The sequence below is a fragment of the Pyrus communis genome, chromosome 13 (assembly GCF_041283825.1).
Source record: "Pyrus communis isolate YQ-2024b chromosome 13, ASM4128382v1, whole genome shotgun sequence".
In the NCBI taxonomy this organism is placed as follows: domain Eukaryota; kingdom Viridiplantae; phylum Streptophyta; class Magnoliopsida; order Rosales; family Rosaceae; genus Pyrus; species Pyrus communis.
In genome coordinates this window covers 31,159,067-31,227,487 of record NC_142577.1, presented here as the reverse complement: position 1 = coordinate 31,227,487, position 68,421 = coordinate 31,159,067, and the positions used below count along the sequence as shown (strand labels likewise).

The following is a 68,421-nucleotide window of genomic DNA, read 5'->3' as shown; positions in this document are numbered from 1 at the left end:
ATGAGCATTGCAAAAGGCATGTGAGACAAATTGCAAATGACTACTTGGAAGGAAACATTTACAAGTTCTCTTATATACCTCTATAATGCTCATGTGATGTATTTTCTAATTCCTTCTATATAACTTTTTGTAATTCATTTCTCCTTTATTTTGCCTAAATGTTGAAATCTAAAAGTTCCATCACCCAAACTAGGGTTGGGCATTTAAAAAAAAAAAAACTGAGTGAACTGCTCGAACAACACCGGCAATTTGGTTTGGTTTGGTTTGGTTTTTTTTTTTTTTTTTGTTTTTTAATTTTCGGTTATTAAACCGAACCACACCGACTTTAATCGGTTCTCAAAATTCTTAGGGTGCGGTTAATTGAACCGACCCGCATATATTTTATTTTATTTTTTAACCATAATTAATAAGTGTTCGTTATTTACGAGTTACCGTCTTTCCACCACATGAAAACAAAACCTAATTAGTTTAAGAGTCCATTTGGAGAAGAATAGGGGGACCATTTGGAGAACGCAGCAAATGCTGCTTTAGTGCTCACCTTGAGCTCCTTCATTTATGTTTTTCTTTGAGCAATCACTCATATTGGTGCTACGTTTTATAGCTTTTGGAGAGAATTTTGTTATGTATTTTTATCTTCACACAAACCTGAACTGACCCAAACCAACCCACCACTGTCGATTAACCGACTTGATCGGTTTTAGACCCAACTTGGTCGATTTCGGTTTGCAATTTTGGCCCAACCGACTAGGTCAGTTTGGTTTCTATTTTGGCCCAAAACCGACCCAACCCAACCCGTGCCCACCCCTAACCCAAACATATACCCAAGAAATTTATTAAATTCATATATAGGAAAACCTTTGCATCTATATCAAGTGAAAGACATAACCACCATGGAAACTTTGAATCCCAACTAAATGTAAAATATTTATAGGTCTTCCGTATTATGCCAAAAAATTGAGCTCGACTCTAATTCGGTAAGAATCAAACTCCTACAATGTAATGAAAATTTGAATTCTATAGGAATCATTCTAGTTCTTGATTTTATCATTGGAGGTGGATAAGGAACATGATTGGTGTTGTTGTTGTTTTTTTTTTTTTTTTTTTTTTAATCCGCTCTAAATTTTGTTAGAAGTTCATTTAGACAGTCAATTGGAGATGCTCTTAGAATATTGTATCAGTTCTCTTCAAATATATTAAATTCTTCTTTTCTAAAATTCTTTAGATTGAATATATGTGGATTTTGTATAAATTTCTTTAAAATTCTATTTGAGTACATTCGAATTTTTGTGGACTTTTATAAAATATCTCTTAATTGAATATATGTACATTTTTCATACACACAACTAAAACCTCTCAAAATCTCGATTAAATGCACAAAACTCTTCAATTATGGTCAATAAAATCAATTCAAGTCAATACCACTTACTAAGCTAATCTAAATTACTTATTAACAAAACTCTTTTTGTCAACAAAAAGAGAATGAGAAGACAATTTGGTCTTCTATCACAAAATAAAAATTGTGGATAGTAGTATAATTTCGCACAAACCAATTTTTTTTTTTTTTAATCTTTTGATATCGGCGCCTTACTTTTGAATTTTTTGGGCTAAACATCTACGCCTTTTAGAGATTTGATTAAAAATTTTATTTTATAATTATATGTATTAGAATTAATTATTTCATGTACCTCCCTAAAATCTCATGCCAAAAAAAAAAAACACACATCATGACAAATTTCCTATAATCTAGCCATTTGATTACCCTCCCTCCCTTTAGAGATAATTGTATAAAAAAGTATGGTTAGATTCCATTTATTTTCACAATAATCCCTATAATATAGCAATGATTATCTATGATTTAAAATATTATTTTTTCTCAACAGTTTAAAATATTTTAAATCTCACGAAATTAAACGTAACTAATAAGTTTTTCTTTTAGTATATTAAGAGAAAATAGGACTGAAAACAACATAAAGGTACCAATAAACAATGTGTATGAAATCGAAGGTACCTAAATGAAAAATAATGTACCAATATCAACAATATGTTGTTAAACGTACCAAAATTGCAAATAAATGTACCAATCAACGATTTTTACAAATTTAAATGTACCCACCGATAATAGGCTTTTTATTCAAAATGGTCAATGAGATTTGCATAACTCCTTGTTTTGGTTCTTGAGATTTGAAATCGATAGAATTGGTCCTTGAGTTTGTCCACCATCAATCATTTTAGTCATTCCATGAAAAATATCCATCAAATAAGGATAAGATGACAAAAATATCCTCATTTTTTGTCCAATCATTTTGGCCTATTGTTTATCAAAATTGAGAGTAGTTTTATCATTTTAATCTTTATTTAACATAACTATTCACGGAAAGACCAAAATGATTGATAATGGACAATCTCAGGGATCACTTATATTGATTTCAAATCTTAATGACCAAATTGAGAAGTTATGCAAATCTCATGAACCATTTTGATTATAGCCTATATGCATAATGTATTGTACGTAATAACAGTTCATCAACAACCATATGTTAAAAAAAATCAAAGAAAAATAGTTTCACAAAAAAAATTGAAAAAATTATGCAGAACTTGTTATGTTTGATCACAACTATTTGAAAAAAAAAATCAATAAAATTTGTAGGCAAAGCGCTTTAAACAATTCTTAAAAAAGCACAAATGTTTAATCTAGATGATATGTCAAATCCCGGCCCGGACCCCCACCATATTCCCGGCTAGACTCCATTGTAGCACGATATTGTCTACTTTGGACCCCGACCACGCCCTCATGGTTCTATTTCTGAGAACTCACATAAGAACTTCCTAATAGGTCACCCATCCTGGGAATGCTCTCGCGCAAACTCGCTTAACTTCGAAGTTCTGATGGAACTCGAAGCCAGTAAGCTCCTAAAAGGTCTCGTGCTAGGTAGAGATGAGAATATACATATAAGGCTTAGAGGATCCACTCCCTGGACCATGTGGGATATAACATGATATAGAAAATTTGTAGCGGATTTTAATTTCCTCTTTTTTTCTTCAAACCTCACCTGCATGTCATCATAGTATCTCTAATTTTAAAAATAAATAAACCCCATGTTGGAACCAAATTTGCATATTTTCTCTCCCCCTTTCTCTCTCTCATATTTCTCTTCTAATTCTCTATTTTCAAATAATTTTTTTCTTTTTTAAAATTTATATATTTACACACATGTAGTGTGTTGAAAAGAGACTAAGCAATCTTTGCACTAACGTTACATTTGGACCTTTCGCTTGATCAAATATCACATATCATTTTGTACACGAAAACAAAAACAAAAAAATATATTTTCAAAGGCACTAAAATCTCCTCATTGACCCCGACTTGAAAACATAGAATGTTGATTGACCCACAAAAAAAAAAAAATATATATATATATATACACACACACACTCATATATATATATATATATATTTCTTTTTTAACAAACGATAACATTAACATGTTAAATTGTTAGTTGTTAAAGAGGTGGTTAAAAATATTTTTTGACCTTTACAACTTAACCGATTTGATTGGTTAAATTATGCATAAATTGTATTGACTTCAATTACTAATATTTTTAAATGGAATTAACCAATTTATACTCAAAACCCCCAATTCAAATCCCTCTGTATTTTTTTCTCATTCTATTTTATCCAAATTTCTTTAGCCGAATTATATGTGTGGAAGTGGAACAATGTTTAACCATCTTTCCAATAAAACAAACTCAAATTGTTTGGGCATCTTCAATGAAAGGCCAACTTTAAACAAAGTCAATGGTCACTGTTTGTTATAAGAAAAGTGAAAAAAAGAGAGAGGTGAAAGAGGTTTCCCTAAAGCTTGGACTTTGGACTTTGAGATTCTCTGGACCATGTCGGGGGGTAGATTTTGTAGTCGTCATCTTTCTTAATTTTATCTTCTTCTAAATTGTCTTGAGAAAAGGCATCAGGATTAGCTTTAATACAATTCTGCAGAACTACAAATGGATGCACACAGTCCGATCCCTGTAAGTATAAAAAGGACAAACAATAAAACCTCATGTTAACTACAAGCATATTTACGCTGACCAGAAACAGACCAGCCACCAATGATAGTGAGCTTTATGAATTTCCAACTTAGAGTTACATAACAAAAACTTTATTCTTACAATCTATTTATACCATTTTTTCTAATAGAGATGAGACACATGTGTTGGTGGGCCCTACCTTTATTATAGAGATGATATAAATAATGGTACAAATAAATGATAAGCGTAGCACTACGCTACATCCGCTAGGCTAGGTTACGGTTACCACTTACCAGTACGTAGAAACAGATCAACATGGTAACTGACCAAGTAAGTAGCATCCATTTTACAATCATAATAGAATTGGTATAGATCAATTTTCAAGAATTTTTCATTTGGAAGAAGGGAACAAATGAGAGAACGAAAATTGAAAAATGCGTTTTGCTCAAAATTTTCACCAGGTCTCTCCAGTCTCTTTGGTGACTAGATGGACGTATTTTCCATTTATGGGTTACTAAAAATCCAGGTCCACAGCCAGATGCATATCCTATCACTAGTACCCAACCCAATTTTAAGGCACAGGGGTCAGAGTTGAGATTACCTTTTCTTCCACTGTGCTCTTAAGATAACAGAGAAAGGCCTCTGAAAACTGAAGTCCGCAGGGCCCACTTCGTAAGTCAGCTATGCAGGGGCATTCCAGTGCCTTGTGAGCCTTGGCATCAAGAGACTGCAAAGTGCACAGTTGGACTCGTTGGATGGCCAATCATTCGTAAGCGAAAAGCAAATACTAAACGTATGCCCTTTTGAAAAAAATGTGCAATAAAAGATACACCCCACCCAGCATATCCCTTTTAAGAGAAACAAGTTTGGGGTCTTTGAAACCAACCTCATTTCCGTCATTGCCATATGCTGCAGCTTCTGTAAATGCACAACATGGCAGGAAGGAATGTCAAGTATTATATACTTTGTTAAGTAGTAGATGATGAAAAGAAACAAAGTTCCAGAAACTAAGGCCCCAGTATTACTATTAATGTATGATGTAGCTCAAGACACCCGTCCCAACCAATAACATGGCGGTCTGTATTATTAGTATACAGGAGAGTGTTGTGGAGCAAATTAAAGAAAAATTTGTCTAGAGTCTAGAAACACTTGTGGAGCGTCGTCTGAAATCAGTTGCTAGGGCTGGGGTCTTTGTCCTGAGATCCCGAAACCGACCTGAAAACTCCGGAATCGACTACCCAAAAAAACCAAAAGTCCCCAAAAAATTTAATAACCGAAACCGAAAAAAACCCCCAAAATTCGGTACGGGGATCGGTTACTCGCTAATTAAACATGCAAAAATTAATTTATCTTCGATGAAAGACAGATCCACATCTTTTTGTTTTGATCACTAATTAATCATGCAAAGGGCTAATAATAATAATAAGAAGAAGAATGTGGTTTTAGTGGTGGCAATTGGCAAAGTAAACAATTTACAATCAACGTATTATTGTAGCCAAATTTACTAGTCTAGTGTGTATATAATTTAATTTATAGGTATATACTCAAGGATAGGACTTAATAATTCTGCAGCAAATACATATTCAGATTATTCCAATAATAAATCAATTCCAACAAGTTCAGGGAAGAAATTCACAAACACCCAAACAACGCCGTAAATAAATCACGAATACCCCATAAGAAACGAGAAACGGTGGTACTGTGTAAGTATAATGAATCATACCCTAAATTAATACACAAATTATATAGATAGGGCAGCGGAAAGGAGAGACTGTAGCGAAAGAAAGAAAGGTACCCACCGGCAATAGGAGAGTCTGTGGAAACGGAAGGAGAGGAAGAGGATGGGGAGGAGACACCAGAACCAGAGTGGCGATCCGCTGTTGCTGCCTCGCTTTGAACTTGACCCATCTAATCTAATCTGTCTCCGCCCGCCCCTTCCTCCCGAGTCAGTCTCTACGCTCCCCAGTTGTTACATATCATTAAGATTGGAAAACTCAGTCAAATCCCCCCAGTCGGTCAAATAGTCAATAGTCAACAAATTAGAATATGTTGGAGGAGCTGATATACGGCCAAACCCATTACTTCCCAAACCCAAGACCCAATAGTATACTCGTCCCTTATTTTGTTTATGGAGCATTGGGCCTGGTCCTGGGCCCATCATCAGCTTCAGCCCCAATTTTAAATAAGGCGAGCAGCAAGGCGCCTTGCCGGTGCGGTGTTCGTGGAATCTCCCGCAATCTAATTTCTCAATCTTGGCAGTGTTGATTACAATTCAAGAAAAGGAAAAGGAAAAGGGATGGTTGTTCATTTGTGAAATTACTGGAAAAAGGAAAGAGAATGAGGAAATCAAATGGGTGGGAGAGCAGACAACGCGGCATTGGCATTTGGCAATTTATAGTATAGCCTAGGCCTAGGGGAGGGAATGTGTGATGTGTTAGTCTAGGTAGGGTTAGGGTTAGGGTTATGGTTACGGTAGAATATATGGAGAACGTGAAGTTGGGAATGCTGGACGGTTTCCTGACGAGAAACCATCAAAAATCCCTGAAATCCCTTTTCAGCCGCAACAAATCTCCCAATGCGAATGACAATGGAGACGAAGACCAAGACTCCCCTTCCTCTGCTGCTCTCAATTCTCCAAAATCCATTCCTCAGCTCTCTCCTTTCGCTAATTCCGTCGTCTCTCGCTGTTCCAAGTCTGTCTTCCTCCCTCTCCCAGTCTCCCTCCTTTTTTTTTTTTCTTTATTGATATGAATATGCTGCTCTGTTATTTATTTATTTTTTTTTTCTTTTTACTTGGGTCGCTCGAGAAGCTTCCTCCGTTCCATTCCCTTTACAAGCATGTCCATTGTACAAAAACCAGCACTGCATTTGATTTGGGCTTCATTTGTTTTGCCAATTCCACCCTATAATGCGACTACACCCATCATTTTATATCACATTTTTTTTTATACATGTTATTCTTTGATTTGATTTTAGCATGCTGGTGCTGGTGTTCGGATATTACAAATCATATATCTGAATGAATCCCTCCGGTCCTTTGATTTTTAGTCCATAACTATTACCTGGATGACGCAAAAAGAAAGATAAAATACACTTCTTTTTACTATTTCTGCCTCTATTATTACTCTCCTCATCATTGTTATCATCATCATCAAACGCAAAAACATTACATCCATGAAATCCATAGATTTCATTGTGATAGTAAGCATCTACTGCTATGTATTATTGGTTTATAGTCTAACCATGATTCATTAAAATACATCTATACCATCTGTATCCTAGTAATCTTGATGCTATATGCATCTCACCTGCTGCTGCAGGATTCTTCAAGTCCCTACTGAAGAACTACAGCATCATTTTGACACACAGCTACCCGAGAGTGTTAAGGAACTTTTGACTTATGCCAGGAATTTTTTGGAATTTTGCTCATACCAAGCACTCCATATACTAAGCAGTCGTCCAGATTATTTGAATGACAAGGAGTTCCGCCACCTGACATTTGATATGATGCTTGCGTGGGAGTCGCCTAGTGTTGAGACTAAATCCCAAGACAAAGTGAGGCAGCCTCATTGTTATTTTAGATCACTAAGGGTTTCTTTTCCCCCCTATAATTAGTCAGAAACTCAAGTGTAGCTCTTAAATTTTATCTTCGTTTCTGTGAACGATCTTCAACTGCAGGAAACTACTTGCAGTAACCAGGAAGTAGAAGACGAAGATGGCTGGTCAATTTTTTATTCTAGTTCTACGAATATGGCCGTGCAGGTTCTTTTTTCGTCAGTTTCCTCGTTTCTTTGTCTGCAATGAGCACATTATTCCCATCTAACCGAGTTTTGTGCATAGAATGGGCTAGTTTCAACTTTCATCTTATTCATTCAGTGTAGTTACTACTTTCAAAAACTAACTTGTGTTTTTCCTTCAGGTTGATGACAAGAAAACTGTTGGGCCAGAGGCCTTTGCACGAATAGCTCCCGTTTGTGCTGCTGTTGCAGATATAATAACAGTCCACAATCTTTATGATGCCCTCACAAGTTCTTCAGGCCATCGACTTCATTTCCTTGTATATGACAAATACATACGAAGCCTCGACAAGTATTTTTTTTGTCCTTTTAGTTATCATTGTGGAACTGTTACTCAAAGTACATGAGAATTTAATCCTAGGTGCTTGTCCTATCATTGAATGTTAAGTTAAATTTGGAGCATGCATGGCCCATACGTGTTAAGCCATAGTTCCAAACATACTTTTATGAAAGAAAAATGCTATACAAGTAAACGGTTTATAAATTATGTTTGCACAAACTGATGCATATCATATGTGCAACAATCGGGGTCTGGCCATGCATGCAGTTCACCTTGTGTGATGAGATGAAATTGGTGTATACCTCGTTAGTAAGAAATGCATTATCCATTTCTCCTCTATGATTTCTTTTTAATTAAAAGACGAAATTTTTTTTCGAATTTGGCAACTGCACAGTAAAATGGACAAGAATTCCCCCATGATAGAAGAGAAAATATCCTATTTCTCGTCTATGGTAATTCTAGCTTTGGTTAGATTTTAAGGTTATTAGAAGGCACACACATGCACATGCACATGTGCACTCATCAGTTCCAGTGGCTATGGCATGTGGATTTTCTACTTTCTATCAAATATAACTAAAAAAGTGTTTGCCTTGTTATTTTTTCTCGTCGTTTAACCTTATTGATGTCAAATTTTTATCTATTAATTAATGGCTCTTTTGCAGGGTTATTAAGGCTTCCAAAAATGCATTGGCCTCGTCCAGTGAAAACCTTCAGCTTACAGAGGGAGAAATTGTCCTTGATGTTGATGGTACAGTTCCCACTCAACCAGTGCTGCAACATATTGGCATGTCTCTGTGGCCTGGTAAGTGATTGTATTCAGGAAGGTGGATCTTGCGTTAAGTAAATTAGTTTTTAAAACCATAAACTTTAGAGCTAATACAATTTGGAGACATGAGTAAACCTTGGGAATGGTCTACTTCTTATATTATAAAACAAGAACCCCCCATGGCCTCCCTATAAATATTATTGGAGGGAGGATTTTCTCGAGTGATTTTGCTACAACCCCTCATGGCCAAGTGACAGTTTAATTTTTTTTTCATCTTTATCTTTCTAAGTTTTTGGAAATCCTATAATAACCAGCTCTGCATCGTACTAATGAGGACACCTTCCCCAATTTTGAACTTATAATATTTTAAACAGTTGCTTTATGTTCTTTTCCTGAAAACTTTGCTAAACAGGTTTGACTAATTCGGGTCATGGTCTCAATTATAGCAGGCTCCGTTTTATGTATTAAAATTTTGTATTATATAAAACTGGAAAGTGTTGCTCATCCAATCTTTGTTTATCTAGGACGGTTGACACTTACCAATTCTGCACTGTACTTTGAATCATTGGGAGTTGGTTTGTATGAAAAAGCTGTTAGGTACGATCTGGCAACGGATATGAAGCAGGTCATAAAACCTGAATTGACTGGACCATTGGGTGCTCGGCTTTTCGACAAAGCCATTATGTACAAGTCAACATCTGTGTATGTGATATATCTCGTCTAGCCTATATGGAACTTGTATGATCGTGAGCTGACTCAATTTTTTTATTTGATTCTTTTATTCTTTATTTGCAGAGCAGAGCCAGTTTATTTGGAGTTTCCTGAGTTCAAAGGCAATTCTCGCCGGGACTATTGGTTGGATATTTGTCTTGAGATCTTGCGTGCACACAGGTTCATTCGGAAAAATAATCTTAAAGAGACTAAGAAATCAGAAGTACTGGCAAGAGCTATTCTAGGCATCATCCGATATCGTGCAGTTAGAGAAGCCTTCTCTTTCTTTTCATCCCATTATAAAACCTTGCTTGCTTTTAACCTTGCTGAAAGTCTTCCAGGTGGGGACTTGATTTTGAAAACTTTGTCAAGTCGCTTGCTGCTTTTGAATTCCGGTGCTGCCCAACATGATCTTTCTGGGAGTCCACATGCAAAATGGCAGCCAAAACTTTCTCCAGTTTCACTTATAGCACTTACTCAACTTGGATTTATGTTACAAAAAGATGTACATCTTGATGGAGAAGCAATAATAGTTGGAGATGTTTGTGTTGGTGAGATTAATCCCTTGGAAATGGCAGTGAAACAGTCAGTACTGGACACAGGGAGGGCTGAAGCTGCACAGGCAACTGTGGAACAAGTGAAGGTGGATGGAATTGATACAAATGTTGCAATAATGAAGGTTAATATTCAATTTCACTTGTTAAATTGGGGTTTCCATGCCAATATAACTTTTACCATTCTTACAAATTAGTAATAGTAAACAAAAGTGGATAGAAACATCTGAAAACTCCTTTGAAGAATGAATCTATTTGTAGTGCTTTTAGTTAGTGACATAGATTGCATTTGTTTTGTTCTTCATTGCTGAGGAAAAAGAAGGCAGTTTCTCCCTTCCCTAGCTGCTGAATATGATCTTCAATAGGCGACAAGTGCATTGTCACTCCTGCTCAACCAAATATAGAAAAATTCGTTGAACCAGTGCAATAATTCCAGAAACATGTATTGATGTGAGAACAAGTTACTGTGATTAAATTTTGTTGAATCTTTTTGTTACACTTGGGTGTTTTGTTTCTGCTTTAATGGAACCCCATATTAGTAATAGAGACAGAAGTACTTAAAACAGATTGTACGCAGCCATTAAGTTTTTTCAGTTCCACCCTGTACCTTTTATACCTTTGGAAGTGCATCCCTTCACGACTTTTACTCTGGAGGTATAATGTTTGTACTGCTTATGTAAAGATTATTTTGTACTTGTAGGAACTTTTGTTTCCAGTGATTGAATTAGCTAGCCGTGTTCAAGTTTTGGCATCATGGGACTACCCTTATAAAACAACAGCGTTTCTGATGTTGAGCAGCTACTTTATATTAAGGTAACTTGTCTGTGACTGGAGATTTCTGGGCCTGGTTCCAAGAGTATGATTTATTTATTTATTGCCCCTTACGGGGAAAAATTACCTCTCTTTTCGCAGTACAAATGGAGAGCCGGCTGTTAAACCTGGGCTGCCAGAGCATGGGGCCTCTTTGTTTTGAGTTTGAGCCCCACATGAACTTTACAGTCTGGGTTTAACCGACTCTGTCAAGTTAGTGCTGGAACTAGATAGGAGTTGGGTTCCCCTATTAGTTCCTTAAGAACAATTCTACTTTATAAAGAGGAGTTTATTGCATGGTCCCCTCAATTGGTACTGCAAATAGAGAGGGGTTGGGATTTCCCCTATTAATTGTTGCTTGTGTTGACCTAACTATCCCTCAATTCCCATTTCTTCTTTAGCTTTAGCATGGATGGCCAGAAGTAATGTAATGTTAATTTTGTTGCACAGGGGTTGGATCAGATATATATTGCCATCAATTTTCGTATTCGTTGCAGTTGTTATGCTCCAGGGCAGGCACTTTAACAAAGGGAAACCTTTAGAACCATTCAGAATAACACCTCCCCATAACCGAAATGCAGTAGAGCAGCTGCTGACATTGCAAGAAGCCATCACTCAAGTTGAAGCATTACTTCGATCTGGGAATATTATTCTCTTGAAGATAAGAGCTCTCATGTTTGCGGTTCTTCCACAGGTATACTTTTGAAGCCATGCTAATTTATTCTTAAGCTCTCATAGGGCGGGTTGGCTTGTTTGTATTTCCAACATGTTCGTGTAACATTAGAATTCAAATTTCTATTAGGAACTGGTTCTCTCTCCCGTCGATGCATTACATATCATAACTGGTATATCTGCAGGCAACGGACAGGATCGTTTTACTGCTGGTTTTCATGGCAGCAGTGTTTGCATTTGTGCCATTGAAATATATAACTCTGCTAGTATTTCTGGAGGCTTTTACAAGGGAAATGCCATATAGAAAGGAAAGCAGTGACAGGTGGGTGAGGCGAATTAGGGAATGGTGGATCAGAATACCAGCAGCTCCGGTTCAACTCATTAAACCCGACGATCGCAAGAAGAAGAAATCACTTGACGATCGCAAGAAAAAGAAATCATAAAACTTTGCCAACGGTACAAACAATGCTATCAGTATTAGGTTGTAAATGGCCAAATGTGGTTCTATTTCCAGTTCAATTCGTACCCTTGTTTATTCTTGTACACAATATCCAGTTAAACTTTTCATAGATGGATAGGGTTCTGCAAATAATGTTGTGATAATAAGTACATTAGAGGGAGAAAAGGGGTGCGCACACTATTTTTTCTGTTACATTGAAAAAAATCAAATATGACATTCTATTCCTATCTCATTAACCCACATTCAACTATGTAAAATTGTAACAAGAACCAAAAACTACGAAAATAACCATGCTGGTTCAGGTTCATGAGGGTAGTACTAGTACCTATACCCACATTAGCTCCACCTTCATCGACTTTTGCTTGCATGGAATAGGTATCCGCTAGACAACAACTCTACCAACGAGCCCAGGTTTCAAATTTGGCCACTACATTTTAAGTTTCGCCCGTTTTTTAAATTTTAGGCAAACTTAAAATGGCAAACTGAAATTAGCATTGATGTTTTCACTGGCTTACAAACAAAACCCCGTACAAAACCTAAAATATGAAAAGCAAGGGGTGTGTTTAAGACATAATGATTAGAGATTATGCATTTTTTCCATTAAACGTTGTTTGGCCAAAACTCCCTGAAAAAGGCACGCTCAAATTCTCTCTCCTGCAAATTTTTCTCTAACTCCTGCATCTTCTTCATCTTCTTGGAGAATCCCTTGCCTTTTCTTGATTGCCCCTCCTAAACACCAACAGCATAATTAGTAGTGCAAGAGTGTAGCCAGTTATAATGGTCAGCTTAACTTCGCTCTTCCTTCTATGATATATTGTCTAAATCATTGATCCACCACCTTTCTCTTTCAATAATTCTAAAAAGAGTTTCTTATTGATTGCCTCGGAGTTACGTGTTTAGAAGAAGACGAGTTGATGAACAACAATATTTTAAAAAATAAGCTCCATCGTCTTAGTCCTGTGTAACTTCATATTTTTCTAACTATTTTCATCATGGAAAACAGGAAATCAAACAAAAAAGATTTGGGTTTCTGAAATATTGATACACATGCAAATGAACTCACCTGGTCATTTTTTTTAATCAAGGCAGTAGAATCAGGGGGCTTTAGCGCCTTCTTTAACTTTTCTGCTCCCAGGCCCCGTTTATTATTCTTTAAGTAAGTCTGTACAGGCTCTAACCTTCCCTGTTTCATAGAAATAAACTAGTTAGATATCCCATCTAAAAACTAGTAGCACGTAGCAGTTAGCACATACTTACGATAAACTCGCTAAACCCCATTCCATGCATCAATGACTTTCACATGCACCGAATAAGCCTACCAGGCTTGGATTGAAAACTTGTTCTATTACTGGCTGAAATAGTATTAGTGCCTGACAACTATTTCAGCCCATTGATGCATAGTGGTTACCAAAATGAACCTGTTCTATTACCTTTTTTTTTTTTTTTTTTTTTTTTTTTTTCTTCTGGTTGAAAACTTGTTCTATTACCGTTGCTACCTACTGCATGTAGCAATGGTAGTGGAGGTATCACCGGAACAATAGTGGTAGCAGCTTCAGTGGTGATCCTAATGGTGTTGTTAGGTCATAGTTGTAACAGAAGTGGACCAAAGCTGTGGCTTTGGACATTACAATATCACTCTTCTTATGGAACTATGTATTCCACATGCAAGGAAGATGTATGCTTAACAGAAAACAATCTGATACTCTTGGATCCGTATTACAAACAGTTTTCTATGCATATCTAAAATGTGTCCTTTTCTAAAGTATGCTTCTTGGGGTTCATACCTTGGGTACTAGAATGTGTCCTTTTCTGCAACTGAAGTGCAATTATACAAGCACACACAATTGACTGTCACAATGGTTGTTGACCGATCACAGTAATAAGCTCATGCATGATTTCAAAACAAAATTAGTTGAAAATCACATGCATAACATAGAATTGAGAAAGCAGTTCGGACAAATAAAGAGGTTACGTGTCAATTTCTATAACTACCCAGAACACTACAACAGTCATGTTCAGGAATCCAGAAAAAAGTAAGTCAACAGAAACCAAAGCTTACACAAACAAGTGAAGATGAAGGATAGTAATATACTAATAAATAGGTAACTTGTTGAAGTAAAGTAGGAGTGAAGAAATCAGAAAGATGCTAATATATTAACCTGCTCAGAAATCCCAAGACCAGTTCCTTCTTTCCAACCATGTTTCTTCAAAAGCTGCACAAGATCAGCCACAAGACAGTGAATGCATGACCAAAGCAAAAGGAAGAATAACATTGAAAACAAAGAAAAGAACTATAAATAGAAAGATAATGGGGGAATACCTGAAAGCCTATATTGGAGGAATTGATGGCTGTTGATGAACAACTTGAAGACATCATGCCGTTTCCCATACCTTCTTCCTTCTGTACCAAATGCATGAAGCTATTGTTCTGAGGTTAAGAGATAACAAATAATAATACACTACTCTGGCATCTCTCCAATGGTTTTATACAAACTGGGTTATGTTTACGTCTTATCATTTTCCTCAAAATTCCGATTTTCTCATTCTTTCACTTAGATTTACAAAGAAATTATCACTTAGATCATTGATGCACATTCTGTTGTAACATGCAGTCTCGTTTAGTTTGCTTATGCACGCTTCTCTTACAATGGATTCAAAAACTAGTCTTCTAAGTTTCTTTAGCTCTTACCCGCTTTTATGATTTTCTTGTGCATAATTTGTTTAGGAGCCTAAACACAAGCTCACAAGTCCTAAAAAGGAGAAGAGCTGAAGTTTAAAAACAAACCAGAAAGCAGCAACAGCAAATGAAGCTAACCTTTTCATACTTTCGTTGACTAGAATCCGAAATTTCAGAAACCGGCAAGAATTTATTTGTTGAAGTATCTGCTCCTATGCCGCGTTTGTTGTCCTTCAAGTAAGCTTGAATAGGCACTAGCCTACCCTGTTGACATGATAAACATACTCACTCAGCTACGAACAAAACATAAACACACAAACATGTAAATATATATATATAGCTATATGTCCCGTGTGGGGTTTTTTTTTTTTTTTTTTTTTTTTTTTTTTTTTTGAAACAATGTTCCGTGTGGTTTTAAATTAGATTTAACATATAACTTTTCTTGGCTGGAGACTGGAGGTATTAAGAAAAATCAATGGTTGATTGTACATAACGACGGATTTGATAAAATAAAGAGCTGCACCTGCTTCTTCAAAAGCTGCCTCCCAATTCTAATAACATATAATCACTTTAATATAAAAATTAATTCGAATCTTAATTTCGTACAAACGCTCCAGCGGCTACAAGTCAGTGGACACCTACCTGAAACCCAATATTGGAGGAGTCTATAGCTGGAGCTGAAGAAGATGACCCCACCGTTACCGCCTCCTCCTCTCCCATGAATACAGATGATTGATGGCTTTCGCCCAGTTTTTCCTTTCTTTCTTTTCTCTTTAACCAAAAAGAAGGAAGAAAAAAAAAAGTCGGGTTAAATTTGCTCAGCCCTAAATTATTGGAGTGCTGGTGGACCAACCCAGTTATTTTCTCATCGCATTATAATTTGAATGTTTTGTTCTCTTTTCGCGTTAAATTTCACCTGCTATGAAAATTTAAAAATTGGAATGTTATTTTCCCACTACCATTAATTTCTAATATAACTTCTAATATGTTATTTTCTTACTCATTATTATTTCAAAAAATTAAAATGCTATTTTTCTAACAACGAATTTTTCTTTGATGATAATTCATCAGCAATTGAATGACTCGCCACACACTTTGCTGTTGTGTGATTATGCACTTTAATAACAATCGTCAATATTCAATCATCATCAGTTACTAGCTTCTTACACTTTGGTTGGAAATGGCATCCATATTTTTTGTTCTATAAATCCTTCTATCTTCATGTTTTATGTCTTTTCGGCCGGTACACTTTACATATTGTTCATTCTTTTCACCGGTTTTAGTTCTGGGTGATTTGAGTCCAAGGTTGAGTTCATGAATCTTCAGTCCACATATTTAAATTTCCAAAACTCAAATATGAGTTTTGACTTCAATCATTTCCCTTCCAATGCAAAAACTTAAATCTTAAAACGCTAAATGTAAGATTGTAGGTCTAAAAATATAAATATTTGCATTCTAATACTATTATCACACTGCACACTCTCTAAATACATTTTATACTATCTGCTTTAATAGTTAAACCCCACATCAAACTCTTCGTTTGAAAAGCTTGACCAGCCCAATTTTAATAACAAAGAGTGAACACATCTATCGTGTTATCATAGATTGAATTCCCTCCATATTTCGATTTGAATGGGTAATTAGTCATTCACTTGTTTATCATGGATTGAAGTTTCTGCATAGTTAACATGAATTGGGTAATTGCTAACAAAAAAATTAGTCTAATCGTGGAATAAAACCCTAATTTTAAAGTAATTAGTCATTCAATTGTTTATCAATATGTTTTGAAGATAACTTTTAAATGACGGCTAAATAGCTAAAATGGTCTCTGAAATTTGCATAACACATCATTTTGGTCCCTGAGATTGAAAATCAACAGAAATGGTCCCTGGGATTGTCCACCATCCATCATTTTGGTCATTCCGTTAAGTGTCCCAGAGCTCTTGGTTGGAAGTTTGGGCAATTTTCAAAGCTTTGTAACTCAATCATTTCTTAACCAAATTCGACCCATAATATATAAAAATGAAGATAGAAAAGTGTATAACAAGATTATAACTATTTGGAAGCCCAATGGTTGCTGGTGATGGCCGGAAAATAGCCTCAAATTTGACTAGTTCGTGAAAAAACTGGAAACTCGCCGGAAACTGGGTAAACTTTAAACGTTCTTAACTTCTTCAATACTCAACCAAATTGAGTGATTCAAAAACAAAAGTCATACGTCTCAACGAGAAGAAGAGAATGATACCTTTATCAATGGCTAATTCATTGCAGTTTGGCCGGAAAACGGCACGAAAGTGGCTAACTCGAAAAATAGTTAGCCAATTTTGAGCAGTTTTCCAGACAAAACGCAGTGAATTATCCATTAATAAAGGTACCATTCTCTTCATCTCGTCGAGAAGTATGATTTTTGTTTTTTAATCACTTGATTTCGTTGAGTATTGGAGAAGTTATGAATGTTTAAAGTTTACTCAGTTTCCAGCGAGTTTTCCAGTTTTCCCGCGGACCAGTCAACTTTGAAGCTATTTTCCAGCCATCTCTGTCACATCCCCGCCCGGGGGGACCACTTCCCGAGCCCGCTCCACCACCGTAACACAATATTGTCCGCTTTGGGCCCCGACTACGCCCTCACGGTTTTGTTTCTGGGAACTCACACGAGAACTTCCTGATGGGTCACCTATCCTGGGATTGCTCTCGAGCACTTCTCGCTTAACTTCGGAGTTCCTACGAAACCCGAAGCCAGTGAGCTCCCAAAAGGCCTCGTACTAGGTAGGGATGAGAATATACATATAAGGATCACTCCCCTGGGCGATGTGGGATGTCACAATCTCCGGCAACAATTGGGCTTTCAAATAGGTATAATCTTATTCTACACTTTCCTATCTTCATTTTGATATATTATGGATCAAATTTGGTTAAGAAACGATTGAGTTACGAAGTTTTGAAAATTGCTCAAACTTCCGACGAAGAGCTCCAGGACACTTAACAGAGTTTTTAATAGAATGACCAAAATGATGGATGGTGGACAATCTTAGGGACCATTTCTATTGATTTTCAATCTCAAGAACCAAAGTAATGTGTTATGTAAATCTCATAGACTATTTTGATTATTTAACCTTAAATAACTCATCATCATCTTTATTTTTTTTCATCGCTATAAAGTACGTGAATATCAGTCATTTTTTTTTCCAAATTATTTACAATACGTTGGGAGTGAAAATATTAACATTGGTAAACGGCCTCGTGCTTATGAGTTGGAGCGCATTCATAAAAAAATATACATTTTTAAAAACTTTAGAACATTTCAAATGGGGATGCCAAATTAAAATGAAATTTGACATTTTTATAGTTGATGTGCCAAATAATATTTTGTAAAGTCCATTGTTCCAACTGAGATGTCAAATTTATTAATAATAAAATAATTAATAAGTGAAGAAAAAAAAGAAAAGAAATATGTGAGCCCAATACTAAAATAAAACAAATTGGTGTTGCCTTTAAATTTAGCAGCAAAATAAAGAATAACAAAACATGTAAAATTTTAGTATCTCATACCTGAAAGGTTTTTTAAGAACACGAAACGATACGCTATATATTATTTTATAAGTGAAGAAATTTCTTTTTAATGTTCCTCTACAGTCTCTCATCCTTTGAAATCAGACAATCAACTTTTCTTTTTCTTTTTTCCAAAACAGACTACATAAAATTTTGACATATAGATTAAAAATGCTCTTACAGGTATATAAGTTAATTAATATCAAAATCTTTTATGAGTGTGTTTGTGATAATAGAAAAACCCATATATATGTATTACAGGGGTTTTCGCTTAGACCATCTCTAATGGTGGGCTAAAACCTAAAATTTTCTTTTCCCTCCCCCCTCCAAATCCACTCCAACCCATGACCTAAAATAAACTTAAAACCTAAATGGGGGTCAAATTTCGGCCCAATTTTAGACCACAAAGCAAAATGGGCCCCACTAACTGAAACTGAAACCAAGGCTGTGAATCCCACTTCCCAAATGCAACTCGCCTATACGCTACATGGGCTAGGGTTTATTGAAAGGGTGACATCCCCGCGTTGGGGTGTTCCCCCGGTTATCAGAGTAATAAGTAGCCCAACGGCTACTTTTTATCATCCAAGGGTCTTCATTAAATGGGCCGTTGGTTAATCCAACGGTCCATGTTCAAATTATTATTATTTTTAGTTTATATTTATATATTTATTGAATCCAACGGCTTAGATCAAATATAATCAAATATAACGGTAAAAAAAAAAAGATCTAACGGTCCAAATTTAAATCCAACGGCTAAAATAATTTAAAAAAATTATTTAACTTAAAATTCAACCAAAAACTCTATAAATACCTATATATTTGTTCAAACATCCACACAAAACTCATTTTTCTCCTACAATTCTTCCAATTTTTCTTTCTACCATTTCTTCTCATTTTTTTAAGATGGCAAAAGAGCATGTTCGAGATCGTAATTGGACCTTTGACGAAGATATTGCTTTATGTTTGGCATGGATTTTTATTAGCGAAAATGGTGCCATCGGCACGAATCAAAATAAAAAGGTTTTGTGGGGTAAAATCGTTGATAAGTTCCATGAAAACTCCAACGCTGGTCGAAGGGAAGTTGGTGGTGTTTATGATCGGTGGAAGATTATTAACAAAGCGTGCACTTTGTGGAAGGGAAGCTTGGAGAGAGCCACGGTTGACATGCCTAGTGGAAGGGGCGCCTCATAAATTGTGAGTTTCTTTGTTGATATTTTAGTTGTCATGTACATAATAATATTTTGCAACTAATTGTTTTTATGTATTTGTTGCATAGGGTGACAAAGCAATGACAATTTACAAGACAAGAACTACACCAAAAAAATCAAGCTATTAAATTGCATCATGCTTGGAACATCCTCAAGGATTGTCCGAGGTGGGGAACCGATGCAAACCAACAATGTGGAAGATTATTTCATAGTGAAGCCCCACCCCGAAATGATGTCAATGAAGGTGTGAGTTTTGTTGACAATGAAGGTGTCGAACAAATGACCCCAACTTCTTCTTTCGCAAGGCCTCCGGGTAGAGATAAACAAAAGGAAACAAAGAGAAAAGGGAAGTCCCAAGATCCGATATGTGCACAATTTGCTATCGAAATGGTAAGATTGAACGAAAATCATATCTCTCGGCAAGAAGAATCGGCCCAAATGCGTTTAGCCATGAAGGAAGAAGGGGATAGGGAGTAAGAAAGGTTTGAAGTTAATTTGATGATGGAGGACCTCGACAAATACACCTCAGAGAGGAAGAAATACTTACGTGATACGCAAACAGACATTTTATGAACGAGTATATTTCAAGATGATGATTCATCTCAAGACTATCACCCAAGTCCATCACCAAGTCAAGATGGTGGATATCATTATTAAGTTTATGTGGTTTATTAAATGTCGTTAGTATTAAGTTTATGTGGTTTATCATGATTTTTATGTATTGATTTAGTGATTTTTCAAAATTTAAATATTTTTAGGTTAAAATGTTCATATTGTTAATTTAGGATAGTCTACATTTTTTTTAAAAAGTTAATTAAAAAAATTAGCCTTAATTCATTATTTGATAATCTCAAACTAAAATTTTAGACCAGAAAAATTTGAGCAGAAAAACTGTTTCTAAGCTAAATATTTTTAAGTTTTAAATTACCATGGTCTTAGGCCTTTTTCAACGAAACAATGGAATAATTATTTTTTTATTTTTTTATTTTTTTAAAAAAGGACAGATCCATCCGTTTATTTGGTAAATGCATATTTGGCAACTCACGCAGGCGCAGCTCGTGTAATTTCGTAGGTTTCGTCTCTCATTTGGGTTTGTTGCTGAAACCCTAAACAGAGAGGACAAGGAAGAAGAAGAGATGGATTTGGACCAGTGGATCTCAAAGGTGAAGGAAGGACAGCATCTCTTGGAGGACGAGCTTCAACTCCTATGCGAATACGTCCGTATTTCTCTCTCTAGTCTCTATCTCTTTCTTTCCTCTATCTACAATTCTACATCTAGGGTTTTTACGCATATCTGAGTTGGTCGGTCGCTGTTAAATTCAAATTGGTTTTTGTAATCGCCTTGTCTAATCCGTTTGATTTCTCGATCAATTTGGGAATCCGATTTCTATATTGTTTCCTTGAAAATTCGACCATTGAATGTAACTTGTTCACTCAATTTTTGTTCACAAGCGACCTTTGACTAACTGGTGAGCTTGAGTAGCTAATAGACGGATGGGCTTCAAGATTCAAATTTCAATACATACCCCCTTTGTTTAAAAGTAGAGAAAAAAAATCATCTTTCTTTTGTTTTTGATTTTCCCCTCCCTAGTCCCTACCTGCATATGTCTAGGTTTTTCCATGCTTATCAGAGTGAGTATGTTACGGTTCAGTTCATTACACAATAGTGATCGTTATTCAACACTCTTAGTCGTGCTCACCATAGTTTACAACAATCTTTTTTTCATTACACGTCCATTACTTGATTGGCAAAGATAACTGCTTTTGGCTACCGAAATCCTGCACCTGAAATACCTAGTTTGGACGTCTAGTGTTACTTTGTGATTTGCTCAGTAAATATAGTAAGTTTTTCAAAATTTTGTGCTGGATTTGATGATATGAATGTCTCATGCATAAACATCTGCAGCTCGTGCACTTGTGCCTGTCAATTCTGACTTCCCTCTCATATCATGTGAGTCTCACCATATAACAGTGGGTCCCACACGAATGTCCTGAGAGGGAGGTAACTTATAACGGGATCATACAGTAATATTTGCACTCACACGTTAAAGCTAGTTATTGAAAATGTTTGGATCAGTTTTATTCTTCAAAGTGCAATGTAGAAACATTCCTGTGGCTGTGTAGGTTGTTGACTTTGGTCTTTTCTAATTGTCTATGTTTTCATTTGGTGATGGTGATCTGCTGATGAATAAATATAAATAGTCCCATGAGTGGTAGTTTCAGGTTTTATTATCTAGAGGAGATTTATAATTTTCATTGTTGTTGTTGGTCATTTTTATATCACAGGTAAAAGAGATTCTTATTGAGGAGTCCAATGTGCAACCTGTAAACAGTCCGGTCACAGTTTGTGGTGATATTCATGGCCAATTCCACGACCTAATGAAACTTTTCCAGACTGGAGGCCATGTACCGGAGACAAATTACATATTTATGGTATTATTTGTATTTTTTTGTTATTAAATTTGATAAAATCTCTGAACTTCATCTTTAATACATCGTTTGGGTGTCTTCTGGGGGTGCTAATTTATTCCTGGTTTGTTGGCAGGGTGATTTTGTTGATCGAGGTTACAATAGCCTTGAAGTTTTCACTATCCTTTTGCTTCTTAAGGCGAGGTACAAATTTTTTAGACTTTTGTTGGAAGAATGTGTTGTAATAATGAGGTCATTACTTTTCAAATGATTACTTTAAGTCATGCACACTACTTTAGTGTTTTGGTACTTGTGCACCATATCCTTATGCCTTTGATGTGTATTGCAGCCCTATGATATGTCTTCTATGGTTTAGTTATCATTTGGGTCAGTACTAAATGGATAATTTCAGTAATAAGAAAGAGTTTTGGAAGCTATCAGTTATGGCATTTTATGTTATAAATTGGTGAAGAGTATAATATATAACCTATGAAGCATGGATACATATACAGCGATGTGATACGACACGACACAGAGATATGAGAAATATCTAAAAATTAAAATACGATATGCTATGGATACGGCAAATAAATATATATATATGTAGCAAGAAAATTATACAAATTAAAACATAATTCATCATTCAAATTCAAGTTCATTTGAGTTATTGGAGAAAAAAAGTTGGAAATCTAATCCTCTTTATATACTGTAGAAGAAGTGTGAGAGTCGTATTCATGGTTTTAATTAGAGGGAAGCTCTTTATATTCATCAACTTTCAATTATAGATGTCTCCTATTAATTTTCTCCTCCTCATTATCTTTTTTGAAAGTGTAAATCTATCCTAAAAGCCGGATACGTGTATCCCAAATGTGGGATACGCATATCCATCAAGTCAAAGCCGTGTCCATTGACCATGAAACATATCCGACAAGTATCTGAGAGTATCGGGCAAGTATTATTTCCGATCAAGATCAAATATTGGATACGGGATATGCAACCAAACAGAAGTGTCCGTGCATCATAGTATATAACTATAGATAGATGCACACATATTTCACATATTTCATAGCTTACAGTTGAGCGCATTACGCCAAGGTACCCAATGTTGGTCTGTTTGGTAATGAAAGGCTAAATTGCTGTATGCGTTCTTCCTTTTTCTTTCTCTCTCTTCTCTACTTTCTACTCTCTCCTCTCTCCTCTCTCTCCTCTCTCTCCTCTCTCTCCTCTCTCTTTTCTCTCTCTCGGGTTATCATCATTGCTTTTTTTGGTGGAGGAAGAAGTGTATGGGTCTGGGAAGATGTGCAGGGATGGCTATTTTTTTGGTAATTTTGAGGGAGAGGAATAGAAGGATGTTTGACAATGTGATGGTGAGGAGGTGGATTAGTTGGGGGAGAGGGTTTGCTTCTAAACATCTGTATGGGATTTGATCTCTTAAGAGTCTGGGGATGGCTTTTCTTTCACGGTACTTTTTTTATGTTTTAAATCGGAATGCATCTGTTTATTGGTGGCTCCTGTTCCTTTGCTTATGTTTTTTAGGTTCTTGGTGCATTTTGGAGCTTTCTAGATTTTTGGTCGGGTGACATCTTGTCCATTGCTTTTTAGAGTTTTGTTCTCTTAAGAGCCTTGGAATGGATCTCCTTTAATGCTTTTTTGTTCCTATAAAAATTAGGCAGCTTTAATTATTATGTACATCAGGAGACGATGAATTGAATGCTAGATTGCTTTAATTTTTTCCTTCTCTTGTTGACAATCTCAATATTTATGAGATATTTATGTTTTTCTTCTCGTAGCTAATGTTCTCTTCTTTTACTTGTGGCTATAGATATCCAGCTAATATTACCCTTTTGCGTGGTAATCATGAAAGCAGGCAACTTACCCAGGTATGATATTATATAGATTGTATAGTGTTTTGGAACAGACAATTATTGACGATACCCTCTAGAATTTTGTTAGATACTGAAATTGGGAGAAGGGTTTCAATGTTGTTTTTCTTTGCATACATGTTGTTCTTTTGAATATTATTGTGTTAAAGCTTTTGGTGGCTGGAATGAAATTACAGTTAGTGTATTCAGAGGTACTTTAGCGTACTCTTGATGCCTAAGATACTCAAATAGTGCAATGTAATGGACTTGTTGGTTTGGCATGTAATGGAGGCCTAATATAATGGAGTGAATTGCAAGAGTTGCGTGCAAAAGGTTGAGTTGATACATGAATTACATGAATCCGAGTAAGAAATCCCAGATATTATTGTTGCCATATTTCTTATTCCCAGGATAGGTTGGAGGTCCAGGGGCATATATATAATTTAGATCCTAATGTTCAGTAGATGGACCTCATTAGGAGGTTACTGCCCTAGCAGCATTTATTTAAAGGAAAACTAATGAAAAAGGCTTGAAAACTTGAGTTTTAACGACGAGGACAAAATAAAGGGTAAAGTGAATAGTACCAGGATTGACTTTTTAGTGTAAAAATATGGTTTTTCGTTAAAGTGAACAGTACCGGGAGCTTTTTGTTAAAGTTCCCTTTATTTAACTGTCTGTGCATGAATTTGTGTTACTGGCATTGTTAGTAGGGCCAATCTTGATCAATTAAATTTTTTTTTATCCCTGTTAGGTATATGGCTTTTATGACGAATGCCAGAGGAAGTATGGAAATGCTAATGCCTGGCGGTATTGTACAGATGTTTTCGACTATTTGACGCTGTCGGCAATTATAGATGGAACTGTAACCTTCTCTCCCTCTCGTCTATGTATATATGTGTGTGTGTGGTAGTATGCATATATCTCTTATCTCTATCTCTGTGCATATGCATATTTGTAACTTTGATTGCGTGCTTTTGGATAGTAAATATGTTTTATGTGGATTGTCATCCCAGGTGCTGTGTGTCCATGGTGGACTTTCTCCTGACATCCGAACAATTGATCAGGTAAACCGTTTTCGATTTGTATTATTTTTGTTCATATATGTAAGCATTTATGTTTTTCATGCATGTTGCTACAGCTGCAACTCTGCATTAGCCACTTCGCATGGATATCCAATAACAATTTGTTAGATTGTGTAGTTATGCGTGTTAAACTATCGAAAGAAGCGGTGATTCCATTAGTGTTGGATTCTGGATCACTGGGTTCATGCTTTACCTTGTGAACTACATGATTTACCATGTGAACTACATGTCTATGACCTTGCTTTCAAAGAAGTTTTTGTTTATTTTTGCTTTTCCGTTTGCATGAATCGTCATCATCACTGTACATGCCTTTTCGTTCATCATCACTGTACATACCTTGTCGTTTAACAGATACGGGTCGTTGAGCGAAATTGTGAAATTCCACATGAGGGGCCATTTTGTGATCTCATGTGGAGCGATCCTGAAGATATTGAAACATGGGCAGTAAGTCCACGAGGAGCAGGTTGGCTGTTTGGGTCCAGAGTCACTTCTGAGGTAATAAGATCTGATTACTAATCAAGTAGGATACTCCCTGCTCTCTCTCTCTCTCTCTCTCTATTACACACACACACACACACACACGGGCGCGCACACACATCACACCCATAGTAAAGCTTAAAAATCTTGTTTTCTGCAGTTCAACCACATAAATAATCTAGATCTGGTTTGTCGAGCACACCAACTTGTTCAAGAAGGTCTTAAGTACATGTTTCAAGATAAAGGCCTTGTAACTGTGAGAGTTCGAACCTCTTTCATTGATTTTTTTTTTCCTAATATTCTAAAAGTTTGATTGAGTGGTTGGGTTCTTGAATTTTGCAGGTCTGGTCTGCACCAAATTACTGTTATCGCTGTGGGAATGTAGCTTCTATCTTGAGTTTTAACGACAATATGGTAAAGATTACTAGCTTGCCTACTGCCTTTTACTTAATGGAAACTTTTAGACTCACTTTTATGATATGTGTAATTAGGAAATCTTTTTGTCACCTTGACTTTGTGCATAGCATATTTAACGTTGATTGTTTCTAGCGTCTGAACCACTTGGTTGAGGGTTATTGCCATCTTCTAGAATCTCTCAATTTTAGACTCTGAACATATAAACTTTTGAAGTAGCTATACTTGGTTCGGGATCATTAGAAGGAATGAGTTAAATCAATGCCTAATTTGGAGAGGTTATAAACTCACGGTCAACCATATTAACACGTCCAACTTCTAAAATAAAAAGAAGTCCATATGTTCCTTGCATGAGAATAACTTTAAGCCATGCACCATGCTACTTTTTGTTTTGGTGATGGAGAGAAGTGAAGCTCAGTTTTTAATATCCAATCATTCAGTTAGAGCTTAGGGGCATGTTAGTTTTGAGGCCTTACTTTTTAGACATTTACTGCATAGGGGTATGATATCCACACACTTTTTTTTACTTCTCCCACACCTTTTTAGTTTTCAGCCGTCAGATCGTATGAATTGAAGAAGATCAATGGACATAAATTAACAAAGGGTGTGTGGATAGCAGACCCCTACTGCTTATTGTATTAGTTGTGCTATATTGCTCTTGATTTGGTCCCAGAGTTTTTGGCTATTTCATTATTTATATTTATATTTCTTGGAAAGTGCAATGGATGAGTAGGGATGGGCATTGGGCCAAAACATTGGTCCATAACCCACTAACTAAAGGACAAATAATGGTCCTTACCCCGTTAAACCCATTTACTAACATAATGGGTCTATTTCCATGTCTGGTTGCTGCCATGTACACCCGAAACTAGCTCTTTCGTTTGTTGTAATTTTTTACATCAAGTAGAATCCATAGCGTTTGTGATGATTGGTGTTATGTCGTTTAAAACAGGAGAGAGAGGTGAAGTTTTTCACTGAAACAGAGGAGAACAACCAGATGAGAGGACCGAGGACAGGAGTACCTTATTTCTTATGATCATTTGGAGTGATTACCTGCGTCATTTGTAAAATCATTTTAAGTCTTGGTATAGTTGTTGAGAGTACTGGAACAGAGAAGAACTTGAATACGTCGGTCAGTCGCTGTTGGGTGGATCTCCTTTCTGCTTGACTGTAGGTTTTCCATCTGGTCTGTCTGGCTGCTACACTATTTTACATTCATGGGTTGTGTATTACTTTTTAGGTTACTAATTGTTATTCAATTCTTAATCCTTGCCCGACTCATTTCGTTATGTTTCATTTCTGCCCCGTTTTGCAGTTCATGTCTAGTGTATTATGCAGCAATGCGCGAATTACAACTAGCTTTCTGTTATTTAATATTTACGCCTATGTCCCATTTCAGTTCGCATCTTACATTTATTTTTGACGTGTATTTCTTGTGGAGGTTGAAGTAATCGTAATTAATAATTCTCTAGCAGCTAGATTTTACGAATACATTTTTGTTTTTAGGAATGGATACATGTTTTAACCCTTATAATTGACGAGTCAAAATTCGCATCCGACAGAGTTTCGTTATGTACGAGTTGTTTTATTTTTCTCTGCATTTCAAATGATATAAATAAGGAGGTTTTAACGAAAAGCTCACGGTATTGTTTACTTTAACGAAAAATCATATTTTTATACTAAAAAGTTAATTCTGGTATTATTTATTTTACTTTTTATTTTGTACTTATTATTAAAACTCAAAATTTTCAAAATTTTTTTATTAGTTTTCTTTATAAATAATCAGCCAAATTGAAAACGCAGAAATTCTACATATGCCAAAATTGGGTTCCTCCTTGTACTGTTTTTCACTGTTTATGAACAGTGATATATCGGAAATGCTCTCTGTTTCTTCTCACTCCAACGTTTTGTTGTCTGCTTGCCAACGTTTTGTTGTACCTGACAATTTGTGATCCAATTTTTTTTCGCGCGTTTTGATTTTCCTGTGAATTTATATGGGTTCAGATTTTTAATGTTTCCTAAGGTTAATTAAGGGGAGCGGCGTTTAATAAATATTTCATTTTCAGTTTTTAAGTTTTTTTTTATGTTGGTTTTCAATTTTCATCCCATTGAGAAATTTTAAATTATTTTTTATTTACTAAGCCTGTAGAATACTAAATAAGCGTCCGGAAAGAGAAGAAAATGAGTATTTTCTTAGTTCGGGTTCTAATTCTAGATTGGTGCAGTCCACTCGACTCAACTCAAATAGAACACTTTTGATTAGAAAGTTTCGATTTTTACCATCAAAGTTTAGTGCATCAAGTTTTTTGTCTTTTCGTGTAGAGACGTTTGATAATCATCTTATTTTTTTAATTTTTAGTTTTATGTTTTTTTAAATTAGAAAAAAAAAACTTGATGGAAGTTTGAAAATCACAATATAAGAGGGTAGTAAAGTGAGTATTAGCCCAATAGAAATGACTCCTAGTGCGGACATTCCTCCTTACCAATCCCATTCTATCCCATAAAATTTTAATATTTTTTAGAATATAATGTTCGTTAATTTTCTGAACTCCATTGGATGTCTCAAATATTTTGAATTTGGTTAACATATTGCAAAGATGAGCTATAAATAAAGACTTAAAAAATAAATTGTTTGGATCGTTGAAGTTCGATGTAGATGGGTTACAATTAGTCTCTATTTTAACACAACGGAATTCCTTTAGATAAAGGGCATGTATAGATATAATACATATCACAATCAAAACTGCATAGACAAAAGCTAAGGCGCAAATCCCGACTACGCAAGCAGAATGAGATTTTTTTAATGACTACGCATGCAGAACGAGACATTTTTTAATGTGTTAAGAATACGATCCGATAATAATAATGCAAATAGTTGAAAACTTAAAAAAAAAAATTTGATCAATTATATTATTACAATTGGTGTATCGAATTGTGTTTGTAACACACTAGAAAATTTATCATGGAAAAGTTGTTAAAGAAGAATATATATCAAAAGTAACGAACTAACTAAAGAGTAATGATATTCTTATTATAATTTTATACCACAATTCTTTACCATCTTAGGTGGCAGATGAGTTGGACAAGCTACATCATTTAATTTTAATCTTTTTATTAATTAAAATACTTAAATAATCTTAGATGGAAGAATGTGACTTCTCATGACACACCCCGATCGAGATCAGGGCATGCTGGCCGTCACGTGGAAGTGACGTAACCATGTGCACAGTGCGGAAGCTAATAAAATAATAAAAGTACGAATAAATAAAATCTAGCTTTACACAAAGTAAGAGCATACATATGCAAGCGTAAGTGTGAAAAACAAAGTTCAGAGCACGAAGACCTAATACAGTCCGGAAGAAACAACACTTCAAAAACACACCCAAATGTGGTCCTACACTGGTGATAATCTGTCAGATATGCCAGGGAAATCCTCTGGGGAGCCACCAAAAGTGCTAGCCAACTAGAACCTGGAGGGGCGCAAAACAAAAAGTGTGAGTGGGTAAAAACAAAGCTTTTCAAAAACCATTTCATAAACAAGATTCTAACCCCTCGCCATAAAACCTGTATACTTCCCAGAAAAATAGGATATACATATATATATATATATATAAGTCATGCTTAGAAATATGCCATGCCAAAAGCCTCGAAATAAAATGCAAGTGCTCAGGTAATGTCAAATCAATGCCATGTAATCTGTCAGCCGGAGTCACCTAACGTGACCTGTACGGCTGAATCTAGAGCTCAAATCTCCATCTCACTAACTATACCTGCACACGAGTCGGAACCACCTAGAGTGGTCTGTACTACAGGACTGGGTGTAATATAAGTAAGCTCAAGTGCTACGATCACGTGAAGGCTGTGCGAATAATCGCGGATCACCTACGAGTCGGAACCACCTAAAGTGGTCTGTACGACATGATTGTGCACCTAACTTGGATCCAAGATGAGCGTGTGGTGCGGGAGGTGAACATCACGTGAAGGATTGTGCCCAACTCTGGGCGGGAGCACTAACACCGGGGGTGCAGGTTATGAGCTCTTTATGTATCTCAAATCACTACTGAACATAAACATAAACCATAACTTACCTGACACTTACCTGTACGTCCACAACACCAACACACATATATATATATATGCAACTAATAATGCGTAAATAAATGGCAAACAATAAGCATGGCATATAAACGAATAAACGTTTCATTTCACTTTCTGGGAAAAGTATAAGTATATAGGTATATACGGAAAACCAAAAGTCCACTCACTGGTATGTAGAAGGGTAGTAACCCCCTTGCCTCGAGTGACTGCGCTCGTCCTCGGGATAGGTCTCACCTATATGCGAAACAACTATAAAAACGTTAATTTTAAAGCACATAACCAACATCACGAAATAACTTCTCATACATTGCTCAAATGGGGTGCATGAATACACCAACGTGATCTACTCAACCTCAGGAACATCCCCATATTTTTAGAAAAATTTTCTGACGCCGCACGCACCCCCACGCGCCTGACACACTGACGGCGTCAGGAATATTCCGTTAACTCTGACGGATTCCGTTAACGCCGTTAGGAATATTCCGTCCAAACTGACGGAATATTTCGTCATCTTCTCCGGCGAGGCTCCGGCGCCGTCGCCGGTGGCTGAAAATCGGGAAAACTTTAAAACCTTGTAACTTCTTCGTTTTTCAACCAAATTTCACAAAATTGGTACCAAAATGAAGCTTACAACAAGAGGAACAAATCCATACCACTTTTAAGCACTAAAAACTACGGAATCTCGTCGGGAAAACACCACCAACTCCGGCCAAGCTTGTAACTCACGATCCCGACATCCAAAACCTTCAAACGAACCACCCCAAGCCTCCTAAGGACCTCACCAAGCTTCCTACAAGCTTGAAATTTCCTAAAACACAAGAATTAACGTGTGCATGAACAGTGACCAAATCGAGGTACCTCGAGTTCGACGTGAAAACGAAGGTATCCTTACTTGAAATGGGTATGGTTGAACTCCCAAGGACCTCACGAGCACGAATATGTAATTTGTTTCCTCGATCTGTGAAGGTTTAAATGGTTTTTGGGTGTGTCTGTACATATGGGGATAGAAATGGGAGATAGAGAGAGCTCGGGACAGGGGTACAGGACAGGGAAAAGGGTGAGGGGGTGTGGGAAAGTGTGTGTGGTCCAAAACCAGCCAAGCAACATCCAAAAACAACCACACAACGAAACAACCATAATAGGGGCAAAATCGTCATTTCACCCCTACAGTTCGAAAATCCGGAACGGGCTGTCACATCTCATATACCACAATCATCATTTAATTAACAATTTTTTTTATTAATTATTAATTAATATTTTAATTAAATGCTAATTAATTTAAATGATGTTGCTGTCCAACTCATAGTCAACATTTTGATTATTGATTAACAATCTTTTTATTAATTAAGAATAACATTATTACTAACTAAATCCCAACAGAATAGACCGACAAACCAACCAAAGTTAAACCAAAAGTTGATTACGTCTCCTCCATTTGCCGTTTACAATTTTCTTGTGCTCCTCTCTGTAATTTTCCTTTCCCTTAGCTTGAGTGGATTTCTTTTCAGAACCAAACCCCGCCACCCAGCTATAATCAATCAAATCTATGCCATCCGAGACACCAACACCGTCGTCGGAGAGCAGCCATGGCGGCACCTACCTCCAAAGCCTCCTGGACACGGCCCGCCCCTTCCTCCGGGGTGAGCTGGAGTCCGTTGACAAAAATCTGCCTTCTCTGGTGGCCGTCCTGCGCTCAGTTGGAGCTGGCGAGTGCTGGCACAAGCACGGCACCTTTCTCGAACACCTGGTTGACATCTACCGCATTCTCAAGATATGGAAGGCCCCTGACTCTGTCTGCCTCTGCGGCCTCTTTCACTCCGCTTATTCCAATTCCTATGTCAACCTTGCCATCTTTGATCCTTCCACAGGCCGCGAAGTGGTTCGCGCCCATGTCGGGGAGGCTGCGGAACGCTTGATTCACTTGTTCTGCATTGTCCCCAGACAGCCTCTCATCCATGACGACCTTTTGTTCCACTACACCGACGCAGAGCTCGTGGAGCATCTCAAACAATCAGAGATGTCGCTGCAGCAGTTGCAGAACCAATCGGAAGCCACAAGTCCGAATTGGAGTTGGAGGAACAAGGTGCAGAGTCTTGTTCCTGCAAATGGGGTTACAGTGAAGCACATAAAGACTGGGGAAGATGTGTTGGTATCGAGGAGGGTAGTTGCAGTGTTTGTCCTGATGACAATGGCAGATTTCAGTGATCAACTCTTTGGTTTCCAGGATGAGCTCTTTGGTAACAAAGATGGTCGCCTCGAGTTCAGGGGCAACAACTATGGAGCTCTGTGGCCCGGCGATGGCAAGCCAGGGCTTTGGATGAATTCCGTAGCAAGGATGGCTGCAGTGTACACTTTGATAGTGAGAGAGGAGGAGATGTTTATCCAAGAGAAGAAAACTATTAGTTCTGCTAATGCTACTGCTGGAAGTGGAGGAGGAGAGAATGCCGCAACGGACAAATGTAGAGATGAAGACATCGAGCTGGTGGTGCCACCGGTGTTTGACAAATGCACAAGGGTTCTGGATGTGGAAGAGCAATTGGCTGCAAGGGAATTGTACTGGGAAGCTGTTTGTGATGCGTCTCAAAAACAGGGAAGGAAAGGAGAGGAGGACAGAGCTGAGGAGTTGCTGTTGAGGTGTGTTGAGAAGAACCCCTTTATTGGGGAGCCGCATGTGGTGTTGGGTCAGGTTTATTTGACAGAAGCAAGGTTTGAGGAGGCGGAGAGGGAGGCAGAGAGAGGGCTAACCCTGATGCTGGAATGGGGGAGTGCTTGGGACAAGCGGATGACTTGGGAAGGTTGGATTGCTTGGGCAAGGGTGCTCCTCATGAAGGCAAAGGAGAGAAGTTGGCCACAAACTTCCTGGGGCATCCTCAACTTGGGCCTTGTCAGATAGGTCGAGGCTTCATCGCCATCGCCATGCTTAGGCACCGCGTATCTACATTCAATAATTAAATAAAGGGTGCCTCCTATGGAGGCTTCATCGTATCTTCATGTATACGTGTATCAGTCAGTCACTAGTGTGTGTATGTTTTTCTTGGTGTTTGGTACCTACACTGGCTAAGTAGTCATAACTAATAATGTTTGGTGCCATCATTCTCAAGTTATCATGTTTGTTTTCAGTTGAGTTGAGTGGTTTCAAATTGGTATTTTCATCAAAAGCAACCCAAGTAATTCAGATAGATGGTCTGGTAAGTATAAAGCATTTGCCACCAACCCAGCATTTAAAGAGAAGATGGATTTACCATTTTCCAAAGTGAGAAATTCGATCGGAAGTTGGCTGCCATTCTCCCCTTGCCTCCCCTTGCTTCCCATCCCCTCCCCTCCCCTGCAATATTTGACTCATCCTTCTGTTTGAATGTATGATAATATCGCATTCCAGATGTACCAATATGAATGAAATTTGAATGAATTAAATTATCAAAGGTGGGTATTCGTGGCTTTCAAAGTTTTAGCTTATCAAAAGACAAACAAACAATTAGCTAATTTCCTCCAAGTTATCAGTAATCTCCCCACATTCAAACCTAAATTCAACAACTGAAGAATGGTACTAGACTTTTACATACACCCTTTGCAAAATCTTATTATTTCTCTCACCCTTACATAAATCCACCTATTTTTTTTTAGGGTAAAGTACAAAACACTACCTCAATTATTGGTCTCACGACACTTTCATACCTCATCTTTTTAAAATGACAATGTCATACCTCATCTTACGAATTTGTGCCAATGTCATACCTTCGTCAGTTTTTCTATTAATTTTTCTGTTAAATGCTGACGTGGCTTAAAAGTACAAAAAACTACCTCAACTATTGGTCTCACGACACTTTCATACCTCATTTTTTAAAATGACAATGTCATACCTCATCTTACGAATTTGTGCCAATGTCTTACATTCGTCAGTTTTTCTGTTAAATGCTGACGTGGCTAAATTCGGGGTCACTCACTAATCCACATGGATTAAAATATAATTAAATATATATTTTAATATTTAAAATTTTAAAAATTAAAAAAAAATTATATTAAATCTCTCTCTCTCTCTCTCGCCTTTCTCTCTTCTCTGCATCCCCAAAACCCCTTCCCACCCGACCCCCCCGTCTCCTTCCCACCCGTCCTCCCAACCTTCCTCCACCACCCTCTCTCTCTCGCATCTCCCTTTCATCTCCACCGTAGTCTCCTTCCTTCCCACTTCTCTCTCTCGCCGTGCCCAGAACCCCCAAACCCACTTGGATTTTTTCATCTGCCCTCCTTTCTCGGATCTACCTGCAAGCTCCGACCCGCTTCCCTCTCCCACTCCATTGCCCATCGCCGATCCACCGTCGTTACCGTCTCCGAAGCTGTTAAGGAGAAAGGGATAGAAGGAGAGCTGTTAAGGTTGGGGTCAACGAGGTTGCCGTCTTTCCCTAATCCAAACCCAGATCCCACCCCAAACCAGCCACTCCCATTCCTACCAGGTGCCTCTCTTCTTTTCCTCCGCCGCTCTCTCTATTTTTAACCTACAAGCATGCATAAAAAACAAAGCATCCACCAATCCTGAGAACACACCATTAACAAAAGTTCAAAAATCCATCTCGCAGAAGTATTCAAACCCATATGGGTAGTTTGGTAAGGAAGGGGAGGAGATCAATGGAGGGAGTGGGTACCCGGAGAGGGGTAAGGTTGGTGTGTCGGAGATCAGCGACTTTGATGTTGTCAGTTAGAATGGGGAAAAAGGTGATGGTTGTTGGTGGATGAAGTCGACGATGAAGAGGAGAGAAGGGAGGGTGAGTGCGAGTTGTAGATGAAAGAAAGGTGGGTGGGGTTGCAGATGAGAGAAGGGAGAAAGGGGGTGGATGGGGAATAAAGGGGGTGGATCGGACATGGGGGAAAACGGGAGGGGGAAAAGGGGTGGGTCCCCATGTAAAAAAATATTAAATGATTTTAATATTTAATTAATTTATTTAAGCCACGTCACTATTTAAGCCAATCCACGTCAGCATTTAACAGAAAAACTAACGGAGGTATGACATTGGTACAAATTCGTAAGATGAGGTATGACATTGTCATTTTAAAAAGTTGAGGTATGAAAGTGTCGTGAGACCAATAGTTGAGGTAATTTTTTGTACTTTACCCTTTTTTTTAATAATGTTTGGTACTGTTCTGCTAAAATGAATAAGTTGCCATCACAAATGGACATGTGGCTAAACAATTAAATAATTAAAAACTTGAACCAACAACACTCTAAACTGGCCTAGTATTTTTCTTTTTTTCGAGAGATACTTTCTAAATTAAAACCAAGACACTTTCAAGTTATTTTCGAGGATCCTAATGCCACATTTTTTAAATAAGCAATACGTAAGGACTCACCTCTCAACTCTCTGCGACTCTAGCTTTCCCATCTCTCATATCACTTCTCTCTCTGCCATCTCTTCCGGTCTCTCCGTCTCTGTCTACTAAATTTTCAAGGTGATTTTCCAACCCTAAATTGATGTGTTCCATACCTTGATTTTGATATTAATTTAGAATAATGCTAGGGAGACTAAAATTACAAACTAAATGATGTGTTACTAATAGGAATAAACACATTTATCAACGTTTAAGTAATAAACCAATTATCGACTTTCATGTCTTTTAGTTTCAAAACTTTATCTCCAAATTTAATATTCCTAGCATTACCCATTTATTTATCAGGAATTTATTTGCATATGTGTATTGTAGATAATTTTAATCAATAAGTATTTAACTTTAATTGGGATCCATCTTCATCTTAGTTACAACATATTGATTGAAAATGTAATGCGTATCTATTTTTTTTCTTTTTGATTTGCCGTTGTTTTTCGTGCATTTGTGTTAGTGTAGGAGAATCCAAATAGAATTCACATGGGCTAGGCTTTGTAAATTCTTGTGGGCTTTGGATTACTTATACATCAAGTCAGTTGACTAGTACATATTCGGATTCTCCTACACTAGTAATTTGTGTAGATGAAATAAAGCAATGTGATAGCTAACTTAGTGTGTGTGTCATTTCGTGCAGGATTTTTCTTATCTGAGACATGGATATAAATAAAAGGGTTGTGTTTAATCCGGTTTATATTAATTCAAGAAAAATGTACCCCAAGGAAGACGAATCAGTGTCGAGAAAGCTTGCTACCGAGGTTTACATTTACATGACCATCTGAATCATAAACATTAATTAATTATGCATATAGGTCCAAGCAGTCGGCGTGATTTGTAGTAATACATGCATTTTGTGCTCCGTTTGACTGTTTTAGATAGATAAGGCTTATCCACGCGATCTCCTGCAAATAGGGAGAGTGAGGGTCGTGCTCAAGGATTAGGATTCTCTTTCCTCTTCTTTCTATCCTCTCATCTCACATTCTCTTATTTTGTCATTATCTTGTTATAAAAAAATTAATATAAAATGTTGACGTGGCTTAACCATGACTATTCAAATAGGAGGGGAGGGAAGGGGAGGAAAAAAAGAGTGGAGAGAATCATACTCCCTTGCTCAGGGAGATGGTACTCCATATAATCCAGCCATTGCCATTACTTGGGACTAAGGATTGCTTTATTGCCTTGAATATCCCATGTATCATAGGCCTGTTGTTGTTTTTGGGGTTCTGGGCAAGTGGACAATTGTTGTTTTTATGAAGATATGTGTGTTAAAAGGGAACTCTTGAATGACACCCGCCCTTTGATGGCAGTAATATGATCTGGCTGCATATGATTAAAAGTGAGGGGGAATGTCGTAGGGAGAAATCTCAATTATTATTCTTTTTAATCCTTGGTGCTGAGATGAAACTTACCTTGGAAATGTAGCCAGATACAATCGTTATATATATTGTTAAGCGAAGACTCTACGCCGTGATATTTGGCAGTTTTTAGCTGGTTTTCTCTGTTTGACAAACTTTTTTGGAGTTGTATTGTATCTGGTCACCCTCAATTTACTCTCTCTCAGCTTATACCACAGGCTCTGATTAATTTGTGAGTCAAGCTGTGTTACTCTGCTGAGCTCTCTATTCTGTGATTTCTGGTCACCACTTCGGGGTTCCTCGTGCTTTGGATTGTCACATTTTGCGTGGGGGTGGGTAAACAAGACATAGGGCAACAGTTGGGTTGGGCCAGTTGGGGCATAAGAAAGTCCATGCACCTTTTTCCATGTTCGTCTCTGAACAAATTAATTTTAGGGCAGTTTTGGTTCCTAGACATCCTGGTAAGGCTAAGCAGCAGGAGGCTGCTGCATCCACATCAAGTGCAAGTGCTGGACCTGTCAAATTAGGGAGACATGGAGTAGCTCATAACTTTCCCTTTGACACTGAACTGTACCGCAATGCGCATGCTGCCATTGAATAGTTCAGTCAGTCGAAACTCATTGTCAACTTAGACATTTCTTGTTGGAAATGCATACACAAGTATCATGTTTAAGCTTAAAGCTTTACAAGTTACAATGAGAGATTGAGGGGAGAACATGTCCATCACCATGCCTGCAGCCCCGAATCTTCGACTTAATCTAGTTTTCCAGTTCACCGGCAAGCAAGCAAAGATTCATCCCGTCGAGTCAACATTGTCTGTCCATCCCAACATATAGAAAGGGGGCCATTGGTCCTTTCCCCTTAAATCTACCGCAATCAACGCCACCTATGTAATCCAGCTCATGTTTCATCATTCACTTTCTTCTTTTTCACTTTTGATATTTTTAGTTTTTCCTTAGTTTTTTATAGACAAAAGTTCATCTAAAATACATGGAACATAGAAGGTTTGAACACGGAACGTAGTGGGTCGATGAAGAATGCTATATTTTTTAGGACAATCCACAAAGTCTTTAACTTTTGATTAGTTCACAATGATATTTTTAAAATGCCAATAACATCTCACAACGCATTAATTTATAACAGAAAGTTCCAACATGTTCTCTAATATTAACATGAATTTTGAATATGATACTTTGAAAATTTGAGAAAGAGAGAGCACACAAGTTGATAAAAAGGAACAAAATAAGTCAAAATTGAAGAACGATTGTTTGACAAATTGCTCAAAAAGTTCAACAACTCTTTCCAACTAATATTTAACATAATTACAACATATATACAATTATACATATACATGACTAAACTAATAGGGTGTTATCCATATACAATTATATATAAACAATTGCTACCCAAAAGAATTTGTCTCAATAACTGCAAAAATTCTGCAAACGCATTTTCTTAACAAGTTTGACAAGCATCGCATACGGAACCGATAGGCATATTAACACTAGTGTTCCTTGCAAATTAGGAAACGTGAATAATCATTAGCAATCAACAGTTAAGCAAGCGTCAGGAGTTAATCTAATTATCTTCTTTTTAATTATCATCATCATCATCAGTAGTCAGAACCTTTTTAATTTTCTAATTAATTTTGATTTATGTTGATTATATTCAAGACTGTCATTGTCATACTATTTAATCAAAAGAGAGATTCTACCGTTAGAAATGTTTTGCAATTGAGTGGTTAATTTCTTTTTCAAGCTTAGTTGGCAATTATTAATTGAGATTTGATATTGAAAGAAAACCTGATCGATCAACCCTAATCTTGTAATGCATTCAAGTACAAGTAGGGTAGCATAGACTTTGAAAGTGTTGCAAGAAAAATAGGGTTCTTCCTTTTAAAATGGCAAAAATAATAATAACGCAACACACGTATTATTTGTATTTAAAAAGAAAAATAGATAATATGTTACGTTAATGTTGTGTTATTGAATGAGTCATAGAATTTTAAAATAAGAGTATATGTGTTACATCATTATTGGCTCGTGTGATTGGGTCTGAGAACTCAAGTGATGTTCAAGGAGTTCACACTTGACACCGATTAATTACAAATGGAGTGGAATGAAGGGAGGGCGGAGAAATGATAGGCCTTTTGTTTGGCACAAGAAAAGATTGTGCAAGCGTTGAGTGTTGACAGGTGAAACTTGTGGATGGCAACGGCTACGAGCGTTGCGTTGCGAAATATAAGGGGTTAATTTTATTTTTCTTTTTGAATATAGGGGTTAATTTTTAAAAGTAAAAAAGTAGGGTTGATTTGGCTGCGGAATTTGAATCTAGTGCGCTCCAACGTTCAAACTGGAGGAGGATCCTCGTGATCATCAAACGGTCAGAATTTTATTTATTTTTACAAATTACATTACATGTGAGGAAGCGAGAGACAAGTTCCATTTACTCCCCCGAGAGCCGACCTCACCTCTTTGCTTTTGTTCTGGTTACTATAAATAAGAGACGCAGGCACTCGAGAGTTTCAGACACGTCTCCTCCTCCTCCTCCAAACCACATTATTACATGCCTATTCTCTCTCTCTCTCTCTCTCTCTCTCTCTCTCTCTCTCAATCTTCAGACACACACACTTACACTTTTTCTTATTCCATCCTTTTCATCATTCATCCCAGCTAGCTATTAAGTATTAATTAATCTAATACTTGCTGTCTAAGTGTCTACGGCAAGCAAGGCAAAAGTCCTCCACCCTCCTCTCCTCTCCTGCTGCTGCTTCCTTTCCAGCTTCCACTTTTTTTCTTTTAAATACATATATCATATCCCCACCCACCTTCACTGGAAAATAGTTGCAGTGTTTGTTTTCTGATGCTCTGACTACTGACTGGGACCTCCTCCTCCTCCTCCTCCCAAACTGAGAATGCCTGTCCTCCTCCTCCTCACATGGACATGCCGAAGGACATGGACTTGTATTTCCAATTCCAACCTGTTATTGCTCATGTTTTTGTCGATCCTGCTGTGTTCTACATCCTCAGCCTCGTCGTCATCCCCGGCTGTTTGCTCAGAAGCAGATAGAGCCTCCCTTCTCAGCTTCAAATCCAGAATCTTCAAGGACACTACACAAATGCTGTCTTCATGGACCGGCAGAGACTGCTGCGCCGGAGGCTGGGAAGGTGTTGAGTGCAACCCAGCTGGCAGGGTTACTGTCTTGCAGTTGCAGCGCCCAGCCTCTGGACCTGATTACATGAAGGGCACCCTCTCCCCTTCTCTTGCCAACTTGAATTTCTTGGAGGTACTCGTTATCAGTGGCCTGAAATTAATTACAGGTCCAATTCCTCAGAGCTTCTCCAATCTCATCCACCTCACCCAACTCGCCCTCGAAGACAACTCCCTCGCCGGCCCCATTCCTTTCGGTTTAGGCCGTCTCTCCTCCCTCCAGAGCCTCTCCCTCAGCGGCAACCGTTTCAGCGGCCACATTCCCCCAAGCCTAGGCCATCTCCCCCATCTTCTCCAACTAGGTTTAGCCAGAAACTCCCTCACAGGTCCTATCCCATCCACTTTTCTAAATTTCCATGCTTTGCAGTACCTTGATCTCAGCTTCAATGCCTTGTCCGGCCCCATTCCAGATTTCGTAGGTCACCAGTTGCAAAACCTTACTTACATTGACCTCTCCAATAACCAGTTATCTGGTCAGATGCCCATTTCCCTCTTCAGCTTGTCCAAGCTTTTGGACCTGTCCTTGAACCACAACCAACTGACTGGCATCATCCCTGTTCAGGTTGCCGGACTCAAATCCCTCACCACTCTTTCGTTGAGCGCCAATCGACTCACAGGAAGTATTCCGGAATCCATTTCAAGATTACACAACCTTTGGTACCTCAATTTATCCGGGAACGGGTTTTCGGATCCTCTCCCTCAGACCCTTGCCAGGGGCGTTCCTGCTCTCTTGTCCATAGACTTGTCTTACAACAATCTCAGTTTAGAGAGCGTTCCATATTGGATCACAAGCAGACAACTCAGAGATGTTCATCTTGCTGGCTGTCAATTGAGAGGAACCCTCCCAACCTTTACAATGCCTGATTCTTTGACCTCCATCGACCTCTCTCACAATCAATTTACCGGTGGTATTTCAAAGCTCCTCACCAACTTGACAAGCTTGCAAAGCCTCAATCTCTCCAACAACCAATTGAAGTCTGATCTTTCAGAACTCAAATTGCCTGACACGATTTCTTCTGTTGACATGCACTCAAATCAGCTCGCAGGATCTCTCTCAAGAATCTTAAACGACAGGACAAGCAGCTTTTTGGAGGTTTTGGATGTCTCACACAATCAAATTTCAGGTGGAATTCCAGAGTTGAAGGAAGGCCTGAGGCTCAAATTGCTCCACTTGGGAAGCAACAAGATTTCCGGTCACATCCCCAACTCAGTTTCAAACCTGACCCAACTTGAAAGGTTTGATATATCAAGGAACCAGATGACAGGCACCATCCCTACAAGTTTGGGATTGCTCGTGAAACTGAAATGGCTCGACGTGTCCATCAATGGGCTCACAGGAAGGATTCCAAATAGTCTGTTAGGGATTGAAGGGCTCAGACACGCAAGCTTCAGGGCAAACAGGTTATGCGGAGAGATCCCACAAGGGAGACCATTCAACATTTTCCCTGCAGCTGCTTATCTGCACAATTTGTGCTTATGTGGCAAGCCAATGCCACCTTGCAGGGGTAGTGGAAAGAAACAAGAAGCAAATATGATGAGCCAGTAAGATGCTGACTCAGACTCGAGAAAATATGAGCATTTTCGTTGAGATTACATGTCATATAGGAAACAGCAAATAGGACATCTCCTGCAAGAGCCAAGATCCAAGAAAGATAGTCACTTATTATCTATTTATTATATTCACTTTTAAATTAAGAAACCTTGTCTATTTACATACCGAGGACAGAGAATGCGTGTTTTTCCTTCATTAAGCCTATGCTCAAACATTCAAATTACAGAGCACAATGTGTAGTAATCATTTGCTTCAAAAAGTGCCCCGCAAAGGAAACAAGAATTGAGACCCATCAACACATAAATAAACTCAGATGGATTGCAGATTAAAAAATAGAATGAATCAACCCAATTTTTCAATGTAAGTAGGCAATTCATGTTTCAACATACACCATCCAATTAAAACACAAAAACACATGGAATTGAAATGCTCAACTACTAAATTTGCATTCACAAGTCTACCGAGAGAAAAAGGGATGCTTGGGAATCATTCAAGAAGATATATATTATAACCAGTTTCCGAAAAGCCATTGTTTGCTTAGAAACAAAGAGCCTCAGAATTTACAAGAATCCAGAAACATGCATTAGACTCAATCCCTCCAAAGAGGGTGGAACATGAAACTTTATATGAAAAGATTTGTCAAGCTATACTAATACTAATTTGCTAGTACTACTCATCAACATCAGTTATTTCTTCCTCCCCTTCCTTCTCTGAAGCTTCTTTCTCCAAAACCCCTTCCGGTGTTTCACCCTGTATTTCCACACAGAAAAAAACCAGAATTTATTAAGAACTACAATAATAATACTAACACATTCAACAAGTAAGCTGAATAAGTCTTACATCCCTAGCTTCTGCAATGTCACTCTCCAGTGCTATTTTGTACTCTTCTTTAAGCTCAGCAGCTTTATCCACGTAGGGCTTCTTCTCCTAAACACATTTTACATCAGAAACAAGAAGAAAACAGGATCAGACAAAGTAACAACCATTTCATGTCCACGTGATAAGATTGAAGGTAACAAATCAAGACCAAAACCATACAAAAAAGAAGACAATGAATACAAATACAAACCTCATCAGTCATAGACTTCCACTTCTCACCACCCTCCTTTGCAACCTGAAACTCCAGTTTAAAGTTACAACATTAGAGGTCACCCAGACTCATCAAACTGTAGCATATTGTACAGTAATGGAGTGCTGAAGTTGATAACAACAAATACCATCTTAACGCCTTTGGAATCAGGATTAGCTTCCTTATAGGATTTCCTGAAATCATCCCTGCAGCATACAAAATTCACAATTGACCTCAAACAGCATCTCATACAAAACATACATCATTCGAATACACAGCAGTCAGCAGATAATGTAGTTGTACATCATTGATAATACATAAGAGAAACAGAAACAGCAGGTGAGAGGAGATTTACATGAAGAGGAAGAAGGCGGTGAGAGGGCGCTTGGGTGCATTTGGATCTTTGTCCTTCTTGGCTCTCTTTGATGTCTTTGGTTGTGATGTGGTGGTTGTGGACCTCTTTCTGCAAATGAATACCAAATTGAACGAAAGAAAGATAGATAGACATATAAATCACACGAGATTGACAAATAACAGAGACAGAGAATGAGAAGTAATTACCTGTCAGCGGGAAGCTTCTTTTTCACTTCAGGGGGCTTTTCCACAACTTGAGCCTCTGGAAATTCATCCCGATTCCCAAACAAAGGAAATCAGACATGCTATTCTCACTTGTCAAAAAGCAAAACAGAAATTACACAAAAAATAAACGAGGCAAAAAAAAAGGACAGAAAAACAAACGTAACGCACTGAGGTTGAGCTTGATTTTGGCATCGAGGCTACAACTGTGCATGCTGATGAGTGCCACTGGCACGTCCTTGTTGCACTCCTCGCTGCAAATCATCACCCACATTTAACTCAATTAATCACACTAACACAACACACCTAATATACTAATGGATAGATCTGATCTGATTAACAATAACAAAATTGACAACCCAAGCAAAAAGACATCCAAACAGTAACACCATGTATTTCTGGGTTTTCTTCTGATTAATTTTTGTGTTGATTAATCGAATAGCCCTAAACCCTGAAGAATTTAGTAGAGGAAAAATGAAAAACAAGTGTTGGGGTATAGGGTAGCAACCATCGGGCAAAGGCACTGCCATCTTTGCCGCGAACGAGAGAAGGTGGTACGGTTGACAAGGAGTTCTCCCGGGTCTCAGTGGCCTCCACTCTCTTCCTTGCCTTGGTTGGGTTCGATTTCATTGACCCTCCTCCCATTTCTCTCCCCTCCTTCTTCTATCAAAATAATGAAATTATGGAATTGAACGGAACCCTACTAATTGCAAGCAAACGATTAATAATATATACACTTGAGTTTGAAATTTGACGAAAACACAAGAGGGAAAATTGGTTGCCGCCTAAACTATTTTAGAATCCCCCGCCCGCCAGATTTATTTCTTTATCATCCATCTTTCCCGTAACTTTCCCCAAATTTTTGACGGTTTAGATTTAACGTCTCTTGTGCTTTCTAATTGGCCTGGGTTACCTCAGTCTGAGATCCATTAGTGGGCTTAGATCTTTTCTCGAACTCCCTTTTTCTACTGACCGCCCAAACGGAGGATGAGTCCAAGGGGGCTGGCCTGGGCCTCTTGATTGACCAAGGTCTGGCCCAATGTTTAGTGTGTTAGTCTAGCTGTGGATCAGTGTCCTTCCTTGTACAGTTGTACACTCGTACTTGTCCAATCTCCAACCGAACTCTCTCCGTCTCTCGTACTCGTACATGGGAGAAGAAGAAGAAGAAGACGACGACGACGACATGTCCCACTTGTTAATCCAAATCCGATTCTGTTTTTGAAATTATTATTCATCTCAATGAAATATACCATAGCGCCTTATTTCCTAGTCTTTTTAAAATTAGTCGAACAAATTGAGACGTTACAAGAATACAGTACTAATTATTTACTCTTTTTCCCACCGTAAATGAATTAGTTTTATAAAAGAGTTTTTTCTATTAAGTAAATTTATTAATTTCGTTCTTTTATTTTATTTTTAATTTTTAATTTTTAATTTTCGGAGGTGATACTCACGTAAAGATCTCTTCCATTGTCAATTGTTCTAAACCCAACCGTACTCTCTCTCTCCGCCTATCGTCTTCTCCCCTCGCCTGCACTGCAAACCCTATAAACTAGTGCTGGACAAGGCCAATGGCAATCGGCCATTACAGCTTTGCAGGTACGATTTCTCCTTTTTCCTCTGCATTTTAATGAGAAAAGCTTTTAACTTGATGACGAATTGACCCACTGGCGCTACCACCCACTGCATGTTCCATCTTTGCAATTCATCCTTATCTTCTGGGTTTAACTTATATATTCTTGTTCGCTACCCTTCGACTCCCCCAAATTTGTTCCAGTCGTTCAATTTTTCAATGGTTTCTAGGGAGATTTTTTATTTATTTTTAAAATCTGGTGTAAATTTTATAAGCAAATCCTAGTCGGAGACGAGAGGGTCAAGTTAATCAGGTCTTTGCGAATTCTGATGATATGATTTCAAAGTTTTATGCTTTTGAGATTAGATTTACTAGCAACATCAGGTTTCACTAGAAAAGCTTTAGCCTTTTGATTTAGATTTACTAGCAACATCAGGGTTCATTAGTAAGCAAGCAGTCTACCACCCCTTTTGATGAGTTCCTCCTGCTTGGAAACTTGAGGCCGAGATAATGCAGAAAATTTTACACATATATATTATGATGATCGATCAAATGATCAGTTAAAACTTATATCTGATTATCAAGGCAATACTTTGGTATACCCATATGAAGTCAAGTGATAATGCAGCTTCCTCAGACCCTCACTGACGCTGTGTCTATTAACACATGCTTTTGGTAATTGGTATACACGTGTTTGTAGGAGAGGATTCCTAAGGCTTTGCATGTGTATTACTTATGCTGTTAGCAAAGACCTGCTTCTGGGAATTGATACCAATAGCTCTTGGATGAGTGCAGTCCTATGTAATGCTACTAATGTATGGATCCAAGGGTTCGTTGGCTTGCATTGTCTGTCGAAATTCTTTTATATGCTTGTAATTTAGTTGATATATATGTGTGTGTGTGTGTGTGTGTGTGTGTGTGTGTGTGTATGTATTTCAATTTTCCAGATAGGCTTATGAACCTTCCTTTTTGCCTTTTTTTTGTACACTTCAAAATAATCTGCTCAACTTATTAATCTTCTGTTTTTTTAGGAAGGGGGGATGCACATGTTTGGTCATGCGGATCATCTTTATGACTTCTTTGATTCAACTTGGAGATATGGATGGATTGGCAGTTTAATCTCAAAAAACCGCACGGATGTGGTGAGTTATTTTAATTTTTAGTAAAACCTGTTGCTTCTCTATTTATATTGCTGCACCAAGAGATTTAAAAGATACCTCGCAATTTCAGATTGGCTTACCTGTGTGGAACTCACTTTCTAAGTTGGTTGAAGAAAGGGAAACTCAATTTTCAACCTTCATGGATCAAAGGGAATTTATAGATATTAGTTCATCGGATAGTGAATTAGAGATAGAAGAAAGGGAATATGGCAACAGCAGAGTTCTTCCAAGTTCGCTTTCTGGACCTAGCTCAAATCCAAGGAGTAGAGGTTAGATTGGGTTTTGTATCACAACCCCCCCCCCTTCCCCCAACAAACCCAAAAATGTTTAGAATAAGTTGTATATATTATTAATTACACGACAATTGGTGGAATTTGCAGATTATTCTGGGCAGTTTAGAAAGATGCCTTCTCCTAGAAGAGCATATGCTTCTAATGGCAACTCTCCTAATGTTAATCAGCACACACAGGTGAAACAGAATTTTAATCCCAGTTCAAGTGATGATATAAGAACCTCAAATCGACATGCTGCTCGAGCACATAATGATAATGTGGAACGGCCTCAAAGTAATCATTCACAAAGTTCTAATATTTCTCTTAAGGACTACGAGGCTCAGAAGAGGACCCTTCCACAATCTATGCAGCTATCGGGACCAAGTACTTATGCAAGCAATGGCAAGGGCCTTATGAGAGACTATTCTAGTAGGGGCTATGACAACGAATTTATTAGGTCTGAAAGCAGTGGGAGTAGGGGCCAGCCTCCCTCTTTCATGCATGGAAAGTCATTTTCTGCTTCACAGTTTGCGAGTTCAAGTGACCCTGCATACCATTCTGGGACAGGTGACGAAAGGGTTGCTGGCAGTGATGAGAGACTGATATATCAAGCAGCATTAGAGGTACTTCTGTACTCAGTTCTAACATTGTTCCATTGCTATTGGTGCGGTAAGCAGTTTATTCTTGATTTCTTTGTGAGGTTCAGTAAAACAAAAATTATTGGGGATTGAATTTTTGCAAAGAGACCTTAACACGTTCAGAAACCCAATAGGGGTGGCCAGCCATGTATATAGTGCAAAATGAATTTTGTTCGGTAGTCTTATGGTAATAAAGAATTAATTTTTCAAGGTACGAATCTTTGGGGCCAAAACCAGTTTGAAAGGGAACATAAATGTGTCCCTTTCTCATGTTGTGCTAGTAATAAAAATTATTTGTAGTCATCTTTCCTTCCATTTTCTCCTTGATGGTGCTACTACCAATTCATTTGGTTGCATTAGTTTTTTCTTTAACCCTTGTTTCATTTCATTTTCCAATCACTTTATTTTTTTGTTGGGCTCCACGTTCTTGCTTACTTAAACTCGTTATCTTGTAATTGGATACTATTTTTTTAATCTTGATCATCAAGTTTAGCAGAGTTGTCCTAACAATACAGAGAGATGGTGGGTTTATGCTATTTCTTAAAGTTGTTGAGGAATTTATGGGTAAGACAGATCTCATAATTGTGAGGCCGAGGCCATAATAGTAGGTAACAGAAAGGTGATTGTACCAGGGTGTAGCAATTGAAAATCTGAACAGGATTGGTCCTAGATATGGTTGTCTTAGTCGCATAACAAGGAATCCTCTTTAAAGGAAGTTTGGTTCTTGCAGGATCTCAATCAACCAAAAGTTGAAGCTACTTTACCTGATGGTCTTCTGTCGGTCCCTCTTCTACGACATCAGGTTTTTCTCTCTTTTTATAATAATTGGTTTCACCATTCTCTTGAATTCATCATTTTCATGAACTCAAGTAAGTTTACGCCCACAGAAAATTGCTCTGGCATGGATGCTTCAAAAGGAAACTAGAAGTCTGCATTGTCTGGGTGGAATCTTAGCAGATGATCAGGTTATTCAATAATAATAGTCATCTGACCTCTAAATCTAAGCTTAATCCTTTCTACTAGACTAAAGGTTTCATATGTATGCCCTATTTAGATTCATAATGCTTTTATCTTACAGGGCCTTGGTAAGACCATTTCAATGATTGCCCTTATACAAATGCAGAAGTATTTGGATTCAAAGTCAAAATCTAGAGATTTAGGCAATCAGAAAACTGAGGCTTTAAATTTGGATGACGATGAGGACAATCCCAACGGTGGTTTGGATAAATTGAATAAAACTGAGGCACCTGATCATCTTCGATCAACTCCAGAAGTTAGTACATCTTCACGATCAATCAGAAAGCAGAGGCCAGCAGCAGGTACATTGGTTGTGTGTCCAGCAAGTGTTCTTCGACAGTGGGCTAGGGAGCTGGATGAAAAGGTTGTAGAGGAAGCAAAGCTGCGTGTTCTTATTTATCATGGAGGCAGCCGGACGAAGGTTCCTGAAGAACTGGCTAGCTATGATGTGGTTCTCACAACATATGCTATTGTAACCAATGAAGTCCCAAAACAACCTTTAGTTGATGATGATGAACCTGATGACAAAATTGAGGAAACTTATGGAATAAATTCTGATTTTTCAAGTAATAAGAAGAGAAAAAAGGCTTCAATTATTAATAAGAAGGGAAAGAGGGGCAAAAAGGGAATTGATAGTTCCTCTATTGATTGTGGTTCTGGGGCACTTGCAAAAGTGGGTTGGTTTAGGGTGATACTAGATGAAGCTCAGACGATTAAGAATCACAGAACTCAAGTGGCTAGAGCATGTTGTAGCCTTCGAGCAAAAAGAAGGTGGTGTTTGTCTGGTACTCCTATACAAAATACAATTGATGACTTATACAGTTACTTCAGATTTCTTAGATATGACCCCTATGCTGTATATAAGTCATTTTACAGTACCATTAAGGTTCCAATATCAAGAAACTCAATCCAAGGTTACAAGAAGCTCCAGGCAGTTCTGAGGGCTATAATGTTGCGTCGAACAAAAGGTGAATATATTGTTCCGGTTATTTGATTTGCGTGATAGTTGGTAGTTGTTTATATTTGTGCACTTTCCCATTTCAAAAAAAATATATTTGTGCACTTTTACTAATCCCTTAGGTTTGATGCCTTACACATGAGGCTTTACTTTCTCATGTTGAACTAGGTTACCACTTTCTGCGAGTTTCAGAATTCCATATTGAGAAAGGGAATATTTTCTGGTTGAGAAATAATGGCAAAAATAGTATGGTCTTAAGCCATGCTTTGTAATTTGTACTTGCTTAAAACACTGTTAGAAACTTGGAAGAACTCATTTCTTACATTTGCTCCTCATAAAAGAAGTGAAAATGTACATTGAAAGCAAGAAGCAAAATCTCTTCTTTCATTTTTCAGTTGTTTCAGCTGTGTGCCCAATTACGTTATTGTACTTTGTTGTTTATTTTTGGATGAAATTATTCGCAACTAGTTATAATTTACTACTGTGCATTTCTGTTAAAGTTTATTTTTTGGTGTGGTTGTTGATCTGATAAATATATTCTACTTCTTTACATACAGTTTGGACAAACATATTATTAAAAATTGTTTGTCACTGTGTATGTCGGTTATTAATGAAGTCTGTTATTGTTCCGATGCTGTGAACTAATGTGGTTGTTTTTGACACACTGGACTAATTTTGACTTAAACTCATTGGTGCTTATCATAATTGGTTACTTTATGTAGGAACATTGATCGATGGGCAACCTATAATTGAATTACCACCAAAAACAATAAACTTGAGTAAAGTGGAGTTCTCGTCTGAGGAGCGGGCATTTTATACCAAGCTAGAAGCCGATTCACGCACTAAGTTCAAGGTGCTTTCCCCTTCAATTTATTTATTCTACTTGAGACATCTGATATTTCTTGAGTAATCTGAGATGTAAGTGACAAATGCGGCTAGTGGATTTATTAATGGGAAAATATATCTGTGCTGTTCTAATGTGCCCCGTACATGCTACTTTGTTGGATTTTTTGAGGTAATTTATATTTATTGCAACCTGGTCCAGGTTGAAATTTCATGCTGTAATAAATATACAACCTGCAGTTTGTGGAAACCTGCAGTTTTGAGGAAGATTCGTTTGTGATCTCGTGAAGATTTAATTTGGGTTTATAGATATTCGTGTGCTGATTTGTATTGTTTCTTGCAGGCATATGCCGCTGCTGGCACAGTAAATCAAAATTATGCAAATATTCTTTTGATGCTTTTGCGCCTCCGGCAAGCTTGTGACCACCCTCAGCTTGTTAAAGCGTATGACTCAGACTGTGTTGGGAAAGATTCTGTGCAAATGGCAAGGCGACTCCCAAAGGATATGATATCCCATCTTTTGCATCTTCTGGAAACTTCATTGGCTATTTGTCGTGTATGCAAAGTGAGCTTTCTTGAAACCCTTCCAAACATATTTCCTTTGTAGCTTATAAGGGCCTGTAAATCTTTGTAGACTTGAAAATTTTATTAAGTTAATACAAAAACAACTGTTCTGGAAACTGGTCAGGTACATCATGCACACATGGAAGGCTGTGATGACTGCCTGTTCCATTGTTAAATGCAGAGTGTGGCAACTCTATGCACTTCCTGCTTAGGATAGTTCCTTCCTCCAAAACTTTCTTCTGATACTATACGCTTTTAGTTAAGGGCTCGGCCAATTATAGGAGATAAAGTGCTTGTACTTACCATGTAAAAATGGTGTCTGCATTTTGATTAGTTTATAGCAAAGCAACTTGTTTTGTTTTGTCATTTTCTCGATTTATTTCTCATACTTGAAAATATATGTTATTGAGACGCAAAGGTTTTATAGATGTGAGTAGCGCAGGACCTAGAGAAGGTAACTGTCTCCTTTTCTGTTTTTCCCAATATACTGTGCATGATTGCAATGAAACCTTTCAATAAATATTCCTTTGCGTTGTGATGCTTCAGATTGAAACTATTTACTTCCTTTCTTAGCTCTTCTAATTATTACATACTTATGCATATTATCTCTCCTGGACTATTATATACTAATCCATATTATCTCTCCTGAATTATAGATGTCTTTCTGCGTGGTGTAACACATTGTTTTAAGTAAAAATGTATTTAAAATTTTGAAAGAAAAATATAGTCACACTTAACTCGTTTTGGGGAGTTAGGGAGGAATCTGGACATGCTTAACTAGGAAATTTCTGTGCTGATGATTCTCTTTGCAAATTGAAAGTGTCAGATTATTAAAAGGATATTGTATAAATGTGGTGAGCCTATTTAATTCTTATAGTATTTGATGCTTTTGGCAGGATCCACCTGAAGACCCTGTTGTTACTATGTGTGGCCATGTATTCTGTTATCAGTGTGTTTCAGAATATTTGACGGGTGATGACAATACATGCCCTGCTGCTGAATGTAAAGAACAAGTTGGTTCTGATGTTGTTTTCTCCAAATCCACTCTCATAAGTTGCTTCTCCAATAATCTTGATGGTACTCCGACGAATTCTGAGTTGGGCGAGAAATCAATAGTGTTACAGAATGAGTATAGTTCATCTAAAGTCAGAGCTATTATTGAGATTTTGCTTTCACATTTGGAACATAACTCTGCTGGAAGCAATGGAGACCCTGCTTTTGGAACTGAAATCACAGATATTAGATATTCTGGCGTTTCAAGCTCACCAAATAGTGGACCAATAAAAACGATTATTTTTTCCCAGTGGACTGGCATGTTGGATTTAGTGGAAACATCATTGAACGAGTATTGTATTCAGTACAGAAGGCTTGATGGGACAATGAGTCTGGCATCAAGAGACAGGGGTGTCAAAGATTTTAACACTGATCCTGAGGTTTTGGTCCTTGTCTTGATAAATTGGTCAAATAATGCATAACTGCTTCTACGTTAGTTCATCATTTTTACATGATTAACCCTTTGACTACCTCAAACTGGTCATTGATTTTAACATCTTTAATGGTTGAAATATTTTGCAGATCACTGTTATGCTCATGTCACTAAAGGCTGGAAACCTTGGTCTAAACATGGTTGCTGCATGTCATGTTATCCTTTTGGACCTGTGGTGGAATCCAACCACTGAAGATCAAGCTATTGATCGGGCACATAGAATTGGACAGACCCGACCTGTTACTGTAACACGTCTCACGATTAAGGATACAGTGGAGGACAGGATATTAGCTTTACAGGTATGATCTTATACTTAATATTTCTGCCTTCCAAGTTCAGTTTGCAGTGCGGATGTACTTTTTTTTTCTTCATTGGGTTTTCTTTTCCGTCTGGTTCTGATGTGTAAAGAGAAAAGGTTGCTGTTTTTCTGTTATATTTGGGGAATGCATATCTTTTAGGCTAACATGAAATACTCGAACAGAAGTTATGCCAGTTCTAAGTCTTGATATTGTGTCATTGACTCCCATGTTTTGCAGGAAGAAAAGAGAAAAATGGTGGCATCTGCTTTTGGTGAAGATCATGGTGGGGGCTCTGCTACACGTCTGACTGTTGAGGATCTGAGATACCTATTTATGGTCTAAGAACACAACCAAGCGATTCACAATCTTGTTTCTGGCATTAGTATCTTTGCTGATTCAAAGAAAAAGCTGGTCTCGAAACAAATATTTAGAGAATTATGAACCGGGATCCTGTTAAATTAAGGATGCATGAAATCAGTATTAGCAGCAGTAGTAGTAGTGCACTGCCCGATAATGTAGGCTCGCATGGGACTAATGGGTGGATTTGCATCCGAACCTGCATCTGTTTTTTTTTAGGGGCTTTTTCCCGGGCCGAAGAAGGCATTTTTGTTCCCAACAAGTGGCGAGTAGCGAGTGAGCATAGGGCTAGGGCTAGGGGACTTGCTGTAAATATTTTCTAATTTATTTTATTGTACAAAAGAGTGTACTAGTAGTATAGCTTCCTTTGTTTTAGTTTTGTTAACAACATGGATGATAAACGTTGTTTTATGTGATATTATTTGCAATTATATCTTGGTAAAATCATTTAGTTTTGTTTTTTGCTGTTAGGTTGGTTTGTGTCAAGTAGACTACTGTTTTTGCTTGTTGATACTTGACAAAACTAGGGCCGACCATCCCATAGAAGGTCATCATCTTCCGCTACTCCTATTTTTATCTCTAGCCTTGGGTCAGTGAAATATTTACTAGCTAAGCCTAAGCTAGGGTTTTACTTCTCCTCTTCTCTTGGATCCTCGTTAATATATTGGGTTTCCTCTTCTTTACTTGTATTGTTCACACACATTACACGTTATATACACACACTTCAATTCAAGTTTCCCCCTTCCTTTTATTTCTTTCGACTCTCTTCACTTTTTGGAATGTTTGATTCTTTTGTATCATCGGCTATCTCATATTCCTTGTATTAAAACTATATTTTAACTAAAAGCTTTCACTAAAACGTGCGCTAATACACAATTTGTATGTTATTTTACACACTTTCTTTTTAAAAACAACCAACGTAATAAAAAAGAGAATTCAAATAGAGAAATTTGAGTGTTAAGTGAAGTCACTCTCTTAACCAATTACTTGCTTTGCTCTACTATTACTTCTCTTAGGTAGGTACATGCGTGGTAATTCGTAAGTCACCATATTTCCACCCTTTTATGTCTTCCTGCCAATTCAAAGATGAAAAGTGAAAAGGAATGGTCCACGTACAAATAAAATACGATGAGCACATATTACATTATTTTACACTCACTTCGCAAGAACAAAAGGCACACGAACATGTTTTTAAAAAGTTTCATCTAAGAACCTCTTAGAACAAGTTTAACTAAAAAGACGATCCACTAAAGCTCACTTCATTGTAATCTATACTATATATACCTTTCTTCAAATACTATATAGTTCATGAACTTGAATTTAAGCATATATTCAAAAGAAAAAAAAAAGAAAAAACAGAGAAAAAGGAGCTAGGGACCACATATTATAATTAATAAACTGTTCAGCAGACATTGGGTCCAAAACCCACAAAACCGTTGGCTCCATCAAATGAGATTTGGATGCCCTCTTGCTGGATGTTGCCTATTATGGAAAGTCCGGAGGCCGAAGGAGCAAATGCAAAGCAAAAAGTCCCCTTCTCGTCCACCGGAATCAGAAAATTGCTCGCCGGAAGCGTCAGGATGGGCCCACCCGAAAAATAAAACGACACCGTCGGCACCCGAACCGACACGAAGCCGTACAGGTCATAGCATGTGTCAAAGATGGACACTCCCGACGACAGCCGAGGGAGGCTGGCCGTCTGCTGAAGAAAGGTATCGCGGAAGGCCTCGTAAGCCAACGTCGGGAACCTTGTCACGGCGGTGCCCGTGTCCATCACAACCCCTCCGTACCCCATCTCGGTTTGCCGGAATACGTCTCCGGATATGGGCACCCGCATCCCTCCAACTCCAAGGCCCGCCAGCCCCACAAAATACAAACTCGGGGCCCGCGGGTTCCGGATCAGCGGGACCCATGTAGCACCCACGGGCATCCCCCCACGACCGAACTCCAGGGACCCTCCTCCTCCTCCGCCGGCTGCGTTAGTACTTGTAGTACCAGAGCGGCCGCCACGGCTGACCAAACAATAAGTGAAGGCACCTCCGGTCAGGCCGGCGAGCTGACCAACAAATGACATGGCCCCACCTCCAAGGCCCAAGAGACCAGCAGCTCCCACAAACATGCCGCGATTCACGTGGCCGCAGCCGATGGCGACGTTTCGGACGAGGGCGCGTCCCAAGGTAAGAGTTTCGAGGGCAAGCGTGCCCTGGGTGTAGGATCCGTCGCCGTAGGAGGCCTCGTAGAGGCATCGACCGGAGTGGCAACCGGGGTTCTGGAGGCGGCCGCAGAGGGAGGAGGCACAGGAGACGCCAGAATACGAAGCAGAGCGGGCGGGGTCAAAGATGGGGTCGGACTGGTGGTAACAATGGGTGCAAGGCTGGCACTGAACCCACACGATGTCACTGCCGGAGTCAATCACCATGTATTGGCTTCGTGGTGGGCTACCCACTCCGATCCTCACGAAGAATTCTCCACTCCCTTGCTCCATACCTGACACCACCCCCGACCCAAAATCCAACGACTCTAACTCTGAGTCTGAGTAGTTGAGGAGGCGCCGTGTGAGGCTAGCAAACCTTTTGGCATCCCTTTTCATGCGTGCGCGGAAAAGGTGGCTATGGGAAGTATGGCTGCCTTCATTCCCATTCCTGTTTGAATATTGCGACGACATCTTATCCCTGTGGACCACCTTCAACTTCCATTTTCCGACTCCGGATCCGCCATTAGTGCTTCTTTCATATTCTTCATGATCTATATCATCTTCATCATCATCATCATTTAATTTGCTGCCCGTGGTGGTGCTGCTGGTGACGTTGTATGCAGCCCTTGGTGCCCAGTTATTACTTTGAATTGCCGTGATTGTTTCCTTCACGTTCAGCTCTTGAAACTCAGGGTACGTAGGGGAAGTAGTTGTAGTATTGGTGATGGTGGTGGCCGCGGCGCAGCTGCTAATTAGGAGAAGAGCAGCCACCGATAGCAGTAGTAATCGTGCTTCTGCTACCTTCACGCGTACGGCTACCATGGCTTGTCTTTAATTAATTGCTTGAGAAGAGTCAAATTAACTAAGCCTGCTCTTAACTCCTACGTACTACTCATTTTAATAAGCTATCCCTTGCTTGAAAGTTGGGTTTGAAATAGTAGGGAGATGGGATGTGGGATTATTTGCTTTGGTCTTTTATATATAATGGCATATATATATAGGTGACGCTAGAAAGTCTATTTAGCTGAAGAGTAATGTTAGGGAGATTAAATTTATAAATTAAATTTGTAAACTAAATAATGTGTCATCAATAGGAAATGAGCACATTTATCAACATTTAAGTAATAATTCAATCATCAACTTTCATGCTATTTAGTTTACAAAATTTAGTCTCCCTAGCATCACTCTTACTTGAATCATGTTTTGTGGATTATATAGTGAATGTTGATGGTTTGATTCCTTCTTTAAATCAATCGCCACATCATGTGGTTTATAAAATAGGAGTTTTAACGAAACACTCCCGGTACTGTTCACTAACAAAAAATGACATTTTTACTCAAAAAAGTCACTCCTGATACTATTCATTTACAACACATTTTTGTCCTTTTGATTAAAACTCAAAGTTTTCAAGTTATTTTTGTTAGTTTTCCCTTATAAAATATGATCTAAAAACATAATCTCCCTAGCATTTTCATATAGATGTATAGAGAAAAAAAGGTGAGGTGGAATAATTGGGTTATCCCATTTGTGCATGATCGATGGGGTCGATTCTATTTTGTTTTAATATTATTAATTGATGACATGAGAGGGAATTCCACTATCTTGACTCTTGGGTTAATTGAGGTTAGCTAGTAGCTATAGCCACCTTTATTCAGCTTTACTTTCTCAATTCTTTATCCTTTTGGGTTAATTGAGTGATAGCTTCACCGCAGGATGCCATCCATCAAGCTTTAATTGATGTATAACAGGCGGCTAAAAGGATCGAATGAAAGTTTAAGAATGTTTAAAATCAGCAGCAAAGCTCATTGTAGTATATGTGTAGATTTAGGTTTTGGTGTTTGATTTGGTCCGTGAGAGAATGGCAACGCGAAGAAGACTCGCCACTTTACCATGATGCATTGGCAATTTTGGCTGAATTCCATTATTTACTAGTGTGTTTTCTGTGTTTTGTTATTTCTTTAATTTGTTTTCTATTTGTACTCCTAAAAGGTGCACGTCTAAGAGGCCCTAACCATTAGTGGGAAAAAGTTGTATCATATCATTCAATCAATAAACTTGAAGTTTTTTCATTTATTAGTGAGTTCCATATTACTAATTAATTATGGCTTATTTCGTTCGATTTCCACGTTGTGTTCATTCATGGACATGTAGGATATATATTTTTTCCGGAAAAAGAAGGGAAAGCGATAGAAAATAAATAAAATTTAAACAAATTAAATGAAGAATGAAAACAATTCTTTCTTTATTTTGTCAAAAAGAACGAAAACAATTCTATTTTATATATTTTTGACAAATAATAGGATATTGTATCACAAGAGTAACACTCTCACAATAAAGATGCATCATCCCAATTGAGTATCTTAATTGCTACAAATATTTATTTTCCTCGCATATATAATTATATAGAGTTAGCCTTTTCCATAAGATTTAGATAGACACTATTGTTGAAGCTTTAAAAGGGTGATGTTATGGAAATCATTTATTTAAATAATGTTTTATAAACTATATGACGTGCTTTTTAATGACTGAATTATTATCTAAATATTGATTAATTTACATATTTATTTATTGATAACACATCATATAATTTACAAATATGAAATAAAAATTTAATCTACTTCTCATTACTCGCTTAAAAAATGTGAGAGAATTATAAACAACAGAATTTCTATGATGTATAATGTACTCCGTAGTGTTAGCCTTTTCATAGGTAGGTGTGCACTATTATATTATGTTTCTTTTAACACAATCACAGATTACATGTTATTATTAAGCATTTATGTGTGTATATATATATATACACGCGCGCGCGCGCGCCGAGGCTACATGTAAAATGTATAGGATGAATAGGGATGCATGGATATACATACATACATATATATATATATATATATATATATATATCTATACTATTATTAAGAGAACCATCTTTGTTAACTTTTTGTCACTTTTTTTTCCTATTTTGCCCTCATCTTTGATGCACAATATTGACATCAAGAGGGCAAAATAGTAATTTTATGTCTTTTGAACTTTTTGCCCTCTTTTTTCTTATTTTGCCCTCACTTTTGATACACAATATTTACAAAAAAAGAGGGCTAAATAGTAATTTGCATATTTTGAGAAAATGACAATCATATCCCTATTTTACCCTCACTTTTGATACACAATATTTACATAAGATAAAAAATATGTACTTATTAAGAGAAATTGTTCTACCATCATTTTTTCATACCAGTAAGTAAAATCATGATGTTTTTTGGATAGTTTGAATGAACTGAAGCGATTGCGCTTGAGGAGAACATGGGAGGAGATGGACGGTTGAAGAGGTTTTAATTTTGTCAATCATATCTCTATTTTTCCTATTTTACCCTCATTTTTTTAGAAAATGACAATCATATACCTATTTTTCCTATGACAAAAAAATATGCCCTTATTAAGATAAACTATCTCATCATCATTGTCTCATACTCTTTTTAAAAATTTTAAAAACTAATTACATTCCTTAATAAAAAATCAAAAAATAAAATAAAATTATTCACACACACATAATATGTGCTCATCTTCTAGTGTGTGTGTCTATATATATATATCATACATGTAATGATTGCAGAACATGATCAACATGCTCGCATGAGTAGGTAATTGACCACCTGGTCCAGATCCCGTAGGGCCAGGGCCCATCCATGCATGAGGACTAGCGTACACGTATACTTTTCCATCGCACGATTAACAGGCATTGGATGTACAAACAATCATGGCATTGGCATGGCTATCTCCAGGTGAAGAAATTTTTTATCGTGACGAGAACACTATTGGTACATTACGTGTTTTTACATAAGTGATGAAAAATTTTATTTTTTAAATTATTAATTTTTTAACACACATATCGTACTATTTATATAACGATACGTGATATACCATCTCGTGTAATGATCACATTGAAAAATCTCTCCTGCAGATGGATAATCGGTATCAATATCGAGAGAGAGAGATAGAGAGAGAGAGAGAGAGAGTCGTATGCTACCCTAAACCCTAATTCCTACACACACATGCATACGGTTCATTTGAACGGCATGCAAGCTTGACAAGGCATTTATTTTCCACTTTCAAGAGATCAGCTTAATTTTCTTATTTGCATACACATGTGCGATCAATAGGTACGTACGTACCTTAGAAAAGTAGAGTGCCTTTTTTTTATCAGCATTGGAAATTAACTTAGGATAAAATATAATAACAAGATATATAAAATCGCCACCACCTTCCTCCATCAATGAGTGCATTGTTCGTTTAAAAGCAAAGATTGCATATAATCCAACTTTTGTCCCTATAATGGCGGCTGAGCTCACTCTTTTGGAAGAATTCGCTGCATGAATACTTTTTAGTATATATCATAATTTCATCTAATCAGATTTGAATAAATAAAAACAATATTGGAGAGATTATTTTTTAGATTAGATTTTGTAGGCCATGTGATGTAGAAGTTAATGATTAGATTCTTTGTTTGATTAATTAAATAAGAGATTTAATCATTAATCACCACATCATGTAGTTTATAAAATATAATATCTCTAGCATCACCTCAAAAAAAAAAAAAAAAATCTAACGACGATAACTGCCTAGCTTATGGGCAATCTAGCATCAGATTAATTTCATAACCGAGCGAAGTATATCCAATTGCTTTTGGAATTAGGGCTAGAAATTCGATTGGATATGGATATATTGACAATCAACATTTTGATGTAAAGATGTAGCTGGATCGATGATATACAACATAATAATCTTGAGTTGTAACAATAATAGGGTTTTATTTAAAATCACTGAAAAGCAATCAAAGAGTAATGTTGTAGAACTAAATGATTCTAGCATGTCTCCACTAGCCAGTTACAGTATCGATGATATCCCACTTCCATAGCTTCTTTCCGATCCCATCCCATTCAGAGAGAGGGAGGTGGAGGTGGAGGTGGAGGTTGTGGTTTTCCAAAGAGATTAAGATAGATATAGGGAGGGTTAATTATATAATATTCAAATGAAATAATGAATTAATACGACAAGGACCAACCAAAGTAATAGCATAAAAAATTAGGAAACAAAAATAAGTGGGATGGATGAGTTGGGAGTAGAATATTTAAAGATGTGAGAGCACCATCGACAGAGACATATTCCAATAATTGTACAATTATAGCACCTAAAAGTGGTTCTTATTTTCAATTAAGTAGTCTCTGACTCTCTGTCTCTATCTGTTTTCTGAGGTTTCTCTCCGACTCGCACCACTCACCACTCACCACTCACCGGATGCTATAAAACACGTAACGTATACATGCACTTGCTTCACATGATTATATTATTATATATGCATCAAATTAAACAGCTAGGTGGTTGTTGGGACAGTCTGGGCTGGATCAGTGACACGGGCTGGGACTTGGGTTCGGGCTCCGACTGGGCCTGCGGGGGATGATGATCATAATCATCAAAAGATTCAAAACCAATAGAATGACAAGTGAGTTGTTGAATGAGGGCCGGCAGCTCACAAGTAACAAGGCATTGTGGATTCCAAACAAGTGTCACCATCACTTGTTCGTATCTCACCATCATCACCAGTAACGAGGCATTGTCGTCTGCTCATTTCATTTCATCGTCATTGTGGCCTGCTTGTAGATGATGGATCATCTTCACTGGTAATACTAGTACAAGCACAAGAGGATCTTCACCGGTAATACTAATACATACAAGGCATGCCAACTTCCGAAAACTTGTATGAATAGAGAGAAACAAATTGTGCATAGTGTCGCAATTTGTTACAGATGATTCCACTCACAAAATTTTAGTTAGTGGCGTGGTCAGTATACCATAAATAACAATAACTTGACAACCTCCGAATTACATGCTCTCTTTCGAATTGTATCACGATTTATCCGTCTGAAATTAACCTCAACGACATTAACATTCTTAAGCACACACAGGCTTAACATCACATCTTCCTAAATTAATTCACGTATCTCTCCAATATGTTAGGCTTTGCAAGTTAAAGTTATTGCAAAGCCACCCAGAATGGTCTGCAAAGAATCAAGGTCTGCAGAGATTTGGCGGGAGCAAGAAAGGCACAGGTTAAGCAATGTAATGACTTTTCAATGCTTCCCTTCAAACAACCACGCAACAAGTTAATAAGAGGAAGATTCACCTCATTACAGATTCTTTTACAAAGGATCTTCCACCTGAGCTGCAAGAGCAAAGAATAATTATGAGCCCAACACTCAACATGCATGTGACTTCACCAAGGGTAATTAAAATACCATAACTGTAAGCCAAGACTCACGCATATTCAAGGTGGATATTCATGAATCGACGGTTTTCCTTGCTTTGTGATAGTGTTACAGAACCTTCAATGAGTTGATCTTGCTCCAGCTCAATTGGCTCATAGAAGTACAGCACAGTCTGTAATATTGATTCATTAGACGGGCCGATGAAAAGTTCACAGTAAAATATAAATGGAAGATCAGGGATAACTACAAAATACTTATCAAGTTATGATGAGACTGATGATTTTCTGTTTCCAGGAAAAAACTGAATGCCTTTTTATACTGACAATGTAAGCATCAAAAACCTTAACCAGTCAAGTTATCACCTAGCTGGCTAGCCAAAAGGTGTGAGTTGGAGAATTGTCAAGATACTGTACCTGTTGCCAATGCGTTGGAGGGTCCTCAGGTGCAGTGGACAGAACCAATGCTTCGTTGGGATTTGCTCGTTTCTTCCTCTGCTGACCCTCCACTGGAAGATTGTTAAAAAGCAAGGATGGTGCCTGATTATTTGTAGGAGCTAACGTAGGTCCACTGAATTCGACATCAAACCAAAATGCAAACCCATGTAGTGGAGCTGTAAATCAAGAAATAATTACAACCACAACAGCGTCTACTGAAGTAAATGAGATTAATACAATAAGAACTTCCTCCTCTAACAAAAAAAAAAGTACACTCAATGCATAAACCCACACAGAGAAAAGAATTCAAGGTTATAAAAAATATGTAGTGAAAACAATAATGAGATAGACGAACTGCAACATATAAGAGAGAGAGACCTCGCATCATTGACTTGAACTTGTAGTTTGCCGTAACAGATTCTAACTCATGATGTGTAACTGTATGGCAATCCACATGCTTAACCTACAACCAAATAGTAACAGCATGATGCCTTAGATTATATACTTTCTTCTAAAGACAAACAAAAATCAGAGAGCTTCAGATCATAGTATAAAGGGCATCAGATGGAGGTGCGAGGCCGCTTAAATAGAAAAACCTCAGGCACCTCCTTAATGACCTCAACTTCCCAAAACAGACGTCTCAGAAGGTGTTCGAAAGAAGCATATTCACCAGAATGTTGGACCACAAGCAAAGTCAAACTATTTGTTTGACTGGGGAAAATAAATCTATAAATTGATATTAATGAGGAGCATGCATATATGAATCCAGTAGCCATAACAAGAAGGAACAAACAGTTTTCTGCCAACAAAATGTGTAAGGTCAAGGAAGTAGCTCATGCCCGAGTCATGATTACTCTACTTCACCTCAAGGTTGATTTATTGGTAGCAAAGAAGGGAAAGGAAAAAAAAAATACAAACAAGAAAGCAGAAAATGAAAACGTCCACATTTGGTGGGAAAGGTTATTACCATCAAGACAACCCATAAGTATAATGAAAACTATAAAAACACATAAAAATCTGGAACTATACTGAGAGAACTCACCACATGTGGCCATGTCAAAACATTCTCACCCACAATCGTCTCAACAGATGGCTCTTCAAACGCACATTGTTTTGCCAATGGCAACATGGCAGACACTGCAAACAAGCCAATGAAAGAAAATGATTCTGACCTCCAAGCAATAAAACTTTTCTACATTATACAAGTGGAATGGTATTTAAATGAATGCTGATACTAAGCTCAAGTAAGGATTATCTTTAACATGAGTCTAAAAAAATGTAAAAAAGCATAAAGTTTAGGTGAGCTTCTTGATGGTCAGTTTTTTATTTCGTGAGAAGGGTCACATTCCCCACAAATACTCCTGCACCGGAGTGTAGGAGTTGTGCTCCCCTACTGCAAATTTTACTTTCACATATTTTCAAGAGCTCCGCTTAGAATGGGTGTGACTACTGATTGTGTCCTAGCAACAATTCCATAGATGCTGGTAAAATTTGACCAAGGTTGAAAAACTAATTGAAAACAGTTAAATGGCATTAAGCATCGTCTTCAAAGACCCTATAAATAACCAAATCCGGGCAAGGCATGTAATGTGTGTTATAAGTTCAAATAATCTAATGTAGTACAAATCCAATATATGGCGATAACAATTGAGATCATGTTATTTTATATGATGTATACTCACTGTCAATTCCATAAACATTGCGCCAGAAATCTATGCTTTCACTGTATCTATCAGAATGTGTGATAGGTGCCATGTACAACTGCAATCATACAAACTAAAAATCAGCATGAAAAAAACAAATTCATTCATCAACAGCTGCTACATTGTACAAACTTGAGCTTGACAACGCTACATCCCCACTACACAAGTTGATAACATACATGGATATGAAGCCAGCACCAGTGTAACAGATTTCAGAATTAAAGATGCAGATGTGACTGTAATTGAAAGATCAAAATCAAAAAGAAAGATACCGTTGCACTTGAAGGAAGTATTAGACCTCCAGGTTTTAGCCAGCGATCTCTTGCTGTGATCACACTTCCCAGCATACTCTATAATAGGCCAAAAAAAAAAAAAAAAAAAAAAAAAAAAAGAGCAAGCATGCCAACAAAAGAAATGGAAATATATCATAAAGTTGCAAACCATAAAACAGCACAAGTATACGTATTCTGAGGTACAATCCTATATCCAATACTTCACTATACAATCATGAATACAGATACGTTAACAGCTACCTCATACAGAAGCATGTAGCCCATCCATTCTGAAATTATAACATCAACCTCCTCATCAATATTGACATCCTGCAGAACTATCATTTTTAGCAATAGATATTGTTGGCTTGTAATTTGTAATTCAGATCAATAATTTGGGAAAGCCAAACAAACTCGTCAATCTCTCTCTCTCTCTCTCTCTCTCTCTCTCTCTCTCTCTCTCTCTCACGCGCGCGCACACACACACAAGGAAAGTCAACAAAATTGTCTTGGTTGTACAAGCATACCTCAACTCGCCCATGTAGTACGATGACAGTTTCAGATAGATTGTTTGCTTTCACAACTTCATTTGCCTGCTTACAAATGAACGAGATTAATCCAAATTACAAAGCCAATCCTAAAGCGTCACAATTAACATATTTCATCTTCATGAGAATGAACTTTTATTTTCCCGGATACATCATGCACAAAAGTTCAAGCTAAAGATACATATAGGTAACTTTGACTCAGGTACTTCCTCAATCAGAGTTTAAGGGTAATGAGACATTTTACATTCAAGCAAAGACACCGAGAAGATCAGAAATAAATGAATACAGAATCAAATCACATGCAGATAAAGTAAAAAACATTACAACAAGAACTTACCTGCACTGCAATGTCACTTGCATCAACAGCATATACCTGGTAGGTTGCAACAAAACACATAAGAGAATGCTATACAGAAAGTAAAACAATGCCAGGACGGGACACAACATAGAAGTGACTTAACCAAACTACAGACATTAAAATCAGGGGAAGACTGTCCAGTTTTATTCATCAGATATCACATTGAAGAGAACGAGCAAAAATGGCTGTGACATATTTTGAATCAGTAGATGGAAGTAGTGATTTGACACTACCAAAACCCATAGTTAAATGAAATGCATACCATCCTTCGAAACAAAACGCTTTTCCCCATGTCAAAAGGAAAATTATTGCAACTAAACACATACAATTTGGTCAATATCTTATTTGCAAATTTATGAAATATTATTGAAAAAACAGCTTACACGTTTTGCACCAGCCTGAGCACAAAATATAGAAAGAATGCCTGTGCCGCAGCCAACATCCACTACAACCTGCAAGCATCATTCAATCAAGAATATAAATGAGCAATTCACTGCAGAAACAACCCTTCTCCACAGCGTCGTGCAAACTGAGTAGAATAGGCATGTTCTGCGCATGTGAGAGTATGATTCCCCAGTATGTTAAGTTCATATGCATAAGGTATGTCTTATAAATATTGCAGAAGAGGTATTTACATCCACAGAAGGCAGTACCAAATAGAATACACATCATTTCTTAACTACAATTATAGCTGCATTACTTTGCCTGCTATAGAGCTCTGGTGCTGCATGATTGCCGCCCTATAAGATTCAGTGCGTACACGGTCCTGAATGATGACAGATTGCCACATCAGTCAATAATTTATATGACGATCAAATTGGAAAAGAAAACCCTCATCACAATGTATTTTTTCCAACGACAAAGCATAAACAGTTACCTTGAAATTTAAAACTACAAAGACAGGGAACCTTAAACAAGATATACTGATGTTATGGGCCAAATCTTTATACATGGGTTCATATTCTGATATTCATATTCGCATTCCCACTTGAGATGCATTCTCTTAAAAGACGAAAAGCAATACAAGTATCAACAATGGAATATCGCATCAAACTAATTTCGTATCCTCCGCTGCCACCGGAAAATCAAACAGCAGTAAAAACAAAATGAAACCCTAAACATTCTCGCAATCATCTGGAAAAGCAGATGGAAAATTAGCAAGAAAACAAAAACATATGTGCAGCAAAATGCACCTTGATCATTTCTTCGTGGATGCCAACGTGCGCGTAGGAGTGGAAATAGGCCATGTCGAAGTCCGTACAAGGCGCTCCCTGTTGTTGTTGCTGCTGCTTATTGTGCTCAGAAACCCTAAGCCCGCCAAAATTACCACCACTGCCGAAGTTGTCTCTGAGCTCACGTGACCTCGCACGTGTTCCCCGGCGAACTCTATCCCTCTGGCTCATCCCGTGTGGTTGTTGTTGCTGCTGCTGCTGGTAGCCGTTACTGTAAGCCGGGGTCGAGTTCATAGTTTTGGTGACAACTCGCTTGCTCGCGCTCGCTCGCTCACACTCCCAAACCCCAATATTTCGAGAGACCAAAATGAAAGCGCCGTTTGACGTTTTGCATTTTGCAAAATTGGTTTTTTTTTTTTTTTTTTTTTTTCCCCTTTGTTATTGGCATTTCGAAAATCTCATTCTTTGAAAATAAAAATAATAATTTGTGAGGAGTGTATAATGAAATTTTTAGAGTGTCAATAACACTTTTCTTTTACTATTATCTTTTGTATTGAGGGCCTCTCTTTAAACCCGGCTAACTTCCAACCCTTTGGGTTAGAACATAAAATTTAGGTTCTAAACCCTCTTGCTCTAATTTTTGGGCTAAAAATCAATTTTGGGTTCAAATTGATCATTGGGGTAAATTTAACCCAAGAAACTAACAATGCAAATGACCTGGCCCACTTTAGCGAGTGGACACGCCAGAAAAAGAAGGAAGCCACAATCCACTTAGGCCATCTCCAATCAACTCGGCCAAAAGGTTATAAGGTTAAAAATAGCTCGAAATAACACGAAAATCGTCTCCAACCGTAAGCCCCACTAGGCCAAAAATTGGAAAACAGGCCAGACAGCTAGCCAACCAACCCCAATCTAGCCCAAAATTCAAAAGTAACGGTAACCTGACGGCAGCTAGCTGTTACCGTTGCATTTGATTTTTTTTTTGTTTTTTTTGGACAAACTTTTTAAAAAAAAAATATTCTAATTTTTTTTTCCTATAAATACCTAAGCCATTCCTACACCATTTTTCACATAATTTTCACCATTCCATACTATCTTACCTCATTTTATTTCAGTTCTTCACATTCAATTCTCTTACCTCTTCCAATAATTTTTCCTTCATTTTTTTCAATATTTTTCAAATGGCCACATCTACAATGAAAGGGAGGGCTTGGACCCGAAAAGAAGATTAAGCTCTTTGCAAGGCTTATATATGGGTCTCGGAAAATAGTGTGAAGGGGAGTTCTCAAACAAGTGAATGTGTTCGGACTCATACGTCCAAAAAGTACTACAAGTTATACGGAGGCACCACTCCACCGATTTTCCAAAACAACGAGAGTTGTTATTCAAGATGGAAAAAACATCTTCATCCAAGTTTGAATAAATGGCATCAACTTAAATTGAAGTTGTTGAATAAATGGCATCAACTTAAATTGAAGTTGTTGTAGTCTTTGATATTTAAGTTGTAGTCTTTGATATTTAAGTTGTAGTTTTTAAATTTAAGTTGTAATTTTTAAATTTAAGTTGTTGCAGTCTTTAAATTGAAGTTGTAGTCTTTAAATTTAAGTTGTAGTTTTAAAAATGAAGTAGTTGAATCTTTAAATTGAGGTTGTTGAATCTTTAAATTGAGGTTGTTGTAGTTTTCAATATGTCCGAAAACCTTATTTTAATAAGATAGTTTAATTTAAGTAACTACATTAATTCAATAAAAATAATAATTTATGTTTGGCCTATGACCATTTGACCCCCTCGGTTGGAATTTTTTTTGTCGCATGGCTATGTTTGGCCTATGACCCTTTGGCCCATTGGTTGGAGATGATATGAAATATGGTTTGACATTGTTAATTAAAGTATAATTTATTGGAGGTCTATAGTGCTAAAGGGAGCCCGCAGACCCTCATTCGGTTGGAGATGGCCTTACACACCCCAAACGTGGAATGCGCTCACCTGCCTTTAGTGTCTGACAGCGAGTGGCCCATTGTCAGGGCAGTTGTCGACCTCTTGCAACCTACCGACGACTCTTTTTGAGATCGAACAGATGAGATTAATGGACCGTTAGTTGATCCAATGGTCCATATTCAAAAAATTTCTAAAAAAATATAATTTTAATATATTAAATCCAATGGTTGAGATCCAATATGCTCAAATATAACAGTAAAAAAAAAGATCTAATAGCCCAAAATTAAATCTAACACCTAAAACAATTAAAAAAATCATCTAAAACAAAGTTTACCTACAAAAAATTATTTATCGGAATTTAAATACTTTTAAATTACACTGTTCATAAAATTCCCGACTGTTGGATGTAAAAGTTTCCCTAAAATCCCGACGCCCATGCCATGTGGGCTTTGAAATTCATGTGTAGTAGGGGCACAAATGTATATATGTACAATTATTATAATTGTCTTGGAACAAAAAGTTGACTTAATCCAAATAAAAGGGTTAGGCTTTATCTTTTCCTTAAAGTTTGTATATTTGCTCGAAACCTATATCTCAATTGGTATTTATTACCTTCAAAAAACAAAGTCAGTAATTGACAATTTTTTAATTTTCTTAAAAAAAAAAAGATCGTAAAATTATGTTTTACAAATTAAATACAAAATGCAATTGGCTAGTTAGTTAGAAATAAAAAGGTTGGCCTCGATGCAGGCCCGAAACTGTTACCGATATTGTTTTATTCGCCAAAAGTATCAAAAGAGCCCAACAGGCAGAGCACGCCGAATCGGCAGGTTGGGTTGGAATTGGATCACGTAGGAGGATTTTGAGTTGCCGTACCCACCAAGAATGGAAATTTGGAATGGAGTTGTTTATTTCTTTCTTTAAAAAAAACTAAATACAAAAGGTTAAACCCCAAAGGCAGAAAGGCAGAAAGGCAGAGGAAAAGCAATGGCGGGTGTTGTGCCTCCAGGTCCAGGTACAGGTACAGGTACAAGTACTACCGCGGGAAGGGAGGCAGCCGTAGATAATTATGATTCATTGTGTGGGTTTCCGGTTATTAGCTTTGTATGAGGTGAACCGTCCTGCCGTAGATAATTATTTGAAAATCCAAGCACGTGAATTGCTCTTTTTAAACCAAACCAAGTTTAAATTTCTAGTCCTGTGATGTTGAATTGCTCATAAACGTGTTATGCTGTCATAAAAATTCATCCTTGTTTTACTTTTAGTGAACTCAATCAATTCACTTCAGATTTTATACTTTTCTCCGGGTCCAGTTTTTATCAGATTATATGCTATATCGTATATGTCACTGAAACGATAGCAGCTGCAATGCACTTGATGGTCAAGAA

General features: G+C 37.5%; 9 protein-coding genes, 1 long non-coding RNA gene and 1 pseudogene across 18 annotated transcripts; 5 read left to right on the top strand and 6 right to left on the bottom strand.

The window, feature by feature from the left end:
• Positions 1-3,716: 3,716 nt before the first annotated feature.
• Positions 3,717-6,142, bottom strand: MIA40 (Cox19-like CHCH family protein). Its single transcript, XM_068476970.2, has 4 exons — positions 5,826-6,142; positions 4,913-4,944; positions 4,628-4,753; positions 3,717-4,024 (listed from the first exon to the last, which is right to left on the bottom strand). The coding sequence occupies exons 1-4, from the start codon at positions 5,932-5,934 to the stop codon at positions 3,854-3,856; spliced, it is 438 nt and encodes a 145-aa protein (XP_068333071.1). The 5' UTR covers positions 5,935-6,142; the 3' UTR covers positions 3,717-3,853.
• A 230-nt stretch (positions 6,143-6,372) lies between these two features.
• Positions 6,373-12,205, top strand: LOC137737199 (polygalacturonase inhibitor (DUF639)). 3 transcript variants are annotated; one of them, XR_015954802.1, is made up of 10 exons: positions 6,373-6,719; positions 7,347-7,581; positions 7,705-7,788; positions 7,946-8,115; positions 8,766-8,905; positions 9,394-9,571; positions 9,665-10,259; positions 10,835-10,947; positions 11,047-11,638; positions 11,802-12,205. XR_015954802.1 is itself a non-coding variant. In XM_088682614.1 (10 exons), the coding sequence occupies exons 1-10, from the start codon at positions 6,490-6,492 to the stop codon at positions 11,918-11,920; spliced, it is 2,163 nt and encodes a 720-aa protein (XP_088538740.1). In that variant the 5' UTR covers positions 6,373-6,489; the 3' UTR covers positions 11,921-12,205. The 3 variants fall into 3 exon arrangements, 2 of the variants coding, with proteins under 2 accessions (XP_088538740.1, XP_068332708.2); XM_088682614.1 differs by having other exon boundaries at positions 11,395-11,638; positions 11,747-12,205; XM_068476607.2 differs by having other exon boundaries at positions 6,377-6,719; positions 11,395-11,638.
• Positions 12,206-12,488: 283 nt separating this feature from the next.
• Positions 12,489-15,568, bottom strand: LOC137738460 (D111/G-patch domain-containing protein). Of its 3 annotated transcripts, none has more exons than XM_068478089.2 (6): positions 15,396-15,568; positions 14,892-15,017; positions 14,397-14,504; positions 14,236-14,289; positions 13,140-13,259; positions 12,489-12,805 (listed from the first exon to the last, which is right to left on the bottom strand). In XM_068478089.2, exons 1-6 carry the CDS (start codon positions 15,471-15,473, stop codon positions 12,677-12,679), a joined length of 615 nt encoding a protein of 204 aa, XP_068334190.2. In that variant the 5' UTR covers positions 15,474-15,568; the 3' UTR covers positions 12,489-12,676. The 3 variants fall into 3 exon arrangements, with proteins under 3 accessions (XP_068334190.2, XP_068334191.2, XP_088538741.1); XM_068478090.2 differs by having other exon boundaries at positions 14,397-14,477; positions 15,396-15,558; XM_088682615.1 differs by lacking the exon at positions 15,396-15,568 and having other exon boundaries at positions 12,552-12,805; positions 14,397-14,496.
• Positions 15,569-20,424: 4,856 nt separating this feature from the next.
• Positions 20,425-27,147, top strand: LOC137737099 (phytochrome-associated serine/threonine-protein phosphatase). Its single transcript, XM_068476468.2, has 10 exons — positions 20,425-20,727; positions 21,797-21,943; positions 22,056-22,123; positions 23,742-23,799; positions 24,533-24,643; positions 24,795-24,845; positions 25,215-25,358; positions 25,501-25,596; positions 25,683-25,754; positions 26,707-27,147. The coding sequence occupies exons 1-10, from the start codon at positions 20,647-20,649 to the stop codon at positions 26,788-26,790; spliced, it is 912 nt and encodes a 303-aa protein (XP_068332569.1). The 5' UTR covers positions 20,425-20,646; the 3' UTR covers positions 26,791-27,147.
• A 1,853-nt stretch (positions 27,148-29,000) lies between these two features.
• Positions 29,001-30,524, bottom strand: LOC148692104 (uncharacterized). Its single transcript, XR_015955085.1, has 3 exons — positions 30,205-30,524; positions 30,020-30,101; positions 29,001-29,224 (listed from the first exon to the last, which is right to left on the bottom strand). It is a non-coding gene; the product is annotated as an uncharacterized LOC148692104 (long non-coding RNA).
• Positions 30,525-31,225: 701 nt separating this feature from the next.
• LOC137737732 (E3 ubiquitin-protein ligase) lies at positions 31,226-32,976 on the top strand. The gene has a single exon (XM_088683110.1). It carries the CDS (start codon positions 31,399-31,401, stop codon positions 32,743-32,745), a length of 1,347 nt encoding a protein of 448 aa, XP_088539236.1. The 5' UTR covers positions 31,226-31,398; the 3' UTR covers positions 32,746-32,976.
• Positions 32,977-39,030: 6,054 nt separating this feature from the next.
• LOC137738092 (Leucine-rich repeat (LRR) family protein) lies at positions 39,031-41,601 on the top strand. Its single transcript, XM_068477696.2, has one exon. It carries the CDS (start codon positions 39,495-39,497, stop codon positions 41,334-41,336), a length of 1,842 nt encoding a protein of 613 aa, XP_068333797.2. The 5' UTR covers positions 39,031-39,494; the 3' UTR covers positions 41,337-41,601.
• Positions 41,602-41,818: 217 nt separating this feature from the next.
• LOC137738073 (high mobility group B protein 7) lies at positions 41,819-43,732 on the bottom strand. The gene is made up of 8 exons (XM_068477675.2): positions 43,496-43,732; positions 43,159-43,241; positions 42,973-43,027; positions 42,767-42,874; positions 42,560-42,617; positions 42,412-42,456; positions 42,183-42,269; positions 41,819-42,092 (listed from the first exon to the last, which is right to left on the bottom strand). Exons 1-8 carry the CDS (start codon positions 43,630-43,632, stop codon positions 42,012-42,014), a joined length of 654 nt encoding a protein of 217 aa, XP_068333776.2. The 5' UTR covers positions 43,633-43,732; the 3' UTR covers positions 41,819-42,011.
• Positions 43,733-44,069: 337 nt separating this feature from the next.
• On the top strand, positions 44,070-52,585 carry LOC137737447 (helicase-like transcription factor CHR28). Of its 3 annotated transcripts, XM_068476924.2 has the most exons (13): positions 44,292-44,586; positions 45,592-45,702; positions 45,791-45,989; positions 46,101-46,189; positions 46,322-46,615; positions 47,361-47,432; positions 47,518-47,595; positions 47,709-48,615; positions 49,328-49,458; positions 49,792-50,013; positions 50,909-51,445; positions 51,588-51,797; positions 52,035-52,585. In XM_068476924.2, the coding sequence occupies exons 2-13, from the start codon at positions 45,601-45,603 to the stop codon at positions 52,137-52,139; spliced, it is 2,946 nt and encodes a 981-aa protein (XP_068333025.2). In that variant the 5' UTR covers positions 44,292-44,586; positions 45,592-45,600; the 3' UTR covers positions 52,140-52,585. The 3 variants fall into 3 exon arrangements, 2 of the variants coding, with proteins under 2 accessions (XP_068333024.2, XP_068333025.2); XR_015954732.1 differs by having other exon boundaries at positions 44,070-44,586; positions 46,101-46,615; positions 50,909-51,497; XM_068476923.2 differs by having other exon boundaries at positions 44,070-44,586; positions 46,101-46,615.
• Positions 52,586-53,248: 663 nt separating this feature from the next.
• On the bottom strand, positions 53,249-55,311 carry LOC137738312 (protein ASPARTIC PROTEASE IN GUARD CELL 2 pseudogene; annotated as a pseudogene). Its single transcript, XR_015954733.1, has one exon. The product of XR_015954733.1 is annotated as a protein ASPARTIC PROTEASE IN GUARD CELL 2 pseudogene (transcript).
• A 4,777-nt stretch (positions 55,312-60,088) lies between these two features.
• On the bottom strand, positions 60,089-65,479 carry PRMT6 (protein arginine methyltransferase 6). 2 transcript variants are annotated; one of them, XM_068476727.2, is made up of 14 exons: positions 65,117-65,479; positions 64,624-64,689; positions 64,307-64,375; positions 63,903-63,938; positions 63,545-63,610; positions 63,279-63,347; positions 63,018-63,095; positions 62,725-62,803; positions 62,085-62,179; positions 61,421-61,505; positions 61,022-61,218; positions 60,662-60,780; positions 60,527-60,565; positions 60,089-60,418 (listed from the first exon to the last, which is right to left on the bottom strand). In XM_068476727.2, the coding sequence occupies exons 1-14, from the start codon at positions 65,387-65,389 to the stop codon at positions 60,412-60,414; spliced, it is 1,278 nt and encodes a 425-aa protein (XP_068332828.2). In that variant the 5' UTR covers positions 65,390-65,479; the 3' UTR covers positions 60,089-60,411. The 2 variants fall into 2 exon arrangements, with proteins under 2 accessions (XP_068332828.2, XP_068332829.2); XM_068476728.2 differs by having other exon boundaries at positions 60,384-60,565; positions 65,117-65,478.
• Between the last annotated feature and the right edge of the window lie 2,942 nt (positions 65,480-68,421).

Bases quoted from the DNA above. Each gene is read 5' to 3' on its own strand.
- LOC137738460 (XM_068478089.2), bottom strand. From the start codon at position 15,473: ATGGGAGAGGAGGAGGCGGTAACGGTGGGGTCATCTTCTTCAGCTCCA. The intron at 13,260-14,235 runs GTTAATATATTA...TCTATGAAACAG, and splicing joins GTCTTGGGATTTCTGAGCAG to GGAAGGTTAGAGCCTGTACA. The intron at 12,806-13,139 runs GTGAGTTCATTT...GTTGGTGTTTAG, and splicing joins TGATTAAAAAAAATGACCAG to GAGGGGCAATCAAGAAAAGG.
- LOC137737099 (XM_068476468.2), top strand. From the start codon at position 20,647: ATGGATTTGGACCAGTGGATCTCAAAGGTGAAGGAAGGACAGCATCTC. The intron at 23,800-24,532 runs GTATGATATTAT...TATCCCTGTTAG, and splicing joins AAAGCAGGCAACTTACCCAG to GTATATGGCTTTTATGACGA. The intron at 25,359-25,500 runs GTAATAAGATCT...TGTTTTCTGCAG, and splicing joins GGTCCAGAGTCACTTCTGAG to TTCAACCACATAAATAATCT.
- LOC137737199 (XM_068476607.2), top strand. From the start codon at position 6,490: ATGGTTACGGTAGAATATATGGAGAACGTGAAGTTGGGAATGCTGGAC. The intron at 6,720-7,346 runs GTCTGTCTTCCT...CTGCTGCTGCAG, and splicing joins GTCGTCTCTCGCTGTTCCAA to GATTCTTCAAGTCCCTACTG. The intron at 8,116-8,765 runs GTATTTTTTTTG...GCTCTTTTGCAG, and splicing joins TACATACGAAGCCTCGACAA to GGTTATTAAGGCTTCCAAAA.
- LOC137737732 (XM_088683110.1), top strand. From the start codon at position 31,399: ATGCCATCCGAGACACCAACACCGTCGTCGGAGAGCAGCCATGGCGGC.
- PRMT6 (XM_068476727.2), bottom strand. From the start codon at position 65,389: ATGAACTCGACCCCGGCTTACAGTAACGGCTACCAGCAGCAGCAGCAA. The intron at 64,690-65,116 runs GTGCATTTTGCT...GTCATCATTCAG, and splicing joins TCCACGAAGAAATGATCAAG to GACCGTGTACGCACTGAATC. The intron at 62,804-63,017 runs GTATCTTTCTTT...GTATGATTGCAG, and splicing joins TACTTCCTTCAAGTGCAACG to TTGTACATGGCACCTATCAC.
- MIA40 (XM_068476970.2), bottom strand. From the start codon at position 5,934: ATGGGTCAAGTTCAAAGCGAGGCAGCAACAGCGGATCGCCACTCTGGT. The intron at 4,754-4,912 runs GTTGGTTTCAAA...TGCACTTTGCAG, and splicing joins ATGGCAATGACGGAAATGAG to TCTCTTGATGCCAAGGCTCA. The intron at 4,025-4,627 runs GTAATCTCAACT...TTATACTTACAG, and splicing joins AGAGCACAGTGGAAGAAAAG to GGATCGGACTGTGTGCATCC.
- LOC137738073 (XM_068477675.2), bottom strand. From the start codon at position 43,632: ATGGGAGGAGGGTCAATGAAATCGAACCCAACCAAGGCAAGGAAGAGA. The intron at 42,875-42,972 runs GTAATTACTTCT...ATTCATTTGCAG, and splicing joins AAGAAGCTTCCCGCTGACAG to AAAGAGGTCCACAACCACCA. The intron at 42,270-42,411 runs GTTTGTATTTGT...AAATGTGTTTAG, and splicing joins GGAAGTCTATGACTGATGAG to GAGAAGAAGCCCTACGTGGA.
- LOC137738092 (XM_068477696.2), top strand. From the start codon at position 39,495: ATGCCTGTCCTCCTCCTCCTCACATGGACATGCCGAAGGACATGGACT.
- LOC137737447 (XM_068476923.2), top strand. From the start codon at position 45,601: ATGCACATGTTTGGTCATGCGGATCATCTTTATGACTTCTTTGATTCA. The intron at 45,703-45,790 runs GTGAGTTATTTT...TCGCAATTTCAG, and splicing joins CAAAAAACCGCACGGATGTG to ATTGGCTTACCTGTGTGGAA. The intron at 48,616-49,327 runs GTGAATATATTG...TACTTTATGTAG, and splicing joins AATGTTGCGTCGAACAAAAG to GAACATTGATCGATGGGCAA.